This window comes from Hippoglossus stenolepis, chromosome 14 (genome assembly GCF_022539355.2).
Source record: "Hippoglossus stenolepis isolate QCI-W04-F060 chromosome 14, HSTE1.2, whole genome shotgun sequence".
Classification (NCBI taxonomy): domain Eukaryota; kingdom Metazoa; phylum Chordata; class Actinopteri; order Pleuronectiformes; family Pleuronectidae; genus Hippoglossus; species Hippoglossus stenolepis.
In genome coordinates this window covers 7,134,687-7,205,866 of record NC_061496.1, presented here as the reverse complement: position 1 = coordinate 7,205,866, position 71,180 = coordinate 7,134,687, and the positions used below count along the sequence as shown (strand labels likewise).

General features: G+C 42.1%; 3 protein-coding genes across 6 annotated transcripts in view; 1 reads left to right on the top strand and 2 right to left on the bottom strand.

Moving 5' to 3' along the window:
* Positions 1-756, top strand: part of lurap1 (leucine rich adaptor protein 1) — a 16,072-nt gene extending 15,316 nt beyond the window's left edge. Inside the window, exon 2 of the mRNA XM_035177556.2 lies at positions 1-756. This exon is cut by the window's left edge and continues 4,959 nt beyond it. The gene's annotated coding sequence lies outside the window, so the exon portion shown is untranslated.
* An 11,166-nt stretch (positions 757-11,922) lies between these two features.
* lepr (leptin receptor) lies at positions 11,923-54,850 on the bottom strand. 4 transcript variants are annotated; one of them, XM_035175890.2, is made up of 21 exons: positions 54,727-54,850; positions 33,950-34,007; positions 32,231-32,283; positions 30,593-30,814; positions 28,155-28,272; positions 27,217-27,407; positions 24,820-24,962; positions 23,423-23,564; positions 22,384-22,544; positions 22,192-22,291; positions 21,293-21,392; positions 20,180-20,406; positions 19,855-20,009; positions 19,212-19,365; positions 19,005-19,087; positions 18,659-18,872; positions 16,203-16,412; positions 15,574-15,657; positions 15,396-15,489; positions 14,845-14,920; positions 11,923-14,670 (listed from the first exon to the last, which is right to left on the bottom strand). In XM_035175890.2, the coding sequence occupies exons 2-21, from the start codon at positions 33,961-33,963 to the stop codon at positions 13,762-13,764; spliced, it is 3,450 nt and encodes a 1,149-aa protein (XP_035031781.2). In that variant the 5' UTR covers positions 33,964-34,007; positions 54,727-54,850; the 3' UTR covers positions 11,923-13,761. The 4 variants fall into 4 exon arrangements, with proteins under 4 accessions (XP_035031781.2, XP_035031782.2, XP_035031784.1 ...); XM_035175891.2 differs by having other exon boundaries at positions 30,593-30,811; XM_035175893.2 differs by lacking the exon at positions 54,727-54,850 and adding an exon at positions 38,426-38,647 and having other exon boundaries at positions 30,593-30,811.
* A 5,409-nt stretch (positions 54,851-60,259) lies between these two features.
* The window catches only part of dnajc6 (DnaJ (Hsp40) homolog, subfamily C, member 6), a 26,443-nt gene continuing 15,522 nt past the window's right edge, over positions 60,260-71,180 (bottom strand). The window contains 12 exon segments of the mRNA XM_035177461.2: positions 60,260-63,096; positions 64,463-64,639; positions 65,015-65,163; positions 65,361-65,696; positions 65,779-65,916; positions 66,054-66,152; positions 66,756-66,899; positions 67,445-67,816; positions 68,792-68,985; positions 69,132-69,211; positions 69,375-69,492; positions 69,698-69,892. Coding sequence (XP_035033352.2) covers positions 62,995-63,096; positions 64,463-64,639; positions 65,015-65,163; positions 65,361-65,696; positions 65,779-65,916; positions 66,054-66,152; positions 66,756-66,899; positions 67,445-67,816; positions 68,792-68,985; positions 69,132-69,211; positions 69,375-69,492; positions 69,698-69,892 — 2,104 coding nt within the window. The 3' untranslated portion in view covers positions 60,260-62,994.

Below are 71,180 nucleotides of genomic sequence, written 5' to 3'. Positions count from 1 at the left end.
TCGGTATTTTGAGCATTTCCATGCAGGTTTTTTCCTTTTCACCGCTGCACCTTAAATCACTGAACATTCAGTTCTTACTAAAACCCAGTTTGCTTTCCTTTCTCTCCCACTGCTTCATTCAGTGTCTGTCTCCGTTTACCTCTGTTTACCTTTGCTTGCCAGTTTTGGCCCTTTTTACCCCCGAGAAGCTGAAACACAGACTGTTTGTGTCTCTCCGGTGGCAGAGTGCATTGTGGGAGAACGTGAGCCGGGCAGTGCAGCAAACCGCATGCAGCTGTAAAGCTTCCGACCCGGTGCCCCGCTGTTTTCTTCCTTCCTCTTGTACGTACACAAACGCACACACAAGCACAGTTTAGCCTGGCACTCACGTGTCTGTAGATACCTGATCGCTCCTCAGAGGGAGCCATTATTATGCATTTCCTTCCCCTTGATTCTTATTTATATTTTATCCCTGTGTGTGTGTGTGTGTGAGTGTGTGTGTGTGTGTGTCTAAGCTTAGAGGATCTGAAAATAAAAGCCACAGAGCGACTGCAGCACACTGGATCAGTCAAAATCGATATCTTGCTCGAGTGAGTGGAACTTTTTTTTTTTGTCTTCATCGCGAGCTGCATTTTTATTATTTTGTTATGCAATGCGCCCTGAGAAATGTTTTTTTTATTCTTTGTAAAGTGGAAATGTTCGTTGATGTGGAGAATTATATTATGCAGTGTATAAATTATACGAGCTTATCCAATGAATAAAGGTATTTTAAATGTTTGTACTTGTGCTTATGTTCGTTTGTCAGCAGGATTACACAAAAACTGCTGAGCAGATTTTCACAAAACTTAGTTAAAGAATATGTGACATCAAATTTTGGTGCGGATCCAGAAGTTTTTTTTCTTTCTACATTTTCACCAATTTCCCAATTAGTGGATCTTGATTAAAAATTCATTGCATTTTTAGGGGACTGATATTTATGAGTGCATTATCCAAATACAAATCTAGTCAAATTCAATGCAGTTTCACAAGGGGACTGTTTAGCCTTGGGCACACCACTGACTGTCACTCCAGTTCACATATCAAATAGCATCGCGGGTGATGCCAGAAGTGAAACATCCTATTCAGCATGTTTTGATGTCTTGATCCTTCAGTTTGGAGAAACTCTTGCACTCTATTAAAATTGTCCCTTGGGAGGAAGTAGATACGAAATTCAAAAACCAAACTTCCCCGTGCACCTTCTCGTGAGTAGCAGCTGCTGTTCTCTCTTAATGTAAAACACACTGAGTAGAATCAATACTTGGCCCAGGCCTCCCACAACAAGGTTTCAAGGTTTATCAATGAAGATCCATTAGTGCTCAGAAGGCTTGATGGACATTTCCCAGAACAACTTCACAGATAGTGCTCGGTGCAACTAGAGGCCACATCACTGTCCTTCTCGCAGCAGGTAACAGAAACAAGGTGTGTGGATACAGAGAGATGATTAACTTTGATTTGAAATGAACAAAGCTATATTTTTTATTTTTGAGCGCTTCAGCTGAAACACAGAGCTCAACTTTTCAAACAAATATTCAAGCAGTAGCATGAGGCAATGGAATCACGTGTATTTCTTTTAGAATCTGTTCAATAAGGGTATAAAAACTATTACAAATCATTAAATAAATAATATAATGACATATGTATATTTCTAGCCAGCTCTGAACTCACTAGTGATGAGGGGTCACCCCCCCAACAAAATAACACCTAACGAGTCCTGAGTCAAGAGGGTTTAGCGTTGTCACCATTTGATTTCCTGTCAGATCAGCTTACATCATGTGTACATTCAGTGTGTGCACATGTACTTGTACAAATCCAGTGTATAGTTTATCTACCCTGAAGAGGAGTAAGAGTATTAGCAGCTTGTAATCTAACAGCAGCCTCTACCTGCTAAGAATATTTATACTCGGTTGGATTCTGGAGATGTGATGTGGTCACATCTCTCCTGCAGATCTGGACATATGCTCGTTGGGTTAACAGGCTGAGGTGACGATGGCGGGGTGTGTGGGTGATGGGGTGACAAGAGGACGGGTGTGAGGACGCCATCTGGGAGCGTGAGCGTCAGGGAGCCCGGCTGTCGAGGCTCAGATGTCCATCAATGAGGCTCAATCAAATCAAATAAACAAGAAGCTCTTATTTATGCTTTTTTTGTCTGCTTCCAAATCAGTCTGCTTACTGTGAACATTACCATCACCATTACCCATTTCTCTCACTGAATTGAGAGAAATGGGACAAAAACATTGACACTGACTGACAGGTGATCCCTGACAGGAGGTGCAAAGAGTGTAAATGCATCAACTCTGGAACCCACGATGGAAAACTTATTCGTGAATAGAAAAGTGATGTTGTTTTTTTTAAGGTTAAGGTTAAAGAATAGATAAATAGATGCTTGAGAGTTTCCACATTACTTCAGAAATCCAGGCCTTCCTTGAACCTGCAGAGCGACCAGGCCGTGGGACAACAGGCTGCTCTTTTCAGATGATTTACTGCTGTGTGACAATGCTGGTGTCAGTGTCCGCCGCAGATTTTCACTGTCCAGGAGACAGTGGTTTTGTCTGCTAAAGCATTACTATGCTAATTGGGCAGGCTAAGTGTTTGCGGCTGGTGCTGACGCCTGTGTCAGCAGAGATTTTAACTTTACAACCAACAGCCACAAGAAGCCTCTGAATGCTAAGCAGACCGAAGAGCAGCACTTCGAAAAATGCACTTAGTCGACTGATTATGTAAATGCCACTGCTTCAACCTGTGCTCTATTCAGAGCCCTGACGGGGTATTTTTATTTCCACTTGAATGTTTATTTCCACCGTGTGTGGCAGTGGGGTGCACACAAACAATGTTTGGAGCTGTAAAAGCACAGTGAAACAGTGGGGAGGAGGTTTCCTGCTTGAGAGACGGGGCGCAGGACCCAGAACAGTTGGTGGTTGATGGAGAAACAAATAATTAAAGGAAAATGTCAAGCATTTGAGAAACCTCCTTATTTGCTTTCTTGCTGAGAGTTAGAGAAAATTCATCGTATGCTAAATAGGATAAGGAAGTGCTGATTTCCCCTTTATATTCATCTTTCTTTTATTTATTTGTCTCTGTTCAATCTTCTGGCCCCGGCCTCATAAACTATATAAACCAAAACTATGTAATTTTTAAATATACACAAAACTGTGTAAAAATGTATGCATCATGGTTTCCTTATATATTCTGTGTCCATTTAATGCATCAGTTGTGCACATCCTCATAAATTAAAGATGGAATATGCACATGAGTGCTCAGTAGAGTGTTTTTCTTACAAAACCACATTTAAATTCATTAGGATCCAGATTTTTATTTGGATCTGCACCAAATTGCACACACTACAATATCAATATCAGTCCCTCATCAAGATTAATTATTCTCTGAGAAATCAATGTAGATCGTCTGTAGAAATGTCTCCTATTGGTCAGCTTTCCAGTTTCCTGTCAGTGGACTGCGAAGCTGCCAAATACACTGAAAACACAAGTTAGCTCTTGAAGAACACAACACTCCAACTGCCACTTACATTCAGGCTTTAAATCCGATTGCACATCTGTTTACTGCGTGTCTTGTCAACCTTCTGTCAACCCATTGAGTTAAAGATAATAGTTCTAATAACCACTATTCTCCTGAAGTACCCTCAATGTCATGACAGCAGCCATTCAAAATAGTTTCAGTCGTCCAAAACTTGAGAGACAGACACCACGGAGCTTCCTGCACTCAGCCTCAGTGAATATATACATATATTATATATATAAATATATATAAGGCTTGAGGTAACGTGGGCATGACATGATTATTAACATTTCACATTATCTTATCTTATCTTATCTAATCTAATTAACTGGTCATGCAGAGTAGCCAAGACAAATGAACAGGTTTCCACTTCTGAAAATAATCTTAACAGTAATTTAAAGACTCCAAAATGTAAAAATCCCTTTTTAACAAAACACTGATTGATGCGATTATGTGCATAGAAAGTTATTTATTATCAGTTTTCACTCTAAATTTGTGCAGATAATGTGAGAAACTTGTTCTATGCTCTCGTTTAATATCTGCGCTCTCATCTTCATATCCTTTCTTTGCGTCTCTTCCTCCTCCTCGCATCCTCTGAGGTTGGCGAGGACGTTCCCAGACGGTGGAATGTGCACGGCCGTCCCACGAGCCGCTTGCTACTGTGGGGTGTTTTTACTCCAGAGGTCCCGGAGCTCCGTGGGACGATGAGGGAAACAAACAAAGGGGCAGAACTAGGCCGTGGTGTTCCCACCGAGTGACGTAATCCAGCGCGGGTCAAGGTCAGCAGAGGCCAGCGTTTTTATTGCTGTTGGGGATTCCAATAGCTACCCGAAGATTTTGTGGTGGAGTAACAACATGGAGCCATCTGGTTTGTGTTAGAGGGACTGTGTGCGCATGTGTGTTGGATTCTCTGCAGGGTCCCTGCACGCTCTGTGGGCTGTTGTCACTGAGGCCATTTTGTGTTCACTGTCAGCAACGAGTGTGATTCCACTGCTTTGGAACATGTAAACATATTTGTCGGCAGGTGTCATAAGGGTCAGATGTTCAGGCACAGAACTGAGGGAGAGAGATTCAGTCGATAAGAAGAAGAAAAGAAAAGAGAAATGCAAGAAGGTCATTGTTTTCAGTTAGTTTGAAGATATTGATCATGTAATCGCTCGCAACAGATCCAACGGTCTTAGACTCATTCTCATTCCACTTTCATATGGTCGACATTGCTTTGAGGTCCTTGGATCCTCAGATCAAACAGACCGGTACAGTATTAAGGAGACTTGGCCAGAAACACATGATACATGAGACTTTCAGAGCTGCAGGTTTTTAAAGTAATCATTTTTTAAACATACTTTGGATTTCTAAACATCCAATTACTTCTCAGATTGATGAGGAACAATAGACTGTGAAACAAAGATGGACGACGCCTCTCTACTTCCTCCCACTATCCAGAAACGAAGCCAATATATCTTGTATATAAACGCTGCCATCTTGCACATTGTAGCCAGAGGGATGGGACGCGTGGCATCAAGGCTCCGCTGATCCATGCGTTCGACCAGTCATGATAAGAAATACCTAAAGAACTACCCAAAATAACAAACCATCTTTGAGAACTATTTATTTGATATGTATATTTTGACTTTTTAAATTTCATCCATGTCCCATCCGTTAACATGGAGAAGGCTGGGGTTTACGACTACTGCAGCCAGCCACCATGTTTGTTGATAATCCGCTTTCAAGATACAAGTACGATACAGAGGACTTTATACTATTTATACTCTCACCCAGGGACATGAAGAGATCTTTTCATATTTTAATAGTTGTGTCGAGATGCAATATGTCTTTTTTAGTTCAGTACATTTTCTTCTCAGTGCAGTCAGTGTCTTCAACCGCTCACATGAACATTGACGTGACTTTCTGCTTGGTGTAAAACGTCCTTGAGTTCACACTGACTGTTTAATATCATCTTTCCTACAATGTGCTTTTAGTGTAAGTGATTAATTCTGTACGTTAGTAAGTTCATCTTGAGTGTGTCGCACCACTAAAGACAAACACTGAAACACTGTCTGGTGAAAGCTGCACTAAAGAAAATGTGAACCTGTCCTTTGAGGATTATTTAGAGCCGAGTCCCTCTGCTCAACTTTAACCATGTTGTATAATAAGAAATTGTTGGGGACTTTGTCTTGCAGCCTTGAAGCAGCAGTGAATCAAGTTCAATAACAATATTCTGCATCTTTTAAAACACTCATTAACTGCAAGTGATGTTCTGCAAGCGGCATAAGCAGAGGTGTAATTACACAGAATAAGTGTGCATGTGTGTCCTGGGTCTTTAAGTGATATAAAGGAAACCTCAGCAGTGAAGAGATCTCTCCCTAATCTGATGTCAGCGTGAGCATCAGGGAACAAAAACCATGTTCTCTGCAAAATGCATTTTATTATGTAGTCCAAAGTTGGACTATTTCATTTGAAATTCATCTGCTGTGACCACACCTGTAATACATAATGTAGGTGGGTTGAGAAAATGTGAAATTTGCTGTTACATGGCTGCACCAGTCTCTGGAGATAGATAGGGCTTTCCAGTAATGCATTACAGTAGAGGAGTGCAAGTCATCATAAAGAGATGGGCTTCTGTGCTGCTGACACAGCTCGTGGAAATGCATGGATGTACATTCACACGCACAGAAACACACGTGCTCCCTCATTTGTGCACACATACACACACAACCACATCACAACGGCACATAGACTTATATGTGGATCCATATATATGCACTTAACCATATACCGCTCCGTCCTGTGTCATATTCTCAGAAGCTGCTACATCAAGTGATTTGTAAGACAGTCCAGTGCTTTTCCAAAGTGCTCTGTGTGTTCATCGGACAGGAAATAGACTATCAACCCCTCGGCTTAAGAAATGCCTTTGATTTTTCACAGATCAAAGAAGTATTTCCAGAGGGGCTGCGGGGGTCAGAAAATATAGAGAACAAGTGCACAGAAGCCTGGGGTGTTGCCTTGCCACATGCCTGTAGTGGACCCCAAACCAATTAGGCCTTAATTGAGTGTCGGAGTGAAAGGGGGACATTCAGCTGAGTCTCTTTCACCCTGTTAGCCAGAGACAAGCATGCTTTGTGACACACGCACCGACTGATCTCCAGGCATTTGGTTCATCCGACCCACTTACGACAGACGAGGCCCAGGCGAAAAGGCCGCCCCAGGTCGCTTTCAGAGCCTCATGTGCGTCGCACGTTTTTGTTTCCCTCACAAAACGAGTGGACAGATGGGGTTTGCCATGCAAATGATTGGGCTGATGGTTTTTGGTAGAATATCAGTGTGTGGCCTATAAATAAGTGGGCTAATGGCTCCTTTCCCTCCTGCAAACAGGCAAAATAATGCGTCAGAACAGACGAGGACGAGCTCTTTGATGGCGTCTTTCAATGCCAGCAGCACGGACGCTTGTTTGTCACCATCGAGCCCGAGTGACCTAGTTGTTCTGCCTCCAATCACCAAGAAATGACAGTGGAGAAAGTTTGAGTCAAGTAATATGATGGTGTGTGATTGCTGGTTTGAACGTGGCTGCAGAACATGAGTCAGAAGTGAACTCGGGTTATTTTCATCCCAGTGAAACAGAAAACTTAGAGAGAGTTGTGGCCTCGGTGAACTCCAGTCAGTTCAGTAGTTTTTGCATTATTCTGCCAACCATCAACCACTGATGAAAACACAACCTCTTTGTTGGAGGGAAAAAAGACGTAATTGCGATTATGTTTAAATTAGTTGCTTTTAGAATATTCAGTTCATATTCCTGTTTACATGTTACAATGAAGTCTAATTATGAGTTGGGTTAACATGATGTCCTTCTACTTTTTTACACCCAAACTGTGACAACTGACATGGACACTATAGAACATACTTGACTCCATTTCCTGTTTTATTTTCTTGACCTTTCTCCTTTGTTTTTGCTCTATCACCTGATGTATAACGTCAAAAGACTCCCGACTATGCACGACATCGCATCTTTGGAAGAGTGTTGCTGTAAAACATGATATTTCCCATGTGTCTGATGAGATGAATCATGCATCAAATGGCTCATGCATTCACAGCCCTATCAGAGAGCAGTGGGGTGAGGGGGGGCAACACGCATGTCGTCCTAAATCCTCTAAAGGCCTCCAGCACAGACGGGGCCCCAGGAGAGGGTCCCAGGGGTCAGCACAGCTTCTTTTTTTCCTCTCTCAGCCAGTCCCACTCCCTCGTTTCTCTTTGCTCTCCTCCACCTACTGCTACAGATGCTTCATTTGTTATTTCTGCCTCATGAATGTTGATGACATTGATTTCCCTACAGCAGAGCTGCAGCGGAGCTAAGGTTACAGATTACAGGGAGCGTGAGGCTTTACATTCCCAGAGAACCCAAATCTGTCCAGCTAACTGTGGTGCCTGGCAACCGAACCAAAGTTTTCTAACCCCCTGTTTACTAAAAGAGGGAGCGCAGCCAACGCAGCGTGCACAAGCAGCCCTAAACCAGCGAAGGCCGATTTTCCTCATTTCCTCTGTGGTCGCCGAGTTTTGTTGTGAACTCGCCTCCATCTGACCTTTCCCCCAGATGTTAAGGCCTTCAAAGCCAACGTGGATAAACATCAGTAGCCAAAGCCCTGCGCCATTGCTGCACAAATTAATGCCAGGCGATCAATGAGGGATTTGCAATGTCAAGCTCCCTAAATCTTTCGCCTGATTCCCATTAACAGGCTTGATGGCGACAGGCGGAGCATGAACGGTGACGTCAGAACACACACACACACACACACACACACACACACACACACACACACACACACACAACACACACCACGCACACACGAGCATTGTCTTTTGGGTCAATTTGTCGGTTCAGTGATGGTGGCGCTGATAAAACTATTGTGTGAAATTCAACAGTGAGTTGTTGTTGTTAATGATGATGATAATAAATGAAGTGGACATGAAACATAGCAAAAGTAGTTCATCGTGAACAAATTAAAGTTTAAGTGGCGCACCGTTGGATGCATGTATATTTTATTTAATTTGTACAAATAGATGATGACAGCTCCCCAAAAGTGAAGCCAAATCTTCTTGATCACCCATCAAGAAGATTAGGCCTGGTTGTGGATTAGTTACTGGCATGTCTCGGAGGAACAGGGAGTGGCTACGTCCCACGATCAACACTGTGCAGACAAGATGGCAGCGCCCATATCCAGGAGATTTTGGCTTCATTTTTGGGTGGAAGCAAAAATGTCATTGTCCATCTTTATACACAGTCTATGATTTGTATACTTTGCATTTCATTCTGCAGGCTGTGGAGTTTGTGGTTTATATACTTTCTACAGCAACAGGCAGCCATTGGTTTCCATTTTTTTCTCAGTACACCATGGGAATCAATCATCAGATTCTTGCTCATGTCATGTAATCCATCACAGTGAACAGCGAGTCTGCTTTATTCAGCCTTTTTATCAGCGTGACATCAGCAGAGATGTATGTAAATAGTCTGCACTGCAAGATATCACAATAAAATCTGAAATTTAATGCAGGCGGTTGTCAAACTATTCTGAAATGAATGGAAACCAGCGGAATTCGTCCGTTTTCCGACTTTTCCCACCTCCTGCCTCCACAAGACAGAGGAGCTTGAATCGCTTCCAGATGACGACAGGGTCCGAAGATAAATCAGCTCGGACACGTAGGTTTGTTTTTGAAGAAAGTTGTAGCCGCAGCAAAGGTGTTTCCTGGAAGGTGAGGAAGACTCGTGTGGAAGTGTTTGTGCAGCGCAGGGCGACACTGGCATTTCCAGATGGATGGATCCAAGCAGAGAAGAGAGCAATAAAGAGAGAAATATTAAATCACGTTTTTATTTCACTGTAAGGACGTTCTGTTAAACTTTTAAATGCATCATATCTGGAAGGAGAACTTGACCTTTTAAACTTTGCATATTTCACTTTCCAATTTTATTTTGAACAACAGAACTATTTTATTTTCTTAACATCACATCACATTTTTGAACATTTCACACTCGTGTTCCTCCCTTTATTTATTTTTTAAAAATGCCATCACACTCTAAATCTCTTCGGGTTGTGGCAAAGTTCAAGGCTTTGAGCAGAATAACTTGTGCCAGGAACACTCAACAGCTCATCCGCTCTTCAAAAGGGAAAATTAAAGCCAATATGCATAATCTTACTTTTCACCTTGGAATCAGTCTCGTTCCGCTAATGAACACAATCTCAATCTTAAGAACGAGATTACGACATTTCACGGATGCTTCATTTGTGTTAACACCACCTCGCTGCCAAAGACCCGATCAACTCACTGAGCCTCTTTTTCACCGTGGCCCAAACAACTTTCAATCAGGATGCTGTGTTTTCCTTGGAGGTGTGTTTGGAATAATAGATTTGAAAATGGAGTTAACCTCTAAAAAAACAGATTCTTCTCTTCCATTATTTAGACTGAACCTTGCTTTGAGGTTAATGTGTCACAGCTGAAAGATCAGCGAGCACCAGAGAACTTTCACTTGTGCAGTGTTTCTCCTGCAGGGCCACTTTATCTCTCAGGCTCCTGGTTTTCAGATCAGGCACCTGAGGAAAACTGGGTCACTTCACCAGACATGGCATCACTACGAAAGCTGTGCTCTGACGTTGGGATCTTTACGATGGTGTTATTTGGTCTGCATCTTTAATTTGAAACATTTGTGTCTGCGTGTCTTACATGCTAGGATACTGGAAGTCACCCTGCAGACGCTCCTTCGGGACAAGTCTCCATCCATAATAACCATCAACACAAGTCCCCCTTCCCCCCCACCCCGAGGTGTTCCTCTCTCTATTACCATATCTGAATCTTTGCAAGGCGTCAGGCTCCAGTGTTTTCCAACTCTCTTTGCCAAAGCTCGCGGCTCTCTGCATCACCGTGTCCTTCTATGGCAAATACAAGGGATGAAAACAGAGGGAGCCTTTAAAGAGTCTCTGACATCACTGAAATAACCCTCCTCCATCAGCGGTGCGTTCTGGTCCCCTGGTGGCTGCAAAATGCAAACACATCATACAGATGTTTAGTTTTTTCCCAGTTTTATTTTCAGGCTAAGTCATAAAAACTGAGGAGCCGTGTTGAATGGATCTGTCAAGGCAGGTTTAACTGCATAACTCCAGCTGAACCCTGTGTTATCAAGTGCTCCAGTGATTTATTATTGAGCTTTTCATTAAATCGGGGGACTCACAAAAGACATAAAAAATAGCAGTCGTAACTGATGCAGCAGTGAAGAAATCCTGACTGTTGGTTACTAATGTGGGTGAAGCTGTAAAAACATTGGATCGTGCAGTTTCCATAATGCGACGTGATGGCGCCTCTGGCTGACCTTCCCTGTCAGGGCCCTGTTCTTCACACGTGGAGAACTGAGCCGTTCCACATCATAACATAACAATGCAACACGTCTCTGGATTCTTGGCTGATGTCAGTTCTGATGCAGAACCTGCAGAAGTGCAGCTCGACAGCTGGTTGATGATTTTTTTTTTTTAGGTTGAACCAGTGAAATTGTTTCCAGACACATGGCTGCACTTTTCTCAAAGATGCAATCAAGTAATGTTGATATGATTATTATTCTCCATGAGTATAAGCGGATTAGTAAGAACATCATTATGAAATGTTGCTGTGGTTAACTGTTCTAAAACATGATGTAGTTTGTGTAATAAGAAGGAACGTAACCAAATTAATTATAATTTTGTTTTTAAGTTACACCTGTGTTTTATTGTTGCATGTTAATATTTTTTGATTGTCTTTTTAAATTCTGTAGAAGATGAACACATAACAGAAGTTATTATGGAAGCTGAAAGATTCTTAGATTTAGTTCAGAGGGACATCTAGTGGTAGGACACGGCAGTAACTGATGCAGAGACTGTTTCTCTTTCAGGATGTCATGGTGTTCCTGACTTCCTCTTAAACAGCTAAATAAAAGTAAAAAAAAATCTATCTGACATATATGTTGGTTAGAAAATCCCCAACAAAAATAGAACATTGTTATTTTTATGTGTGTTTATCTTGGTGTCATCCTGATGTATTTGCTTGTTGCGGCCACAAGGGGCCAGACCATTATTACAGTTTAAAAAGCAGATCTGTGCACATCTGATGAGGCTGTGTGCTTTTGTGTATGTATGTAACCTCCAATTAACAATTTAAATAACACTATACAAAATAACCCACACAGATAATGGCAACACTGTACTGTAAAGTGCTTTGAGTGGTCTGGTTGTCATTAAGACTATAAAGGTACAGACACGAGTGAGTGAGGTGATGAGTAGATCACCTAGAACAGAACTGATAAAGAGCTGTTGTGTGAAAACCTGTTGACTCTACATGTGAGTGTCTGAAGTTTGCATCGTTCACTGATCCCAGACGCAATCACAATAAATATTTTTATTTTCACCATCAAAAATAGACAAAAGATCTTCATGTGCAACAACAACTTTTCACCGATGTTCAAAAGTTGCCATTCTTGTCTTCCTCTTGTTTCAAATATACAATATTTAATCTTTAGTTCACACCAGACAGTGAGTGTTTACGTTGATGGGCGATGACGCTGAAAAAAAAAATAGATCACATTTCTCAAACACTATAACAAAAGTCTCAAATACATTACAGCACAAAGTACAAAAAATACATTTTTTGGCTTGGTGGGCGAGTGAGTCCGAGCAGATGTTGATGAATTCAGCCCCAAATAAATCCACCTGTAGTCACTGACTACAACTGTTTCCATCGGCCTGCGGTTTCCTTTAGTCACACCAGCAGCTCCGAGGTGACGTCCAAGTTTTGCCTTTCAACGTCAACTGTGCTCTATTTATTCCCTTTCAACCTCTTTCGTGTTTCCCTTAAAAGGATTCAGCAGAGTAAGAAACATATTTTCAACATGAGGAGCAGATGGAATAAATGTAGGCACACGTCATTTTCTACATATTGTTTATATAACCTGACCTAACATCTGGAGTTTGTCCGCAATGAGAATGGACACGATCTGCATTTACTCCGTGGTCAAATCCACGGGAGTGCCTCAGTTTATGAGGAAAACAAACTAAAGAAAAACAGAAAGGAAAACTCCTCTTCTGGCAATGGGAAAGGATTCAATTGCCTTTTTGAATGGGGTTCACCTGTGTTTAGAAAAAAAACCTGCGTACACCCACTAATTCTGGTGTAAAAGAGGTCAAACATAGACTGAATATAAGGATGGACGACACCTGACGAACAGACGTCAGCGTGTAAAGAAACACATACTTTTTAACATGTACTTTGACTTTTTATTTTGTTTCATGTCTCATCCAATAACCAATAACAGGAGGCGGGGTTCATGCCACGTACTGCAGCCAGCCACCAGAGGGCAATCAAGATACTTTGGCTTCACTTTTGGGGAGCCATCATGACGTCCATCTTTACATCAAGTCTATGTCCCAGCACCCTCGTGCATTAACAACAGAACCTGCACAGTTGCAGAGGATCATGATGACACAGTAGAACCAGAGTTTAAAACCCTGTAAAGAAAGAAAGAAATGCCCCGTTGACTAAGGCTTGTGACCTCATGACATCTTCACACAATAGCAGCATCGACCGATATCAAATTGCAACCGCACATAAATCGAGGTACTTTTTTTTTACATTTTCCAGCTCCACACCTTATTATTAACGATGCTTTCAGACCTGCAGTGAAGTCCCGACATTTTCCTGAAGTTTTCCAGAGCGGCTGTGTGTGAGAATGCAAAATGTCCGAGTCAGTTGCTTCGGACCTTTTTCTGAGACCGTGTGAGAATACAGCAGGAAAACGTCTGGGGGAAAATCACAGCTAGCGAGTAGATGTGTCGATGAAACTTAAAAAGCTTGAATACGAACATCAGAGGATGACGAAAGAGGCGCCATACACACGGATGACGCCAACTAACTCGACATCTACATTCGAGAGCTATTGGCGATCAGAGCAGACGCCCGTGTTGTGCTCTAAACATGTTTAGTTTACACGTTTTGTTCTGCCTCCTGCGTGATCTGCACCGCCGCCACCCCTCGGCTGAAATCTGCTGTTGTTATGAACACGTCTGATCCTGACGATCTCATGCTATGTTCCTCATATGTCAAACCCCGGACCCATTTTGTGTCTCAAGGAACGGCTGCAATTCCACTTTGGTAATTGCTGAATGATACCACAACACAATGACTTTAATGGTGCGTGTTTTCACTGAAACATAGTCCCTGTGAGGGTCACAGCTGGGTGGTGCTGTCCTGTAGTTGCCTCGTGCACGTAGCAGTTCTGAACTGAGGGAGGTACAGCGGGGAGAAACCACCCGTCGAGGCCGACAGTGGGTGCATCGGTCCGCTCGAGTCCTCCACGCCGAGCAGAGGGCGAGACTCAACGCAACAGACCTCCCTGTTCAAAACTACATTTTTGCCCAGCTCCTCCTCTTCCTCACTCTCCTCATCCTCTGCCGGATAGTCCATTCCCAGATAATACAAGTCCTTCTCACCTCTCCCCTCACCTTCGTCCTCTTGCTCTGATGTTTCGGAAAGCTCTTCCACGGAGTTGTAGGAGCAGGAGCGCCGTGGGTCGTCCATCTCCCCGCCGCGGCAGCTCTCCAGCTCCCACAGACCGCCAGGGAAGGATCCTGAAATGTCTGAGTTGTTGGCGGAGAAATTGCCCTCGTCGCTGGAGCTGCTGCCACTGCCTCCCTTGTACTGGAGATGAATGGACGGTTGGTCCTGCTTCGGATCAGAGAGCAGCACTGTGGAGTATGTGATTGAGGACTGGGCCGAGCTCTCAGTGCTGCCCGGAGGCTGGGAGACGCCGGGTTGCAACTCCTCGATTCTCGGGTATGAACTGGTCAAAGCATCCAGATTAAGGGCTAAGGAAGGAGCTCCACCCAACAGCAGCTCGCTCTCCGTGAACTGGCCTTGGTCGACCTCTGAGTCAAACTCTGGAGGGAGAGAGATGGATAAGGCGCTGGACGGGTCAGTGGTCAGCGGCACAAGCGGGGTTTGGACCAGGGCGGAGGTCAGAGCTGAGAGGTCCGCCTTGTCCATGATGACGAGTTTGGAGATGTTCTCAGAGGGCATGAGCAGCGACCAGTTGGGGAGACTCTCTGAGGGTCCGAACAGGTGCTCCAAGGTGTCGTTCTACAAACAAATACCGATGGTAAATAGAAGGACAACGAACTTGAGCAAGAACGTTTTATCGATAATTACCGCTAATATTATCAGTGTTGGATATACCAGATGCACTGAAGAAATGTGCATTCATGTTTCAATTCTACGTTAAAAATGTGTATATATATATATATATATATATACCTTTTTGAAGTCCAGTCCTTTAGCCCACGAGCACTTGTTTGGGTTGGGTACATCCTTCCACACAAACTTCTTCATCCTGGGAATCAAACGCAGGAAACGTTAAGGTTGTGCGTCCAAACATCTTTTCTTTCTCCCCTTCCTTTTGTCTCTTGCCTGATTTCTCCTCCCACCAGCTAACATCAGGTGTAATTAGACCCGCGTGACCTATTAAATGTCACGTTGGTCATTTTTCACGGTCGGTGTCTCTGCTTTCTCAATTAGAAAGCGGCACAGGGATTAACATCATCTATCATTTCTTGCAAGTGTCGGGGTAGAAACACAAATTCAACACGCTGATGCTGTGAAATTGCGGTAAAGAGGAGACAAATATAAAGATTTGTACGTTTAAAAAATGCTATTTTGCAGCTGTAGATTAAAAACACCTTTTTAATAAATGATGATGTTGTGGATGCCGCCGGTTTTGTGACCTGACGATTTATTAAAACTCTCAAACTCCTCACTTTTCTGAAACTAAGGAATATAATTGCTTTTGACTGAAGAGGTGTTCTTACTGGTTTTGGGAGAGGATCAGAGTAACAAACAGGACGATTGAGAGGAAGGAGATGATCATCAGCATCATGTAGGCTGCAGGGTCTCCTCTGGTGGCTGAAACAGGTGGAGATGAGAGGTTAAAGGTGCTCAAAGTGATGAATATGATGCTGCAGAAAAACATGTGAATATGGCTCTCACCTATTGTGTATATTGGCTCCCCTTCTCCGTCTGCAAACACTGGGTACAAGTAGAAGCCGTATTCCTCCGAGCCAAAGAAATCCCCTGTGAGATGATGGATGAGGTTAGAGGTCAGGTTGGCGAGTTTATATAACAATGATAAACTTGGTTTAAACAGCAGTTTTCTTTAAGTTACAAAGTGATACTGTAACTGTTACTGAGCAACAGCGCCCTCTGCAGCCACATGGGGTGATTAACTCTGTTGGGCTCTCTGTCTAAAGGATTATATTACCCATGATCCCCGGCTTCCTGAACCGGAGACATCCAATGTAACAAATACACTAAACTCTGAATCTTTGAAAATTTGAATCTTGCTTCCGAACACATGGACAGGGGTGAAAACAAACATCTTGGCAGAGGCAATAAAAAGCTACACACGAAAGTAAAACATAAAATAAAAGTTTTATGGTGAGATTTAAACTGTTCCAGAGTGTGGGGCTCTAACAACAAAGTCACCCTGACACCAGCTATGATCTAGGAATAACCGGCAGAGCGCCATCTACAGATCTAAGTGAGCATGTGTATATTTGCTCATGAAGAATTCAGTGATTCCCTGATCACAGAAAAAAATAAGAGAGAGAAGATGTCACCTCTCAGATGTACAGGACGCTCGGTGTAGGGAAGTCGGACCCATGTTTCTCCACTCTGGGCTTTGTGGTGATCAGACCCGTGCTGTCTCTGTGGTACGGTCCACTGCACCACCATGAACACGGGCACAGAGCTGTTGTCCAGCAGAGTCCAGGACAGAGACACGGAGGTGCTGTTGACGACCGACACACCGAAGGAACGCACACAGCGACCTGCACACCGGAGGGAAACAGAGTCATGAAACACAAGCTCAGCGAAACACAATGGATTTCAGGGATTAAAGGAAACCAGTACAATCACTTTCTTCTCTAATGCTCTGGAAACGTACTGGAGCTGTTTCAGTTGATTTAGATTGAGAACTAGTGACTTCGATGATCATTGTTTCCTGTTTGGCCTTTTATTAAATCAATTATTCATTTCTTACACTGAATATAAATGTGGTATACACATTCACGCTATAGCTTATGAAATGCATTCCTCATCTCATACATCTTCATATGAAGGCTAAGACTTTAATTCCCCCTATTAAGCAATTATTATATTATTCATTAATGGTTTATAACACTACAATGTAGCTATTAGTAAATACAATTCATTCATATATTTAGTAACAACTAAATATAATACAGTAAAAGAAAGTTGAAATCGTGTAAAACAAGATAAAATTGTTGACAAATGCTCAATAAACACCTCATATGTCCTTATGGATGCACACAATTTAATTATAAACCTATAATGTGTTATAAACCATCCACTATATACATATACTCATCAAACCCCTCCTCGTACCCTGAATATAAAACGAAAAAAATGTAAATTTGAAGAACACGTGCAGTTGTTTCAACTCGGGGCACAAGAGATCAACACCTGGACGGTTTAATGAGAATGAAAATGTGAATCACTTTGCTGCTGGTTTAGCTGAACCCATTTGGTCAGAACACTAATGAGAAAATGTCCAACAAACGGCTTCCTCTGGAAAACAGAACGTGACCATCTTCATGAAAAAAACCATTAAATCCTGCAGGTTAGTGGTTTCATGAAAAGAAGCCTTCACTGGATTATGACTAATAGGAGACACAAACATTTCTATGTATTGCAACAAACGCAGGGATTCAAAAACAAACCTTGTGACCTCCTCTCTGCTAATGGCCTTTACTACAGTCACACTAATGGCTGCAGGAGCCACATAAGGGCTTTTAAAGGGTCCCTATAGACACATATATTAAGTGTAATGATTAAATGGATTATGAAGAATAACAGGAGTAAACAGGTCGTAGCGACAAATCAGAAGAATCTGTTGAAAAGGTCAAATCAGGCGACAAGATCTGCAGATTAACATCCTGGAGACAAAGTCATTTTTCTGAGAAATACATTCCAGAGACAAAAAAACAAAATTAGAAAATTAAAAATAGTGAATAAGCTTTTTTTTTTTTAAAGCTTCCATATTTCACATGATTTGGAAAATAAATAAATATGATCACTGGAAACTCTCTTGTCTGAATGTTTTTCAGCCGTTCTGTGTACGATAATAATCACATTCTATTCATTCCAGCGATTGAGTCTGAGAGTGAAAACAAGGAGCTGGAGTCTTAGAGCACTAATGAACATCTCAGTTACTGTTTGCCCTCGACTGTGACTTCACTATAAGACCTGTGCTTTTTCACAGTGGAACAGAATAACACAGGTCTGTGACCTCAGCTACAGATTTCAGGTCTTTAGCGGAAAATAAGAGCAGATTTCAATCTTTGCTGCAGAAACTGTCTGTTCTCTTCTGGCTGCGGATGATTTGAGATATTTTACATTCTCAAAATCCTGATTCATGGTTTTAGACTGATCCTGGTTTGTTCTAAGGTGGATTCCAACAATTGTTTATATGATTTTGAAAAATGGTTTATTTATGATTTTATAATCACATTTCTGTTAAATTGTGATTTGTGTTGTTTCTAGTATCATTTTTGTCTATATCTAATCTCATTATTAGCCCCTATCTATGCAGGGACATTTTGAAAAGTCTTTCATGTTTAATAAATTTCAAAAGCTGTATTTTATTAAACAAGGTCACCTACTGTCTAATATATGGCTGCAGCTAATGATTATTGATCAACATTGATTCATCCATCCGTTATCTATACTTCTTATCCATTTGAGGGTCACTGTATTGATTAGTCTATAAACTATCCACAGAAAAGAGAACAATTTCAATCACAATTTTCCAAGTTGATGTTGATTTACCAACAGTCCAAAAACTCACAGCTAGAGAAGCAGCAAAGTTTCACATCCGAACAAAAGTCAATTAACTGACGACTTCATTATCTGCTCGGCTTTGGTATTTTCACATTGAGTTTATAATTGGATTGGTTTTGTAGGACGGAAATTAAAACGACAAGGAGGGTCTTAACTGATCTTTCTGGAATAACCTCAGTCCCCAGTGGAAAAAGTGATCTCCCAGCTCACTCACGTTTGGGCTGTCGCTCCAGCGTCATGTTGATGTTGTTGGCCGAGCTCCCCCGACTGTTGTAGGCCGCCACGGTCACAGTCTGCGGCTCCTGGTTCCACTCGAAGCTGTAAGAGGACGCCGGCTCGATCCTCTCCCTCGTCACGGCGCCGCTCGAGGCTTGGTGCTGGACGATGAATCCATCCACACAGTAGGAGCGCCCTGACACCGGGAGGTCCTGGAGGATGAAGCAGAACGTTGAGTCTTGAATGCTAAAGTTGGTGTTATTCTAGATTTCTTAAATTTAATTTAAATGGAACGCTGGGCCTTGAGTACCATTCTAGCTACGTGTATTGTGTCATGTGTGTACCTTAAACAGCAGCGTGACATTAGTCTGGTTCCTGTACGGGTCATCTTGAAGAATCCTCCAGAAATTAGGACCACGCTCAGGAGCTGAGGAGGAAACCAACAATTGCATAACACTGCAGCTTCCTCTCTGTGAGTGATGGTGGCGACGGTATTTGTGGAAAGGTTGCATCATTAAAAGGCTTCGGGAGGGAAATGAATGGCGTTGTACCTCCGCTGTTTTGTGGAGCCGAGTAAACGGCGTCGCTCCACTCGCTCCAGTGGCCGGTGCCGTTGGTGTGCATGCAGCGTACCTGCACCACGTACACTCGGCACATGTCCGGCACCGCAACCTCCGCCATTGCAACCCGCACTGGACTCTGGCCCTGCAGACATGACAGTTTATAATGTGATATATCTCATTTGGGGAACTGAGAAATTTCACTAATGGAACATATCTGATCTGTGGAGCACACATCTACTTAACCCGAGAATATGATGAGTTATTGATGGCGGACTGTGGTCTTAAACAATTGATGTGAGCTCATGTCAAACTGACAAACTGAGACCATGTCAAAGCCTCTGAGTCATTTAAGAAAGTATGAGACTTATTCGTACTCCTGGATGTTTGGTCCTGTGGTTCTTTCTAGATCAACAGATGTCTTCTACACACAATTAAATATAATCTAAGGTCGACCCAGTCCTCTTTTCTTTTTTTTGAAGAAAATACCCATAAATGAACAAAAGAGGAAGTGAACCGAGGCCATCATCCTGTTTGCTACTCATCCAACGATTACAAAGAAATTAAGAGATCTGATCATTTGTTTTAAGTAAAGATCAGTTAAACCACAGTATCAGGCTGAATTTTCACTCACCTTCCACTCCGGCTGGGCTCTCATCATGGACGGCGAGTGGTACTGAAGCTGACACTGGAGCCCCTCCACCGGCAGAGACGGGGGCTCCCAGGTGACCAGCAGGGCCCCTCTGCTGTGGCTCACGGCCTTCACGTTAGTGGGGGTGTGGGGTTTCACTGCAGGGAAGGAAACAACAGAGTTTGGGTTTGTCTGGAGAAATTTCAGAAATCTCTAATGTGCTTGGCAAAAGTATGAAAACTGCTCGAGAGCAAATACGAGTTTTATTTTGAAATCCGAGAAGACAAATCCTCATACATGAAACGGCTCTGAAACCACTCGTCCTCACCGTGATCTATGGGCGACAGGTAGACGGGTTTGGACCGGATCGGGCCCAGCCGGGACGCCACCTCCAGCCACAGCTTGTAGCAGTTCATCCTCAGCGGCTGAATGGTGCAGCTTTTCTGATCGGATCTGACGTGCAGGCAAGCGGGTCCCATCTGGCCCACTTCCTGTCCCACTTCCTGTCCCGCTCGGTCCCTCTCCTCCATCACGTCGCACGGCAGGTCAGCCCACCTGGCGAGGAGGAAAAACAGAGAGCAACATTTTTGTTACGTTACATTTGGTCTTAAGCCGTTCATCGTCCTTCTGACAGATGCAATCTGATCTGTGAATCTGCTGATGCTCACTTAAAATAATTTATTGGATTATTACAATTAGTATATTACGATAAGATACGAAATGACATGATAATAAAAAGATACAATATGGTTACGAAACGATACGATATCAAAGTGATATGATAAGATAACAAATAATAAAAATAACTTAACGATACAATAAGAAACAGAAACAATATGATAATAATATAAGAAACTATATAAGATAATGACATAACTGTGTGATACAAAATAGTAATATCAATATTACAAAATATAAACCAAATATATTCCCTGTATACAGTATGCAGTGATAAAATCATTGCATTTAAAAACAGATTTAGTGTTGCTGCCTGTGTGTTTCTTCAGAACTCATTGTTTCATTGTTGAAAAGCTTCAGAAACCTCGTCCTCGTGTTTCCTGCACCATTGGACTTATTTTTAACAAAGCCACTGTGTTCCCGGGTCTCAGCAGCTAATTTGGTGACAACAAAAGCCTGCTGCTGTTGTTATTGTTACCTGAATGAAGCCAAAGACTATGAACATAAGACACAAGTCTTATACTTATGAGTCCTCATTGTTGTGATAAGGGCTTTGTTCAGTGTTTTTGAGGTCATGACTCACGATGACGGTGATTTAAAGCAGAGGAAACAAAGAAAACAAGTATTTCCAGTGTTTGACTGGAGAACATGTTGTTCCGTAACCTCTGGGTTTTACGTCTGAATTCAGAGTCTTGACTTCCGGTTTCATTCACACTGTAAAGATGTTCAAATACACTTTCATCTACTGTAAAAGTTTGCGTACCTGGATTGGAGTTTGGGCTCACTCCACTGTGTGTTCTCCCAGCTGCAGTCCATAGCATCGATGTCCCCGTTGGTTACACAGTTGATATCAATGGAAGCTCCTGAAACACACACATAAAAAAAATTTAAATAAACCCAAGGTAGCCTCTGCACTGGGTTTACTCCAGGTCACATTGTTGAGATGTCACACGTCAGCGCTCGGTTTCCTGTCTTTGTCCTCGGCAGCAGGAGGAAAGACACAAAATTAGAAATGACTTTCTGCGATCAACTTATCCCAGACGACTGTTGCTCAAATATTTCAAGAACCATTCAACTTAATGTTTTCAAACTTGGTATGTGTTTTATTAATTATTAAAGTCTGCTACTCGTCAGTGGTGATGGAACTTCTCAAAGCATTGAACCTACAGCCGGGTTCATCACTTCTTTGGGTCCCCTGGAAACGTTTCTGTTGTCGTTTTTTCTACAATGCTATTTGCACTGCGTTTCTGTATTTGCATGTGTTGTGACATTTTTTGCAGCGCTTGTGTCTTCAAATTGATGAAGTTGTTTTCTTAATCTGCAGGTGTTTTTTCTATTTGTATGTGTTTTCTTAATTGGCAGTGCGCTGAGCTCTCTCGGCTCAGCGCACCATCATTGTAAGTGACAACCTCAACGACTGCGTGTTCACGATAACGGCAACGACGACGGATTCTCCAGTTCGGGGGGGTTCTGCGTACCGACTGGAGCTTCATTGAACTTTGAATCAACAAGTGAGCAGCTCTTTGTGCAGCAGTGGTGGTGCAGCGTCAGGGTTCTGTGGCCTGTGACGGGTGATTTCTCATCCATTTCTGAAATATCTGACATTTATTTGTATTTTTTCATGTCTGAGCAGAATATGCAGTTTGATGCAGCACAGCTCACCCTGCACATAGATCTGGCTGTAAGGGCTGGTCCACTTCTCGGTGCACTGCAGCAGGTCGTACATCCGAGCCTCTGAAGGACGCACTGTGATCCGGCTGACCTGGTTTTGGGTTAAAGGAAAAGTCAGATCTCCTGCATTAACGTATTTACCTGGACTGTACTCTTCTAAAAGGAGAGTCTCTTATTTCTCACCCTTTGGTTGACTGGGTGGTACTGGCTGCGATGAAGCGGCTCATGGAGGTTAAGAACCCATATGGCCGCGCTGGCGTTGACGCTGTGGTTGTTGAACACACAATAGACCGTCACGTCCTCCCCCGCGTGGATCATGACTTTCTCAGGGATGTAGCTCACAGCTGTGCGTGCAAAGAAAAGTGTCACAACAAACGTCATCACAGTTTCTTTCATGATTAATGCTTCTAAATATTTCTTTTCACAAAAATACACTTTGCACTACTTCTTTCTTGTAGCAAATTACAAAACTCAATGAAGGCCGAAAGGGAATGAACAAGACTAAAACAAAGACCATTCATCAAACAAATCTTTTCATTCGCCCACAATATCAAAATGGATTTTTACAAAAGAAAAAGGAGTTTAGAGGAAGGTTTTTGTTGTTCTGAGTCTGAAACGAGTGTGAGGGTGTGAGCTCTTCCTCAACCACCTCTTCAGTGCACAATCCATGTGCACTGAATCATCAGCAGAGCAGGTGAAGAACTCAACAAAAGAGAACTTTTAAATAAAGGGTTTCCTGTCTCACCGTTGTTCAAAACTTTGTACATAAAAAGCAAAAAATGTGAAATCTCTGGATGTCACTAGAGATAATGTAAAGGGATCAACAAACTCATTGAAGTTCAGGCTCTCGGGGAAATTCCTGGACAAAATTGAATGAGAATCTATCTAAAGTGTTGAGAAATTCATGGATCAAGCAGCATTGCCGAAATTTAAATCCACGCAAGACTCAAAATGTTGTTTCTTTAACAGTTTTTTTTTCTGCATAGTTTTGTAAAGCCTTAAAGAATCTCTTGAGCCCCAAACCCTGCGGTGAGAGCTGTGGCTCTGCAGGGATTTCCAAACAATTCCTCAAAAGCTTAGTGAACAATGTCGGTTGAACTGAGTCACACATTCACAGTGCAGAGGAGGAAAAACCTCTCGGCTGTAAAAACCTTGCAGCTGTCCTAAAGAATCCACTCTTTTGTATCAGTATATCTGTCTGTGTTTTAGTTGTGGTTCTTACTGTGAAGGTAGATGTGGTGACTTTCACTCCAGTCGCTCCACAGCGGCGGCTCGTCCAGGCCGGAGCAGCGAACCTGGAGGGTGTAGTTCAGGTTTGGCTTCAGATCCAGAGACAGTCTGGGCTCTGCAGGCACTGAAACCACCTGCAGACAGAGGGGGGGGGGGGAGAAGCAAACATTGAGTCAAAGATAGGGTGAGTTTTTCAGAGAGCGCACGACTGAATAAGCATAAATTATACTCAGTTAAAGCCCTTTTATAGAAGTGTCAAATAACAAACCCGCCTCTGTTTGCAGACAATTTATCTGTTTATATTTGACTAAAAGTTTAAAAATGCATTTAAGGGATTCTTAAGCCGTTACTTAAAGGAATAAAAAATGTATCAAAAGAACTTTAAAGGAAACTAATTTGAGGAACACGTGTGAACGAAAGTTGAGTGTTATTGGCCAATGAGGAAATGTACTGCTGAACACTAAGTGAACTGTTGAATGCTGGGTGTGCACTCTGAGGCTATTAAAACTGACTGAGCAAGTCACACTGAGTAAACAACTGTGTCAGTGGAAATGTGCGCTGGATGAAAGCAGCAGCAAATATAGACTGAATGAAGTAATGTGATTTTCAGTGGAAAAAACTGTGTAGCACTGTTTCTAAAAAAAACTTGACGATATGTCTACGTTTCTTTATTGCAGCGGTGCAGAGGTCGGCACTGTCGCCTCACGATATGAGGATATGTTTGCTTCTACGTGATTGCTTGTCAGTTCTTCCGTGCGCTGGCGACCTGTGCAGGGGGAACCCCGCCTCTCGGCCAACGTCAGCGGCGACTGGTGGAATTTCTCGTTGTCTGATGCATGGAACTAAACTGTCAGCTAATCTCACCTGATATCCATCCGGCCAATTCATCACTTTTAGCATTTGAAGGGTAATGTGCACCTGACGTTAAGACGTTCTTTGCAATCTACAGTTAAACGCGATAATTCCTGCATAGAGCTAAATGAAAATGTGAAGCTCCTCATGATGGCTTCTGAGTTTTTGATAGAAAGTGACATTTTAGCTTTAGCACAGCGTCTAAAGATTACATCACTGCAACTGGGTCGCGTGACGCTTACAAGGAGAAAAGACAACTTGATCATAGTATTATAATAATCTTTTATTCTCAGCAAATAAGGAATTATTTGTTTGATTACATTATATAAATTTGATGAGTAAAAAGAATAATTCCTTCCTGAAATATAAGGGTTTTCTGCATTTTCTCCATCATGTCCACAAATTTAAGATCTTTGATTTAAAGATTTTATAGATCAAGATAATCTGCAGGTTAACTGATCTAATGATGATGAAAATAATGAGTATAGACAACCTGACGTCCCTCATGTATGCAGTGTATAACAGGTGAGTGTTTACCTGCCAGGCTGGGTGAGTGCTGTTGAAGGCGTGTCGGACCTCGTATCTCAGCGGACCAGAGTCTGAGGGGTCGTCCCAGAGTAAAATCAGTTCTGCCTCTATGGTCTGAAGGTGCGACAGGTTGACTGGAGGACTCGGTTTCACTGCAGAAGAAGAACACGCACAAACTGAACTGTATGTTCCACAACACAATCAATAATCAGACGAACGACTTACAGTCATAACGTTACTTTGATCCTGCTGTAAGAGCAGTGTGCATTTTCAAAAGATCACTAAATCCTGTGCATTATCACAATAAGTGTAAATGAAATTAAAGGGATTGTAATTTCCCAGTAAAACATACATTTGTGTTGGGTTTCAATCCTTTCTACAGGTCCCACATCATTCTCATTAGTCACTGAACACCTCGGCTATTTCCTTTCTTATAGAGAAAACAGGAAATAACCCAACTTCACACCTAAATCTGTCATGTGGTGTTATTCTGCTCATGTCTCCGGTGCAGAGTTAATGAAAAATAAAGACAACATATCAATTTCTTAGCACGCTTGGCATTAACGGCAAATACCCTTCACCTTTTGGTCTTTAAATATCCACAGGAGATATATGAAGCTCATGTAGGGGAATTCCATCGGGGACTTTTGAATAAAAAAAGCACTAATCTGAGCATCACAGGAAGCCTCATGTTGAAAGTCAACGAGCATTTTGGGTGGATTTGGTGTCAGTTTCATATTCACTGTCATTGGCTGATGTAAGATATGTGCAATAAGAAACAGGTCCCAGTTCAGCCGAGGTAATTGAGTCTTATGGAACCACAAAGACGTTGGCGTATGAACGATTAGTCAACAGCGTGAGTAATAGCTCAACGTTTTTCTTTTCCAGACAGAAGATAATTTTCCTTCTGAAAGGATAATATATACTTTTTTGAATTAGGGTGATGCAACATTTGATTTACTTTCCACATATAACATTGAATTACAGCAGCAAAGTGAACAAAATATTAGATCCAGGAAACACATCGCTAATAGTCTGATTCTGCTCTGCCCTGACAGTTTAACCAAAGAGGACCAAACAAACATGGAAAGTCCATCTCTGTCACTGTGGAGACCTCACAGCTTAGACACACACACACACACACACACACACACACACACACACACACACACACACACACACACACACACACACACACACACACACACACACACACACACACACACACACACACGGCCCCGCAGCGTTTGGCTGTATTCCAGTCTTGTCTTCCAATCAGACCTGAATAAGACGTTTTCTTCTTATGTGTTTCATCACTTTGAAGCTTGACTTTGTTAAATATTTAAAATCTCTCCAGTTTCACACATGGCTGAGTTTCTTCTCAGCACATTAATGCCAGTAACTAAAAGACTTAAATGACGGGAACTTGAACTCGGGAGCTGTGATTCCACTTCAAACACTGCATCACATTCCAATAAGTGTGGTCACACCTCTACAATACCAGAATGTATATAAGCTGCCTTAATATTTCATATCTGCAGATTTCCCAGAGGCCTTTGGGAGAACTACCGTCCTTGAGAGGCCCAAACTTATTAAAGGTCTATAAGTTGTTGTTATGACTTAATGAAAAAAACCTGCAGGAACTGTTTAACCCCAATCAGGCACTGCAGACTTCTTTATGACATAATGCTGACACTTCATAATCACATTCATTTATACTATATGATGACAAATAACTGATTATTAAAATTAAAAAAAAGGTTCATGCATTACTGCACTGTATGATGTAATAGTGACATCACGCTGACGTCATTCCAACCATGTGATCATATTAGATCCATAAAGGTCTATACGATGCAGTGATACCTGCATGACGTCATTTTCTAACCTCGTTCTGACTTCATCCTCCGTCCTTCATCATATGACATCATATGACGGGGAATATATATAATGCCTCTCAGATCAATATAAGCTTAGAGAGACTCTCTAGCCTCCTAATGTTTAGACTGTCGGGGTTATTAAATAATTAAAAATCCATAAGTGGAAAGCAAATCTCATTTCTCCATAAGTTAATGATTTACCAGCATAAAGTGACACCTGCCCTAACTCTGCAGATGCAATAGTTTAGGAAGGCAGCTGACAGAGTTTTTATTTTACCCACTACAGAACAGGTATAATAACACAAAAGTTTTTCAAGTCAAGTTAAATGAAAGAATCACATATTTTTCCTCATGGCTGCATTAAACTATTGGCTGACAAGTCTAAAGTCCATAGGTAAAACTGACATGTTGCATCCTCCACAGTGGATTCTTCTCCTATGGTTTATGTTAAGAGGAGCTATGAATCAAAATCGAAGGGAAAAATGTGTAACCAACTAAAAACAATAGACACAAACCACTTTCGTACCAGGCCTGGCAGGAATCCTGAGTTGAACGGGCGGAGCTTCGGCGTTGGAGATGCCTACAGTTACCACGGCGATAAAGCTCGCCGTGGTGTCAAGAGCAACGGAACAAACTAGGGAATCCTCCGCTTCACAGACTACAGGATTATCAGACGTAGTTTGTCCATCGTTCACCAGTGACTCATCTTTCTGGGACCTGGAAACACAGTGTAGGAAAATATAACAACTTTAAATTAAAAACCTTTAATGGAAACTACATTTGACTGAATGTCCAAAAACGTAGCAAATATGTGGAGACATGATATCATTTATTGTTCTTTTCAGTATCTTGGAGGATTATGAAAAATATCGTTAATATCTACTCAACATAAGACCAATTAAAACAGACACCTGCCAAGTTCATCCACTTTTTCTGAGCGATATTTGATTAACTACAGACTTTTTCACCATTTTCCACTTTCCTTTGTAGGTTTGAATGTTCCTTCAAATAATTCTTAGGTTTTAAAGTTGACAAAACCATCTTACCTCATAATGAAGCTACTGTTTTTTTATAATATTGCTTTACTTTTAGTAGTATGTAGGAGAAGTCATTTAAGTGCTCAGAAAAATAATGAAATTAGAAACTGCAACTTAATCCACTAATGTAGATTGTATTGAATGATCAAAACCTCCAGAACAGCTGAAAAATGGGCCGAGAGGTGAAACTGTTTTGTAATTTTGTATTTACTTTGATGCTGTAATATCTACACAATCCCTGGCACCTCTTATCCAGTGTGTGTTACAACAGTGTCTCTTTAATCCAACGACAATAAAGATCTGGAGCCAGTGTGATATCACTCGGCTTATCAAAGTAAACACACATGCTAGGCCCCCACTGAGCGCACACACACACAGACACACACACACGAATCAAACAATAAGAGCAGCACAGTTTGATACTCACAACAGACGCTGGAAGCTGACGGCCATGAGACCTGCGTCCTCAGATGTTTGAGACTTCAGATCACAGGTCAGTGTTTCCCAGTTCACATCGATCCTGCACATTACGTCCAAACAGGGGCCTGATGAAAAATTTGATTTCCATGTTAGTGGCAGCGTCGGTGTTATTTCCCCACATGTCGTCCGCCTGTTGGGGACCCCCCGATGGAGGCTTCTGAGAAAGAGGCTCGCCTTAGTATTCCATGCTCAGGCGTGCTACTGCTTTAATATTATCAATGCAAGACAACATACAGTAACAAGGCTCAAGTCATGAGAGGGAAAGTGATCTTGAATTCATTCAGGTCGAAGCTCTAAGAATTCATTGTTGAAGATCATTCATAATTTGATTCTTAATTTAGATGCTAGAAGCTCTAGCTCTTGTGTTAAAGGTGCAGTGTAAGTGGTGCAGGTTGGAGATAAAGGACAAATCTTGTGATCACCAGAGACATTTATCTGCAGGGGAGCATGAATGTTTTAATGAAGCATTGATGTCTGATCTGAACAGATGTATCTCTATAATGACAGCATGTTGTGCTAATGCATTTTGTTGTTATAATGGCATTTAAGCTTTTGGTTTGTTGTGTGACCGTATTACCCAAGGAAAGAATGCGGCAAGAGAAAAAGGCATATGACACAAACCAATTCACAAGTTCAATTTAAAAACATGGATTAAATCTTCCTGTAAACCAGGCGCTAAGTAAAAATTTCTGAAACTGTTTGATCAAAGTTCACAATATTTCTATAAATGTTTAATTTATCAGCTGTAAGAAGAAATATTCCAAAAGGCTTCATGGTTACTATAGGCCCACTGTGGTATGACCCTGCTAATATTCATGAGGTACTTCAATCTTGACTGAAGTGTCGGACCAACAGACCGACATTTAAAAAAGTGAAACTTTGTTTGCTTTAAAGACAACTTGCCTCAATACTGACTCATAAGTGATAAGAAGTCAAGAAAACCTGGAAAACCCAGAGTAACATCTTCCACATGACCTCTGTTTAACAAATGAATTTAATACTAATACATTTTATATTGTCCTTGGCCCTGCAGGGCGAGACTGAGTCTGACTAACATGCAAGTAAAGAAGAAAAAGACTCTTTGAAACTCTAATCACACCCTGTGGACCTTTAGTGTGTGTGTGTGTGTGACATCGAGCTGAGTCACCTCTTGGCTGTCGAACATAAAGTAATCGAGACGCACGCCCTTAGCGTCTCTGTTTAATTACCACTGCATCGACGAGGCTCTGCCACCATTGACTTGGATGTGTCACAGATCGATGCAAACACACAAATCTTCCTCATCCCTCCGATGCCTCATTGTCACCAAATTGAACAAACTGAAAGAACACAACAAATATGTCTGATCACATTATTTCTTAAGGAATAAATGAAATTGGTGAAAGTCCTGGTTCTGCCCCTTTCCTTGTGGTGACTGATAAAAAAAAGGAGCAGCGACACCTCATGAACCAGATTGTGTGACGTGATCACAGCACAGGACCCACGTCCTCGCCCACCTTGACAGGAGGGACGCTGGATAGAAATCCACTAAAGTGTAATGAGCCAGTCAGGCTGATCTTTGGGGACATCTCTGTCAGTGACGAGCGACGCAGCCGAGGCGAAAACACGAGGCTGTGTCACACTAACAGCCGCTGTTTGTTCTGATGAGCAAGAGCCACATCAAACCTGCCTGCTGCTACGTGGGTGCACAAGTGTATCGCTTCCACGTGTGTGGAAAACAAACACAGGGTGTTGCCTCATGCAGAGATCAACGTCTGTCCTGTGTGGTTTGACTCAAGCCGAACAGGGAATGGCACAAAACTATCGGCGTCGCGTGACAAAACACGGCTCGATAGCATCACTAGAGAACGCCATGCGATATCTTTAAAATTGTAGAAAACAACACTTCACTCAGAAATATCAGTCCCCTAAATATGGCTCAGTCTCATACTTTGTTAAATGACTCAGAGGCTTTGACATGGTCTCAGTTTTACATATCACTCACCCCAATCACGCTCAGAGAGGAAGCTGCAGTGTTATGCAATTGTTAGTTTCCTTCCTCAGCTCGTGAGTTAAACAAAAAAAAAAAAACCCGAAACCGCAGGGCTGAAAAATATATGTTGGATATGTGTAAGAGTATAATAACCCCCATGTAGCACCTGAACAAGTCCTTTTGTTAGTGTTGCATATTAAACTGCAGGAATTGTACCCGTGAAAAGAACAGAGAAGATGAGCAGTTGCACAACCTGCCTCGTAAAGTCTGCTACTGATCAACTCATGTTAAATAACTATATCGTATGCAAGAAATCCTTCATCAACCCTGGACAAGAAAGACTGACAAACCTTGATCAAGATCTAAATGTTTGTTTAACAACACTGACAGGAAAGATGATCATTTTTTCGTACCAGTGTTGACTGAACTCTTGAGGTCCGAGGCCTCACGAGGAGTCTCGGCTGTCAAGCTGCTGAAGCTGCAGCGGGGATCGTGCGGGAGCTTTGACTCAGAGCGGTTTGTCTCCGGTACGTTCACGTGGGTTGTATGCGAGTCACAGCACAGCTCATCGTGCCACGGGAGGTCCAGGGCCTGGACAGGGGCTCCGTCCTCGGGCTTCAAACACAGAACACCTGCTACAGAGAAACAAACAAGTTAACTCCTGTCTGACACAGTGGGAAGGAAAAATAAAACTCGTAAAGAAGTTTTATTTTGAAGGTTGTGTCTGCATCGTGCAAGCCACAAGACAGTATGATGAATATCTTGCAATGTTTTCTATAAATATCAATTTTCTTACATTTGTATTAAAATCATTAAAGCTTGAGTCTGAGTTTCAACTTTTTGCAAATATACATATTGTACATTTGTCTTAAGGTTATAATATTAAAATCGAGCTAATGTAATAAAGGTATAAAATAAGAGTATATATAAAAATGCACGCATAAGAACGTACTGAAAATACGATTTCATTTTTAGAAAAACAAATGTGTATTGATTTGTTTAACGTGAAATGAAATAGATCAAATGTATTTCCAGTTATTGGCACATTTCTCTTATTTTTAATCACAAATCAAGCATAACTCCTTTATTCATATCCATAATTTATTTATATATATTTAATTCAATAACCAAATGGCAGAATTGGCAGGATAAAGTCTAAGGTTAGGTTGAAGCTCACTCTGGGTGTGAGAGCTCTGTCCTCCTCCAGAGATTTCCCCCTGCAAAACTTTATTTTTCTTTAATAAAACAACAAAGGCAAGAAAGACCGTTTCATCTGCTCATTAAATTCACTTCTGAAAGAATGTCCACCTCAGGGGTTATTTTTATTCATAGTTTGTTTCTGTACTTTTAGTTTTCAGTGAACTAGGAGTCACTGTTTGTTGTAAGTAGCTGTGTCTGTGAAAATCAGTTAAAAAAAAGCCACAAGGAGAGAACAAAGACCTTGTCAGTGAACACCTGACAGGTTACACAGGTTATAGATTTCAGGACACGCAGGTGAAAGTTATGGTCAAACAACCTGCTCTGTCAGTGGACATCAATTTGGCAGCTGAAACGAAAGGAGCCAAGATTTTTTCTGGAACTGACAATTATTTACAAAAAACTGTTTTGAGTGATTGGGCAAGGTTTATCAATTAATTTAAAGTACTTTTTGAAACATCTGTTATAATTTACTCATAGGTATGTTTTGGTAAATCCCTTTGGTTACAGAACTTAAAGTAGAAAAAAACAAATTTACTCTTTGTGAAAACCATCCTTTTAGTTTGTAGGATTTTCAGGAACCAAGCCGCAATATACAAGATTTCATTGTGTGTATTCAAAAATACACATTCAAAATATTTAAAGAAAACTTAAGTGATCCAAAAACGGAACCCTGAGGAACTCCTTCACAGAAACACACAGGATTTAATTGCGTGACTGACAGTGACACTGAACTTTTCATTGGTTTCCTACAGATTTCTTTTTTTATTCATCAGTTGCCGTAGAGATGTTCATTTCAAAGCACATACAACAAGCTGACAGGTCACATCTGATGCTTTGGACATGGGACTCACCAGGGGACACCAGGATATTCTGCATCAGGACGGTCAACACTACAGACCGAAACCTGCGGAGAGACAGAGAAGAATGGATAGAGAGAAAGAGAAACAGGAGGGAGATGAAGAAATAGTTAGAAAATGTACAAAAAACCCAAAGCTTAGTGCTATAGATAGATAGATAGAGTGTCAATGTTTAGTTAAATTCAATCAAGTGTATAACAATGCTCTATAAACGTAATGCACATGTAGGCCTCAAAAATATGTTTATGAATAATATTAAACGTTTCTAAATCCTGCTAGTTCAGGTTAATCATGTGTGACGAGGTCAGTTTAAATTGTTCTTATATCATTTGGGTGTTTTTTCTTTATATCTTGGTTGTTATTTTAAACCTTTTTTTTATACCTTTTTGAAATCACACATGATTCCTTGGAATTACAACAGTCTCTCCTCAACGGTGTAAAGGAATGTCGAGTGATTTCTCAATCGGATGTGACAAACATGGCAGTTGGAGGATTGCACTTGAATGCCACCGTGAGAAGCCTTGTGCCAGAGACAAGGGAACAGTGACAGTGACAGAGCAGAGTGGAAGAACTGGTGGACCAGCTTCTCTGCGCATGTAATGACGCATCACACAAGACCTGGGTCAGCAGTTCTCATCAATGGCTTTTCAGCGCTCCAGTGCCAGCAGGTTTATTGTCTGCTGATATTCAGGCTTGCTCATCGTGAATCAATGGATCCCAGTCATGGGAAATTGTCTCAACACCAGATGCTAAACTAGATGTTCATTTCACTATCAATTGCATTAAAGTGGATATTTTTGTTAATTTATATATAAGACATAAGACATATGACTTAAGCTACTTATTCCGACTTCTTCGCCCATGTTCACTCAGTGTTAATCGCATGTTTGAATACAATGTGAATGTTGTGAAGTCATATGATGATTAATATTGTTTCAAATTTGCTGAACTACTACACAATCTTTTTGTATACACGCAAGCAATTGCATTAATGCCCCATGTGATAGAGAGTCACTGTACTAGTATAGGTTGTAGTGTATATATAGATTATAGACAAATTGCTACATGTACTGTATATATGAAGATACCATTGAAACAGTAGATTTCTAAAAAATGTTTACTATTCACCAAATTTAAGCCCAGTATTACAACCATATATTATATACAACCAATTTCTACACAAACAGATTGCAGCCACGACAGAAAAAGAAAAAAGATCATTTTCATGCTGTAACGTAAACGTGTTTTTTGCATTATAAGAAGATATTTTCACGAAAAATAACATGTTATTTTCATGTTATTATGACACACAACCTTATGATATAACACAGTATGTCACATAACAACAACACTTTTTTCACTATAGCACGATGAATTCCTCTCTAATATGAAACTCATGTTTGAAAGAAGAAACATGTGCTGAGAAAAGAAACGAATAAAAAAGGCTCGGTTACACAATCTGATTCAACCTCTTGCCCGGGTTGAGACGTGTTGAGATTCTTCTGTTGTTAGGGGCAGTGTCCAAAAATATCTCGTAACGTGAAAAACATCTTCTTACAACACTAAACCTTTCCCCTACATGATACTGGTCTGCTCTTTCTTTTTCTGCTGTTTTCAGAATGAAGACTTCATCTGTAGAAAGTGGGAAACTCCCATCGTGATCAAACCAAACACAACAACAGATGAGTCTTTACCCAATAGTGTAACACTCACATTGTGGAGGTCATAGTGTCAGCATGGCCTGGCTGGGCTCTGGCTGGGGTGAATCTCACTGAGGAGAAAGACAGAGAAGAGAGGTTAAGGTGCTAATACGTTAGGATTTGTAAAAGTGCTGCAAGCAAACCAGTCCTCATTTCAACACGACTGCAGACCTGTGTCCTGATGGGAATAAACGAGAGGAACATGATGTAACTTAGGAAAGAATAACCGGACTGAATGCAAGAGTGATTTTTTTGGAGCGGTGGCATTGGAAAAAGCAGCAGAGGGTTTCTGAGACGCATCCAATTTAGGAGGCAGATCTCTCAGTGATAAGAGCACCTCCCATTCCCCAGATACAATGCTCCACAGCTGCAGTTCATTCCTGAGGAAAACAGTTTACGCCCTGCGGCACAAGAAAGGAATAGAATGACTGCTTTCATTTCCTCTAGAGGTCACAACACCTGACAGAATCATTTCACAACCACACACAGGTCGCTAACAAGATGCTTCTGTATTAGCATGTTGTTGTTGTTTTTATGCCTCCGCTGCAGTGACAGTCAGTGGCCAGAGGCGTTTGTCCCGTTCTTGTGAGCACACTATCTCAAGAACACTTTGTCAATGCGATATCTCAGGAACACTTCCAGGGGATCTGTTCAAATTTGGTTCAAAACATTCACTAAGACCCTGGTTAAGATATCTCAACTCTGGCTTTAGGGAGTTTCTTTAAAACTTTGGCCAGTTGTCAATTGGACTCAAAGATTATTAGTTATTATTAAAAGACTAATTTAAATGTCAGTGGTCAAGGGTAAAAGTCAAGATGGCCTCAAATTGTTGTGAACACAATATGTGAGAAAAGCAGTTGACCATGAGGGTCTAATAGTTTCTTTTCAAATATCCAATATTTCTGAATTTCACTGCCGTTCATAATGAAGCTCTCCTCTGCTCGTGTTGTTGCCGAGAGAGAGAAAAAACAAATTAATACTGTGACAACTCCCATTAATTCATTGATATGCAAAACCAGGACAAACACACGGGATGAAGTGAAAAACAGCAGCACGGGCGAACAGTTTGTTCAGTTCAGTGTGTGTGTGTGTTTAATAAGCCGATCATTTGCAAGCCCCATCTGTAAATGTGTAGTAAATCCTCTCAGTGTGTAGAAGAATCTATCAATGTGTGCAGTGTGTTTTGTATGAGTGTGCGTCTTACATATAGGATCCACAGGAGATGGTGTCAGACTGGCACAGAGGTAAAGTAAACCAAAAACAACAGGGCACTTCACTAACTAAGTGTCCGATGGGAAGCAGCAGCAGCAGGACACAACAACACACTGGGCAGCATCTCATGTATTTTTCCATGTTCTGCACAGTTCACATCTGTCATCAGTTTCAGCCAAACAAAGTGTGCTGACTTGACCTGAGTCTCCCCTGAGAGGAGTGATAAGCTGTCATGTAAGCGCTCTGTGGTGTGAGGGTTCAGTTTCCATATTAACAAGAATGGAAACTTTAACTTCTGGAATTTATAAACCGAAAACCCCTAAAACCTCCAACGTTCACACTTTCCCTTCCACGTTTTAATGTTAATATTTAAATGTTCTGAGGTTTGTTGTGCTTTTACGGTGAAACATTACCACAAATGAAACACAGAGACCTCATTTGATTCCTCTGGATTTCTGTTTTCTTTTATTACCTAACATACTTGGATCCTATTTATGACGTGAATTATTTGTACAAGTGAACAAGTTTAGCTTCTGTTTAAATAAAAGATCAAGAGAAAACACTGAAGGCAAAATATTTCAATATTAGCCTGAGGTTGTGATTAAAGGTTTAGCTCCACCTTCATTTGCATGTGAGACAGAGACACAGCCTCCACCCTGCTTCACTAAAGACTATATGGATAAAATCCCCCATCACACTGCATGTGAATTAATATCATGTCAACACACGTCAGCGTCAACATATATTGTTGGATAAATCCTGTTCTGAAAAATCTATTTAAAATCTGTTCATGCATAAATTAATCAGCGAGGAAGATCAATCTGAGGCTGATCCATGAAACTAATACGTGAAAAATCAAGCACATTAACATCCAGTGATGCCAAACAGTCAACAGCAGCAACGCACCGATTTGAAACGCCGCCAACAAAGGTTTCATGGAAACAGAGATATTAATAACATCACAGTATAAACAGTCTCACATATGCGAGCCCATTTCTGCCAGGGACATAAAAAAATGAATGATGAAAGCTAAATTCAATTCAAATAATGAGATCAAAAAGTCGAAATTATGAGAGAAAGATAAAAATCGTGAGATAATGAATTACAATTATGAGATAGTCAATATTTAGACATACCAACACATTTCTTTGAGATACTAAGTTGTTCTTTTGAGAGATGAAGTCATTATTTTTGAATTTCTAAGCCATTATTTTGAGATACTACAGTTATTATCTTAAGATCAAACCTCATTATTGTGAGATACCAACTCATTATTTTGTGATAATAAATGATTACTTTGAGTCGGTGAGTCATTATTTTACGATAAAGTCGCTATTGAGATGGCAAGTTACTGTTTTGATTAAATGAATCATAATCATGTTCAGGATTATTTGTGTGTTTTAATCACACAACTGATATCATGCCTTGTGGTAAACTGTAGATCACAGTATTATTCAGCATGACCACAGAACTCCTTTCACATCAGGCTGCTCGTGTGTTTATCCCCAGATGGTTCTAAGTGTTATCATCTGTATGAGCTCTACAGATGCACTGATTGGCTGGAGGATCAGTCGGCTGACGCAACAGTTTAGATAATTGATAATTGATTGATAATTTTAAGAAGAGAATTCGCTGCTGGTCTTTGTCGAGTAGGTGAATATCTTTGGGTTTGATATCACGTGGGCTTCAGGCAGTTGTGATGGTCACGTTACATCATCTTCACATGTTCGTTTAGACACGATAGTTCATTATTTCTTGAGAAAATAAGCAACTTCACCAGGACTCGTCGTCTTTCATCCAGTAGGTGCACGTGTGAATACGGCTCAGCACCAGTTCATTCGTCTGAACTGTCCTGAATTGACCGACTGGATGTTCTGAGTCTAACCGCGATGTGAGACCTAACACCGACACGTGGAAACAACAGAGTTGTGCAGGGTTGAATGAACTGAAAAAAAGGGTCAAGAGGACGATGTCCAAACTCACAACATCGTATAAGTGGATCTCGGCCAAAATGGGTCCAAAAGGTCACATTGTTTAACTTTGGGACACGCAACAGAAGCCACACAGGGGATAACATGCAGCTGCAGGAGCCATTATCCCAGAGTTTATAATAGTATCTTACAATGTTTTTTGGTTGTATAAAACTAGAATGAGATGCTAAAACATTGATTCTCACTGTATCCGAGCTGCAAACAGGGAAACTCAGGGAGAACTATGCAACTCGTGACTCATGTAAGGATTAGTAGTGTTTCTGAATTCAGCCCCTTGGAGCTTCTGTTCTCTCTTGTCTTCTTCGGAAAACATTAGGCTGGATCAAGACGAGACTATTCCCCCTCTCCTCTGAGGACTCCACCTCGCCAACTATTCATCCAGGTCTGACTCACTCCCTGTCAGCCCAGAGCCTGCCACTGTGCACTGAGACTAGCTGGGGCTTGTTTGCCCCCCCCCTTCATCATCATCATCATCATCTTCATCATCATCATCAACCACAGCAGTAGGCGCGGCAGCAACAACACATTTCTGACAACTTTTACTCTTTGGATCTTTAGCATTAATGCCACACGTGTTTATAAGTTGTTATTTAAGGTGACTTTTCAATTCCTGGCAACTTCCCCATAAGAGAAAATTACACATATCTTAATAATAACAATCATAAACTTATATAGCACCTTTCAAAACACAGTTTCAAGTGAAAAAAAAAAATAATTGATGAGAAACTAAAGGAAACAAGTAAAGCAGCAAACACTTGGAGACAATTTAAATGATAGTGTCGGTTTAGTAATGTCCTCAAAAAAGTTATTTAAGGTGCCTCTTCCTTTTTTTCACATAGTGAAAGGTGCCACATGAACTAGAGAAAATTATACATAACTCCATAATAATTATAACAACAATAATCATAAAGCTCATTAAACTATTAAAGAAGCAAACAATAGGAAGTAATTCAAATAATAAAAAGTGCAGGTTTAGTTGTATCATGAAAAATAATAGCACAGCAGATCTTAATAGAAGTGTTGGACATTATAAAAGCACTTTTCAGAGGTAAACTCGTCCTCATCATGATAACAGATGTGATAGATGACACATGAGTGGACACATCTGGAGAGTGGTGTGAAATGAGGTGAAATGTCAGAAGAACACAAAGAGGGAACACAGGTCGTGTCTCAGGCTGACAGATGTGTCTGAGACCTTCCACCTCTGGAAGACCGAGTGAGAACGGAGGCGGGGAAACAGACAGACCTCTGTGCTGGTCAGAGAATAAAGAGACTGGTTTTCTTACATCGCTCCAGATCGTCTCTGTGCAGGTCTTTTTTCTCCTTTTGCTCCAAGTCAGAGAGTTTAAATATCCTCAGTGAACATCTGTCCCAGGGTCCATGTGCGGGACTGAGGAGTTCCCACAGAAAACGGTTTTCACACACACTCTCTCTCTCTCACTCTCACTCTCTCACTTACACTGCTGCCGTCTCTCTGACGTAGAGCTGAGCCAGCCGAGCCTCCAGGCTAAAGACATGAGACTGGGGGAGAGAGAGAGAGAGAGAGAGAGAGAGAGAGAGAGAGAGAGAGAGAGAGAGGAGAGAGAGGGGGGGAGGAGGCTCTGACGATGGGGGCCAGCCCACTGCGATGCGTTCAGGAACACCTCTGGAAATTCTATCGTTTTTGAACAATCATTCGGTCAGGAGTAAATACAAACACAATGTAGTGGAGGACAGTAACTTAGTATATTTACTCAATTACAATATTTGAGAACCAAACTTTGAGCTAATCGAGTATTTCTAACACATGGTTCTTCATCTTTGTGTTGCACTGCATTCACTATACAACCCTTTATTTATCATTCATCTCTTTGTTTATTAATTATTTAACTTTGCAGATTTGGATCTTATATGTGCTTTAAATTGCATTATAATTGCACACTATTGCATTAGAATAGAAATATAGTGTATTTCCTCTACAACAGCAACAATGCAGCAGGTGGTGAATGTTTTTTTTTGTTGTTGTCAATTTATAATTGTGAACCGAAAAATGATAAAATCTTGCATTTCTTTTTATATATTTATCTGTTTGTTTATCAGTTTTACTTTGCCGACTTATTTTCTCATGTATTCCTTTTTATTTATGTTGTTCATTTATCGTTTTTTTTTTTATGTGTACTATACATATTTATCACATGGTGGGAATGTCTTTTACGTTTGAAATCTTCCATCCATCCATCTCCACTTTCTCTTGCAGGGTGTCACCGAGACAAATACAAGAAGGCAGGTATTACAATGGAGACCTTTGTCTGTTTGCTTCAGTTCTTGGAACTTGTAGATAAAAGTGTTGCACGACGTCTTTATCCCGACACAAGGTCGAGAAACTCCCCCTCATGATTCAGGTCTCCAAAGCGGCACCGTTGCTGGAGAGCCAATCTGCAGCAGCACGTCTATTGTGGTTATTCAGATGATTTCCACTGAACTACTGATAAAAGATTCATAAATGGTCACAACAATTTGCGTGAGTGCGAGTTGCTCAAAGTTTAATGACATAAAACAAAGCGATGATTTTATCTAACTCCTCACCGGAGAGGTTTTGCTGTACAGCCTGATAATGGACACTAACAGAGAAACGTTGTTGACAGGAACCTTCACTTTCTTCAAACTCTGAATCAGTATTTGTTAAGTCACATTTTGGCAACGTGCTTTCCTACCACTGCACCACATCTGCTTATCAACCACTGCTTGTGATAACAAGTACACTGCTGGCAACATGACACATCTTCATGGTCCTCAACGTGTCCGTCTTCTTCTGTATTCCACTCCCTGTTTCTTGTGTAAGAGACTGTCTTCTAGAGAACCACAGAAACACAACTTACTACATCCTTGTGAAACAGGATCTTGTAGTTGTGTCCAGCACAAACAGAGGAGCAAACACTGGAGTGATGCAACCTCCTGCTGAAGTGCACCTTCCAACTTTCCTTTTTCAAAAATCAGCTCAAGAAAACTGTCTGTTTTTGGTCCGGGAAAATAGTCTGCACCAGATGTGGGTATCCTCGACCACGCCACTAATTCAACATGCTTTTCCAAATGCAAACAGACAGTCCACTGAATAATCTGTTATGCTCTGTGAGTATTTCTGCACAGACGTCTGCGCTGCACGGTGAATAGTGAATGATCTCGTTCTCCTGGGTGAATATTTATACATCTGAAAAACACCTCCCGACACTTTCAGTTTCCATGCTGCAGCAGTTATAAATACAAAGCAGTTTTTAATGCTGTTCTCCTGCTCAGTTTCAACACGTCCCTCCACTTCTGGTGTCTAAACCTTTAGGATTCAGATGCTGAGCACAGAGCCAATCATTATTTAAGGAGGAGGAACACGGTCTGTGTCTCTGCAACACACGAGACGATAACTAGGGCGATTGCTCACGTTAAACCAACCTAAACACGCTTATTCATTTTATCAACAAGACAAAAATCATTACATTTACAAATGCTTGTTTAACACTTATCATTTTTACAGATTGTTGTAGCTGTTTCCTCTCTCATCGATACAAGTTTCCTGATTATCCACATCAGCTCTGTCTGTCTGGGTTGGATTGTGGTGTCCACAAATGACCACATGTGTGACAAATAACAAGATAAGAAGGAATATAATCACAACAATGAATCCCTGGCTGCCTGACAGGCTAACGGCTGGTTGGTCTGTGGGTGTGAATCCTAATTAAGTTGAGGTGTCAATTTATAGAGGGCTTCTTATTTCACATAATGAGTTTTTGCCGTTGGATTGACACGTGTTCTCTGTCTATGCTGTTGTGTTACCTGTCCCTGTTTGTATCAATTAACTTTTTAAAATTTAATTTGCTGCCCATCCTAATCAGGACTCACTGGCAGAAGACATGTTGTATCTCACTGGGAACATCCTGTTTAATAAAGGATAACAGACAAACCATAAAAATGGTTTGTCTGTAGGTGTGAATTCTTATTAAGCTGAGGTGTCACTGTACCATCACACACATTTGATTCTTGGAATGTTATCGAACAATGGATACCTGCATGGCGGTTTTCCAAAGGGCACAGTGTGTGCGTTTGTGTGTGTGTGTGTGTGTGTGTGTGTGGTTTTGTATTCTGTATTCTTTATTTTGTGAAAACAACAATGTGCGGGTACATGAGAAAACCATCGCTGCTGGATGAATCACGAGTTAAATGTTTGTTTCAGGATCAATTCTAAAATGATGACTAAGCTTTAGTTTGGTTACACAGTAAATCAACATGGAGTTCAGGTAGCTTGTCGTAACAAATCCTCTCGTGTGTGTGTTTCATGTCATCGTTGGGACGCTACATGGTTAACCATCCCATACTCCGCAGCTTTAAACCATACTGAGTTCAATTGGATTAAGATAACTGGTGTACTTGAAACCTAAAACCCTTAAAACCTGGAGTGTGCAGGTTATTCACATTATTCTTGCATGGAAAAATAATGAGCTAGCTTTAAAAGTCATGGTTTCCAATTATTGGGTTTAGTGGATGGGGATATTTCAAAGTCAAGGTTTAAAGCACCTCGATTTGATTGCGCACACTATTTCTATTCTTTATTATATAATATGAGTACACTAACTTTTTATTTCCTGGTGGCTAGAAAACCGTGTGACATAAATATTACTATTGCATGAGGACATTTGTTTCTGTTTTAGGCTCAAAGTCAGACGTATCCATCCCCATCCCTTTTACACGTAGGACAAAAAGAACACTGCACACGAGGCCTGACATGATTTACACCTTAACATTCATCCTCATTGGGAATTTAAAGTTTCCAATTTCCTTCTCGGGACAGTGACTAGAAATTATTAGTTGCTCCAAATACCTCGAAGTCATTGGATTATCGCTGTGCAAAGAGAAATACGCTTCAAATTAAATTTCATCCAACATGTGGCTCTTTTTAGACTACGAGAGGGAACTGGAGTATCTGGAAGAAAACCCCGGCTCACAAACTTCCCTCGGACACAGCTGGCTGACACATGTGGCTCCAGGGCCCTGTGGCTTTGTGGCATCGGTGCTAATCCCAGAGTCAGTACACTGCTGCTTGGTTGGAATTAAAACCAGACTGTGGGTAAGTTATTTTTTTTGGTTATGTTGGTGGAACCCTCCAGAGAAATGATGTGACAAAGTGGCCTCACATGTGTCGTAGTGCAGGTTTTCAGCTCCTGCAGGCGCTATGAAACTTTATGACGTCAAAAGAACGCGTCATTGTGACATGCATAAATAAATCGGCCCGGCATAAAAGGGGGAGGACATTCATTTGCGAATGAATTTCCTTGATGTGCGTCATGATGGAGGCACATCCCTTCGGTTTTACAGCCCACTGATCTTTACAGATTAGAATTTCACTCATTATTATCTACCGCCTGGCATCGCTCTCCGTAAACTGCAGTGGGTGTCGAGGATCAGCTGCATCTAGACATTGTCTCCTGATTTATGCTTTATATTCTCGTTTCTTTAATTACGACTGCAGAGCTCCTTGTCAACCTGCCTGTTTGGAATGGGCTGTTTGCTCGGCCTGTAGTGAGGCTGGTTCTCTGTGAAACTGTAAAGGTGACCTGCGGTGATTCAGGCACAGCAAGTGAAGACCTGCTTCCACAGAACCCTGAAGCTGCTCCACCTGCACAAAGAGCCGTTCACCTGTTTGTTCAAAGTTCAGTGAAGCTCGACTCTGTACGTGCTGTTGTCAGGATTCACGATGTCACTTATGTTAATGAGTCATGGCCGCCGCAGCTACAGAGCATTGGTCGCCTGTTAATCGGATTGATGGTATCACATTTCCGAATCGCACCAAATTGGACACCGCACCTCCTTGGCCCATTACAGACACATGTACCAAGTGTGAAGCCGATAAGATGAACAATTCTTAGGACATTCGAGCCACATACAGACACGCAGACCAAGATTTCTGGAATTAGCAGATTTCAAAATTAGATGTACTGAAAATGTCCATTGTCTGATGAATGTTTTTCTTTTGGTTCATAAGAGATAAATGTCCAAGTTTCTAAATATTTTGGCTTTTTTGGGGGGGGGAATTGTTTTGTGTTAATTTGTGATTTTTCTTAATATCTTGACAACCACATAAAACCCTTTTTTTAGGACCTGATGACAATTACTGCAAAATATTTTTGGATTGGGACTATTTTTAACTGTGGAAAAACATGCACACACATCTTACTCACAATTACAGTCAACATTACTCATAAAGACATGGTACATACTTATGAGATTCACAGTCTGGTATAGTAAATGAAATGATGATTAGATGTTGGGGTCAGTGATGGAGCACAGGGGGGGGGAAACACGCTGTCGCAGCAGCCGCACCAACACACATTCAAAATGAAGACATGACATCATTCTCTCCGATGACATCATCCCTACCGGGGTGTAAGGATGACATCATCCTCTTTGTGCGTGATCGTGTTTTTGTGATTCCAAAAGAAGAAAGTGATGAATAGATAAACTAAATCTGACTGTAGTTGATTAATTTTGTTTAGTTTTGTTTTCTGGTGCAGTTTATTTTCTCATCATGATCTAATCTGCTTTTTAATCACCCCTGATGTTAAACCTCTGAGGAAATCGACTCACAGCACCACAGATAAACTGCATTGAGGAAACATCTATTCATTTACTTACTTTTACCATATTATAACCATTATTGATTCTAATAATGACGATAATCATTATTATTTTCTATATTTGAGTTCTTACACAATCTAGAAATGTCAGAATTCATGTGTCAGCTCGGTTTGTTCCTGTCTCACATTCCCTCATCACCCAGCACTCACATCTTCACCCAAATCACCAGTTTCCATTTCCCAGTCCACAGTATTTACACCAGCCGTCTTTTCTGAGTCACGCACCAGATTGTTGCATCACTTACGTCTTGTGTGTCGTTGCCGTCCTGTAACCTGTTATATTTCTGTAACCTGTATTTTTTGACAGCCGGAGTAAATAAAACCTTTGTGTTTGTCAATGTATTTGACATCTAGACTCAACTCTTGGTTATAGATTAGATAAATATCACTCATGTGGCTTTTCAATTCCTGCAAAATACAACAGTCGCTGGTTTAAACGGTCCCCTCGCTGCAGGAGCAGTGTTGTAGCTTTGTCATCATGACATCAACTCATCATAGGGTTCAAATGAGCTATAATATGACTGCTGCAGTGTGAGTCAAGTGTTTTTACGCTGTACCAACATTATGAGTCGAATCTTTACGCCCCCCCCCCCCAGCCCTGCAGAGCGAAGCAGCTGTCCGCCTCGCACAGGGAAGCCGCTCATGAATTATTAATCTGATTCTGCTGCTCCAGAAAAAAAGGAAGATCCCCAGCGGAGGGGTTGCATACCAAGGAGATGATGTCATGCTTGCAAACTGGCTGGGATGATGTCACCGTATAGAATGATGTCATCTTTTTTTGTTACATTTTAAATGCATCTAGGATTTGGCTGCAACGTGATTCCCCCTGTTTCACATGCAGATTACATTTCTCTGATTGCTGAAGGATGTGATTTGATCTCATTTCACACAACCAGCAATGACTCATGTCTGGTTCATTTTAATGCTTTTCTGTGAAAGACAGGAAGTGAAGTGGGAGCTGAGGGCAGATAAAGGGCCATTGTTACAGAGGAGTCACCTAATAACCCATTGGCACTGGTTTTAGTTATTCTCTTAAAGGGGCGCTCCACTTCAGACTTCAGCCGAGGTGGAGACATCCTGACTTACACTTCCTTTACTGCGACTAGGTGGCGTCTTTATAAGAGACGCCCCATTGACATTGTCATGGCCGTATGGTTCTGGTCTCCATGTCCCCCTGTCAGTGTTCAATGAGGTTCACCTGACCAGGGAATCAAAAGCTCCTGAGCCGGGGTCAGAGAGAGACACTTCCACACAGGAGGCTGCTGGTCGTGCTGCTGATCCTTTGTGTTTCCAGTTCTGGTTGTTTTTTTTAAAGGTTTTCTGTATTTAGTTTGAGTGTCTGTTTGCCTCATGTGGGGATTAACAACATCCACATGCCTTTTAATCTCCATGTTGCCAGTTTGAAAAATGTTTTTTTAAGTTTTTTTGATAAAGACTCTTTCTTTTCAGAGGCTGAACGATAGACACATTAAGAGAGTTAAAGTCTCTACAAGACTATTCTAGAGCTCATACCTGTAGTATGTTGACTTAATAAAAACTAAAATCCATCCCCCTCTGATTAACTACTGATATAGAGGATCAAAACAGCCAAATAAATAATACATAAATGTATATAAAACATTGTTGTATTCTACAGTTACTTATTACTAAGTTAGGGAAGGGCACATGTTGGTGCATGACACTTTGGAAAATAAAGTACTTGCCTATTTCTCCATGTTCTCCACTGATTCGTTTCTTTATTCGTTGTTAATTTTGGCAGTTTAAGTCCTCTATATTCTTATTAATGAGAATATTTAAATAAATATGATGCAATAAATCATTACAAGCAGCTCTATCTGACAAACATTTTCATTCATCGGGGTCAGAGTAGCACATACACACTGTTAAGATTGTCCTGCCGCTAAACACAATAAAAGTAGGTCATCTCGCCTAAGTTCACTGACCCTTTGGAAAAGTGCTGTTCACATTATAAGGAGAGAAACGCTGAAGTAGCTCGTTTGGACCTCTTGGCCAACAAGGAAATGTGAATGTTTGTTTTTGGGACATTTTACAAGTTAATCTTAATCTAATTTAATAAGCAAAGCACATTAGTTTGTACATTTTGCTATTTGAAGAACGTTATTTAAAACTTCCATTCAAGGATTCAATACCGAAAAACAAAAACTTCTGAATATAAAAGTAACTTCACGAAAAATATCACACCCTCTTTCTCGTGACCAGGAAGCATCTGAGAACTTTCTTCTTTTAACTTTGTGAGGTCTGCTGAATTTGTTGTGACGGATGAGACACTGAACCTGAGGAAGTCTGGCAGCTTTTCAAGTTCAGTCATTGTTTTCCTGTAAAAAGTTCCAAACCATATTTTCCGGAATATGTTTCTCTATGTTCCTCGATTCATTAAAACTTCAAACATGCAAAATAGACTTTTGTTTCCTGTTTGCCGATTTTAAGCATCTGGTTTTCAGACTGTTTCCATTGAATGGCTATATTGTACCACACAGTTCTGTGTTTTCATGTTTGTTGAAGGCCTATGGACCTGACATCCTTATTTCCATTGGCGTTCTGCCCATGGTCAAACTATGCATATCCTTGTTACTGAGAAATTCAGCTGTAACAGCCAATGTGCAGACGGAGGCCTGTCGAGCAGAGGAAAACATGGAAGTGGACCAATCAACATCTCTGCCTTTCTCAAAACCTTCCCCGTGCCCACCTTTATTTTTTAACAGTATATAATCGCTGAGTCTGAGTTCTGAGGACAATAGTTTATATCTCAAATTACAGATGATGTGTTTTCCAGAGAACAGCTGTTTCACATGTCCACATTGAAAGCTAGTTCTGTGGAAATATACGCTGACCCTGCGTTTGTCGTTCTGACAGTCGTTCTGCACGATGGGGCCAATGTCTAGAATTGAAAACCGTTTGGAGCCGTCAGCAGGAGAATAATAAATCCTGCAGACTTTTGCCAATCTAATAACTGACCAAGGATTATGATCCAAAGAGACTAAAGCAGGGTTTCATAAGATTTAATGAAATTACATTTAACTTTGTGTTGAGGGAACAAACTGGACACATGTCCAACTAACAGTGATGTAACAAGGTCAGAGACACAACCGAGAGAGATTCACTTGTTCAACATTTTGAGGGAAGAACTCTTTTTGGCTGCTTCTTCTTGGACACTTGTCATCAACATGGGGATTCAAGGAAAATCCCGTCTCTTAGCCAAGAAAAAGCTGCAGCATTTAACCTCTCTCGTAAAATGACAACCATCAGAGGGGCGACGCAGGCACTATATATCTATATATCTATATATATCTATATTAGCAATACATCATGTCTGTAGTCCTATGAGGATGCAGAGATGCATTTTCTGATATAAGGTGTAGATCTCCTTGCTAGCCCAAAGATTTGCAGAGGTATCTTGGAAAATGTGCTTTTTGGACCATATTTTGTTCACCTCCTCCTCTTTGACCGATCAGCTCCAAAAGTTGATCATCTGCAGTGATATTCCCTCCAAGCTTTAAACACACACAGGGGCAAAAACAACAACTCATGCAGGTAGAGGTGGGGATAGATGGAAAAAAGTGAATCTGACTGTTCGTATGTAATCCACAAACTTGATTGTGAACATTTTTATCTTGTAGATGAAATAACTAAGGTTCTTTAGAGCCCCAAGACAAAAACTTGACCTTTTCTTGTACTGCAGAAATACACAAAGTGCCAGCGTCAATCAGCCACTCTTTACCAATGCAAGTGAGCAACGAAGTTAGTGAAATTCCTCAAATTGAGATGATTCTTTGACTGCACTTGTTTTATCTGGACAAACACTTTAGCCAGAAGATGAGACGAGACTATGTTTTCGTCAAAGGGTCAACAAAGCTTCCCAACTTCTACCCAAACCACTAAATATTTCCCGTATCTCCCCTTTTTTGTGTCTTGCTCATTGTGAGAAAATAGGTTGCACACATGTTTTCTATGTAAAACATGTGTGTATTTGAAGAAAAGTTGCTAATTGCACATATTCTCATGAGGCGTTGTCGTGTTTTTCCACTTTTTGGTGGAAAAACAGAGGCGCACACGAGACACGGCACCTGCCAGACAACACGTCCCCTGAGGGAAGAGACGGACGAAGAACAGGTCTGAGAAGCAGCGGATGAAAAGAGAGGGCAAAACTTTAAATGTTGTGTGTGTGTGTGTGTGTGTGTGTGTGTGTGTGTGTGTGTGTGTGTGTGTGTGTGTGTGTGTGTGTGTGTGTGTGTGTGTGTGTGTGTGTGTGTGGTGACAGAGAGAGAGCACAAAAAACGTCCTCGGCTCTAACAGGAGTTAACGAGAGAGCCACGACTAAATGCATCTAATGGCTCTTATTAGTGACAATAACTCCTCATCTCGCTCTAGCATATGCCTGGAGAACACAGAGTGCTGTGCTGTTTGGGCTTGTGAACAACTCGCATTAATACCAGATGTGAGGGGACAACATCTGGCAAGGGACCGAAGTCAGACAGACAACAAGTCTTTAAGGTTTGTATGGTTCTTCTCAGCATTGGAGACCAAAGCAAAGAGCCTGACGGATGAGACCAGCACCTCTTATTCATCTTACGCAGCACCTTGGTCTTTCTCCTGGTGTCTCACGCACACACTGACACTAACGCACATCAGCACACTGCCTGCAGCAGGGCGTGCACGGCGATGGGATGAAATGACAGCAGCGTATTGACTGTTTGCTTGTTCTCTGCGCCGCCGGAAACGCATCATCAGTAGGACGATGATGGTGGTGGAGTCACTCATCAAACCACAATCGCTGCCTCTCACTGGGATTCAGTCTCCACCTCGTTTCTACACACACACACACACACACACATTCAATTGTTGTGTCATTTATTCCACACCAAGCTGAGCACCCACACCACAGCCTCGGCTCTCACTTTCTCCTTTGAGAGACATGTAAGATAATAAGGGAGTATTTCTTCCCTGGCAGAAAACAAATATGGAGAGAATTAGAGAGCAAAGCTGAAAGAGAGAAATTGATGAGGTGTCCCAGTGTCGAGCTCGTGCGTCATCAAATTTCATTATACACAACTCAGTGAGCCATCCTATAGCCCACACAGCAAAGAGCTGGGGGGGGTGGGAGTAGGGGGCTGTTGTGTGGGCACAGATCGAGGATGCGTTAATACTGTGACTCCTTTAAAAACTAATGGTGCTTAAATTGTTCCTTCCAACTTCTTCTGATGAACTATGTTGCATTCCGATTTTTTTTTTTCAAGGAATAAAAATGTCATCGTCGTACATTTGCTAAAATTTCAAACTAAATCAAATTCTTTCATCTCCTGTTTTTTAGATAAAAACTAAAGTGAGGGTTCTTCATATCATGCAGCTTAAACACAGTAGAGATGCTTCTCCTCTTCTACACACCGAATGCAAAGCAAACTTTTGGGTTGCGTCACTGGCGAACTTCTGTTTTCTCACGTTGTGCAAATACTGTGAGGAGGTCTACTGGCTGAGGTGAGAACAGTTGCGACATTGAACCTGTTGTGGAAACACCGGAGTCGGCGGCGCCCTCGTGTCGGTCCACAAGACGATCTGAAGGCACACACACAGCTCAGGAAATTACACAGTCCTCTCCACGAGCGTCCAGCGCTACCTGGGGTAAACCAGTGGCCGGTTTGATCCCCCGCTGGCTCGGGTGGGTGCCAGGCCCGGAGTCTTATTGGCTTTCTCAACTTCACGTTATGCAAATTGATTCTGGTGCAAGAGATGCAAAATTCACACCTATTCGCATCTTTGCATTGATTTTGTACTTAATAGGTTGAGAAATTGGCATTGAGTTTGATGTGAGCAGCATCAAGGGACACGCACCTGAGGTTTCACCCCCTTTTTATAGCATCAAATATTTCAAACTAAACTTACCAGAAGCACGTGAACACACATCAATGTGATAAAAAACTACCTGACGTGCGTAATCTGACTTTTTAGTTTGACGTCCAATCTGTTAACATGGAGGAAGCGGGATTTATGGCCAATATGGATTCCAGCCACCAGGGGGTGATCACGATCCTTTGGCTTCACTTTTGGGGAGATCTGACGTCGTGGATCTTTTTTATACAGTTTGTCCTTCTGACACATCAAACCTCCGTCAGCTACTAAACGCTAATGAGATTGTTTCTCTTTGATGAATTCTGCTCAGGATGATTCAGAAACGCATCTTTCAAATATTAAAACTGTGCAAGTGTCATATTTCTAATTTCCTATAACACTTTCAACTCCACTTGTGTCTGCACATGACACAATGTTTTTGTTCACCTCCCACTCATGCTAAAGCTGTTTGCATTAGTCAAGCAGCAGGTAATAACATCCAGCCGGATCTCTCTTTGAGTCATTCTCCACGTTAATGTCTCACATCTTCCTCTCGGCAGCATCAGTTTGGCACCTCGAGCCGTTCAGATGTCGTTATTTCTCTAAATGAAAGCTCTGCGGTCGTAAAGATGTTTGTGCGTGATAGTTTTTTCAGAATTAAAATACTCCATCGGCTCTTTCTGACTCAAACTCCCCCGGCTGGGGCCTTGGTGAGCAGAGATATCTTCAGAGTGATGATGAAGAGGGAAAACTGTTTTAATTGTTTGTTTTGAAGCCATGAAAATTATTGACCGTTTTGTTTACTTTTGTCAAATCCAGCTGCCATGGGAATAAGAGTCTGGATTTCATCTTCTTTAAAAGAAAAACTTTTGTTTTGTTGCAGAAACACACAGGTGCAACGTGTCCTTCAAGCTCAACGAACATAAAGGTTTTGTCTCTGAGTCGCTGATTCAATCAGCCACAGAAACTGTTAGAAGATAAATAACCGGCTCTTTAATGGTGTGGCAATTCTATAGCAGGGTTTGTTTGGGTTTTGGCTTAAAGGGCAATCTCTGAGTCCACTGGCTGTCCTCTGATGACGCATCAACCTCGGGGGCAGTGGCCAATATTTTGGGGCTTCAATAAACAATGGATTTAAGGGTCAAGATTCCATCTTCTGGTCGCTGCACACTGTCGACAGTCACATGAGGCGAATGTTTCTCTGCACTAAACACAAACAGTGATACTTGTTGCAGGTGTTTCACGTCCAGACGACCTTTTGGCTAATGTCCAACAGTTTAGAAATTAAAAAGCCGACAGCTGATGCATTTCGCTCAAGGCGTTTCGCCTCTTGTGCTCAGCTCAAATGTGATTGGTTCAACTTGTATCGGAAACCAGAATTCTTCTGGCCTTAAAGTCTTGTCCCTTGGCTACAGATTGTGTATATTCACATGCAGAATCCATTTATAGAGGTAGTGGTGGTGTGGTCCGCTTATAAGGTTATAAGTTCTTGACCTTATTATGTTATGACGCTTAAAATAGAACTGAATTGAATACCTTCCAGTTTAGTTCATTTATTTCTTGCCATGGATTTTTGTGAAGCACTTTGTAACCTTGGTTAGATAAGTGCTATACAAATGTAGCCATGATATTAGGGCGGCATGCTGGTGCAGCGGTTGACACGTAGCAAGAAGTTTCTGCCATGTTCTCCCTGTGTCCACACGGGTCCTCTGGCTTCCTCCCAGAGCTCCTCTACATCGCCTGTGGGAAACTGGCGACCCAATGTCCAGGATGTACCCAGCATGTCACCCAGGATTGGCTCCATCACAACCCTCAAAGGCTGAGCATTACAGCTAAGAGATGGAGGTTCTTCATTAAGTTAAGGCCCTTTGCCACAATGGTTACATTAATAAACATACATTTTCAGTTATAGTTATTGACTCTCGGCCAAAACAGGAAATCATCGTCAGCCTCCCCTGTTAAGTTTAATGTTTTTGTCAACCCTGCCTTAATCCTTCACTCCTTCATAATATGGCCGCTGGAGGCTTTAATTCTTCCTTCTCACACGACCGCCCTTCAAAATAAAACAGGTTATCGCACAAATGACCTATGAGGCCATTTTGAAGGAGCAAAACAAATTTTAATTTGGGATTTTAAAAAGCAAAATGTTTGCAAACACTTCATCTTAATGTTCTGAAACGAGAGTATTTTGTTCACCCATCCAGCTTTCTCATCACACTAATGCAGGCTGACATTTACAGACCCAGCACGTGGTTTAGAACCTGCGTACGCTTTTCTGTGTTTGTGGGTGTTGTTTTCATCTGCCTGACAAAAAGGTCGTCGTAGCAAACAGCCTAAGTGGGAAGCGAGGGTGAATTAGTGAAGTAAACAGAAAGAGACGGCTTGTATGTGGATAATAAATAAAGAGCAGAACAAAAAAGAGGACGGCAATAATGACAGGAAATGGAAAAAGTGGAGCAACATGGACAATTTCATTTTACTTTAGTCCGTGAAGTAAATATTTTCCAATAAGCCTGCTACTCTTCCTGGAAAATTGAACATGTGAGACAAAGTAGCTTGACCCATGTCTTGGCCATTAGGATGTTGTTGATAAGTTGGTGATGCACTGGCAGGCAGACAGCGAAATCTGGCAAACTGCACAAAACTTTCAACGTGCATTGTTGCAATATCGATAGTGTATGAATATGAGCAAAGTTTGTTGCCTGGGCCGAGATATACTCGACCCTATGTTGCCAAAATGACAGTATTTACGCCACAGGCTATATTTTTGGGCACAGTCGGATTGAAGGGAGCAGCGGAATCAAAATATCCTCGATCGAAATAAACCATTAGACAATAGTTCGATAGATATGGAAAAAAACTGTATTGGAAGTGTGTTGTATGAGCCTGAATACACTCGGAGGAGCTACAGCAGAAGTGAGGAAAGCAGTGCAGAGCTGCCTCATATGCTGGGGACAAACGCTGCTGCAAAATGTGCACGGATGGAAACGGAAGAGGAGTCTCTGTGCTGCAGCAAATTTCCAGCTCCAGCATCAGTAAAGTTATCTGAAAGTTTTAAGCCACGTATGAACCGAGGAGTTCTGGAGAGGAAGTTCTTCTTCTCGGGATAAATGGACCCTGCCAGTGGTATTTGTAAACACGCCCGAAGCTCGGGTCAAGCATCCAATAGGAGAGAGGCCTTGGTGCCCGGTGCATTCTGGGTGTTGTAGTGTATTTTCAGCTTTAGGGGAAAAATGAATACCTGATCCCCTTTCTCCTTTTTCTCCACTCACGTCACTCCGATTAAATATGTTCCCACCTTTCTACTGCGAAGAGAGACACAGGTTTATCAGAAGGTTTATCCGTCCTCCCAGCAGGGAACTGTTCCTTTAACAATAGTATTAAATTCAGCTGCTGTACACGTCGCTGTAAAACCCTGAAACCGGAGTCGCCGTGACTTCAGATGAGAGGCTGCTGTTATGTGCACTCAGTCCAACGACATGAGTTTAAATATGCAAATGTGTCTGTCTGTGTTTTTATTCATCCGTGTGTTAGTAGCCCAGTGCATGCTGGGATAGAATCCAGCTTTGGATAGCAATAAGCACATATAAAAAAAGGGTTGGACTGACTTATTGATGATTTATATATATAAAGTGAATCTAAAATCTTGAATCTTAACTGTAATGAAACAGGGAATTCAAAATTACATAATTTCATATTTCCCGAATTTTTAGGATAAGGAAATAGGAAAGTTAAATAAAGCGTTGCTGTTTTAGTTCTGACTATAAGTGAACATTTGTTGGGAAAATTCTGAATCCTTCATCAAAATCAAAGGACATTAAAGTGAAAATTCCCCTCGAGAGAAATGAACAAGACAAATCACAGTACTTTCATATCTATCAAGCTCAGTAAGGACATAAATAATATGAACATGAGAACAACTGGAACAACAGGGTTAAAAAAAAATAATCACTTACACTTTTGGCTCCTGTACAAATTCATCCCTCGAGGTCGGACTGAGCAAGCAGCACAGAAACCTCCTCGTCACCGTGGAGACCACGTTGACCATACTCTCACCTTTTGCACGGCTAGTTTAAATAAACCCAATGGTCGGATGGGGCGGTTAAATGCCACCTGTTAAACGACCGCGGCTGTTATCTCTGACATAAGATTGAAAAACAGGCTCCTCTGCCCTCTGAGAATCTACGACTCGTCTGTGGATCGAAACCACTCTGGTCGGATTTTGCCCCGAGGCTCGTCTGAAATGTGTCTGAGGCCGAAGCACCGGATCTCAGCTCTCTGCGTGTGAGTGAAACCTCGGACACCAGGCTGAACACAAGAGCTGTCTCCTTGTTTTTTTCCTTGAAAGGATCACGGACTAAGTGGCTGCATTGCCTCTAGAGAGACACAAAGAAAACACGGCAAGTCATAACATTATCTAAACTTCTGTGCTTGTATAAAAGTATAGAGCCTGACTCTTTCCCCCTTGGTTCCCAGTCTAATGCTAAGCTAAATGCATCATGACTCCAGCTTCAGTACCAACATCCCAAAATGTTTCTTTACAAATTAATTTCAAGGCTATTTAATGTGAACATGTCATGGTTTCCACTGGACTGACTCACCAAAATATAAAGAAAACAAATGGAATATGTGATGTTTTAGTATAAGAAAGATTTTGCGATGGTAAATTAGAGGAAGCGAGGCAGAAAGGAGGAGGATGGAGAGACACAGGAGGAGGAATAAGGAGGAAGGGGAAGGAAGAAGCAGCAAGAAGAAGAAGGGAGGAGAAGGAAGAAGAGAAATAGAGAGACTGAAGAAGAATGATCTCCTTTTATTTCTCCTCAGAAACAAACAGCAACACTAGAATAAGTCCAGTCGCTGTGAATTCAGACAATTAGAAAACTAGAATGACACCAAGTCGAGCCCATACCTTCATCAAGGCCTGACAGTCGCCTTAAAATCAATCAAGCTGCACCACTTTTAACACACTCATAGATTTCAGTCCTCTGAATGTGTCTGTTAGTTTAAAATAAAGATCCATTTACTGTTCCCTGGGAAAAGGGTGGAATTCTCGACCGCAGAGAAATAAACCCCTGCTTACTCACATAGCCAGCCGACCGACTCGAGCAGTTCTCCGGACGTTTGAAATAAAAAAGTAAAGTTCCAGCTGATGCCGTGAACGTTGGCAGCGGCAGACAGGGACCTGACATGTTGACGTCCCGCAGGCAAACAGCTTTATGTGGGGCCGCGTGTCTCTGGGCATGAGGAGCTATTTCTGATTCACGGTGTCAGAATACACACTTGTCGCTCGCAACATGGTGCACAGGCCGGGATGTGCGTGCATGTGTTTGTGGCCTGCTAACTTGTGTATCTACAGGTGTGTGTGTGTGTGTGTGTGTGCAGACGGCAGGAAGGTTAGATACAAACCACCTCTATTTGTGTGTGTGTGTGCATGTACACGGACTGGAGGTGTTTATTTGTAGCGGTGGGCACAAAAGGGATTTTTCACAGAGCCTTAGAGAAAACAAGAGCTTAGTGATAAACCAACCTTCTGTCAGTGGTCGCCTCAGATTTCCCTCTCTGGTTAAGGTACAAAGGGGTTTTCTGTGTGCGTTAGTGTATGTGTGTGTGTGTGTGTTGTGTGTGTGTGTGTGTGTGTGTGTGGGTATGATATCTGATCCCATAATTTCTATGACGCACTCTTGCCAACAGATTCCTTAGGGTTACACTGTAGCACCATTCCCTGACCCACAGGGATCCTGACCAGGTCCCGACAAACTCTGGGAAACGAACCCACTGCACTGTTTGAGATGAGGGAGAAAATCAAACTCTATAACAGGATGTCATGTTGTTCCAAATGCAAAGATAAGCCCTGAAACCCCACTGTACTTCAGAGGTAGATGCAACACTTAAAAACAGCTGGAGTCAACATTTTCATATTAACAATTTCCCCCAGCTGACATTGGGCGAGAAGGTGGGATACAACCTGGGCAGGTCGCCAGTGTATCACGTGACCTCTGACACAGAGACCAGCAACCGTTCACAGTCAAACCAAATAGCCCCTATACCTCCGACTTTTATATATTTTATTCTTTTCTTTTATGATACAAAAACTACAGAACGAATTTCCATAAAACTTGGTGAAAGGATGGGCCATGAGCACAAAAGAAAAGAATCGACAAATTATCTTGGTGCAGATTCAGACAAAGAGGTGGAAAAAGGAAAAAGAATTTCCACTTTATTTACTATTTTCACCAATTTCCCAGAGAATAATCCATTGATCTTGATGAAGTAAAAACCAGACCTACTAAGGGGAGTGATATCTAAGTCTCACAGTCAAGGGTTTCAGTTTGCTACCACATTTGCAGGTTTCGATGAAAAACAGATGATAAAACAAAACCAAAGGTCAAACTTTGCATGATGCCAACCAGTGAGTCACCAGCTGCAGCCGCACCTGCCGCGAAGTGAGAATCCGAATCGATCCCAAAGAGGCAGCAAAGAATAGTTTCAATAAGAATATAGCAACAACCCCCGACAACAGTCATGCTATTATAAAAACAGCTTTTAAATGCCTGTAAATGTTATTATTCTGGTGCCATTATTAGTTTCCCCCACAGCTGCCGTTCACACATGGCTGCAAAGCGGCAAGGCCAGAGGGGGGAGGCCACTATTTTTAACCTGCCAGTAAGGAAACAAAACAGTGAGCTGACCGGAGCAGACTGGGAAAGTCGACCTGCATGACACCGACAGTGGTGTGCAAACAGAAGAACCGTCTCCAATCTTGAATCCTGCATCACAACAACTTGACCCTTCTGACATTTGAGCTTTTATTTTTATGCAAAAGCAAATGGAGATTTGAACGTGTTCCCACCAGGGAGGTTATATTGGGAACTTGGTGGAAGAATAGGGTAGAGGCCAAGTAAGAATCAAATGGGGCAGAGCCAGGATTGTTTTAGTTTAAAGTTTAAGTTTTGCGTTTTTGACAATTTCACAGATTTTGATGATTTTAAAGAAAAATCGGGCGTATTTGAAAGACTGGCAGTGTTTTTGATGAGTGGACCTTCGAGAGCCCACAGGTGACATGACACATTTCTCCTGATGGTTTTGTTTATCTCTGCATGAGGGAACAAAGGCCTCACTGTGTTTGTTTACGAGAAGAGAAAGTGATACACGAAAGGAGTGTGTGCAATTTGGTGCAGATCCAAACACAATCCAGATGTAGTGATGTGAAAAGTGGTTTTCGTAAGGGGACTGTTGGGCCTCGGAGGATGTACCCGCTCTCTACTGAGTTCTGCTCTGGTTAGCATGGGACGAGAATAAAAAATTAAAATTTCCTATCTTCAGTGTTTTTCTTTGAAAGCAAAAAAATGTCTAGATGAACAATTTCCTGCTTTGAACATCAAGCATCTGTTATTGTGGAGTAAGATGAAGTTCGATGACTTCTTCTCCTCCAAAAGAGCGGGGACTGTGAACAGATGATATTGAAACAAAATCAAATTCTCTGGTTCTGCTTCCTGTGTGAAATATGCACAGTATGCCTGTTCGCGTTCTTACACACACACACACACACACACACACACACACACACACACACACACACACACACACACACACACACACACACACACACACACACAGCCTTTTTTGCATTTATTGCTTCACATGCCTTTGGACAAGTAGCGAAATGTTCCCCTGTGAGAAATAGTTCAGGTGATAGTTTATGAGCAGGAAGTCTGAGCTCTCAATGAAATATTCACAATAAATCTCCAATATAAGCAGGTGATTCTGCACAAAGAGAGCAGCAGTAATGAAAAGCTTCCTTCCTTCGTAAAAACCACGATAATGAAACCCTTCATCTCCGGCAGTATAAGAGACATTAAATGCATCTCTTCACTTTATGTAAATTCGAACCACCGCTCCCTAAAACACCAGCGATTTCCCCCTAAAAACCACATCGACACCCTCAGCATCTTCTCTGGTATGTGCATCTTTCCACTCAATCCACATGTTCCCCCTTCACATTATCAGAACCTCACAAATAAAGAGCCTTGAGAATGTAATGAATGCACGAGCGCTGACATCTCCGAGTCTCTAATGGCTGCAGTTAGACGATGGTTCTGCATGTGAGGGGTTAGCACAGAGCACAGGTCACGGACGAAAACATCCGGTCATCTGCTCCTCTCTGAACTCGCCTGTCTCATTATAACCATGATTAGGATTATATTTGGCAGCAGTAATCAGAGGGAGTGGAATTTTAAATTATTCTCCCACAGTTTTTGTGCTTTTAAACATCATTCTGACCTTTTTGTTTGTTATTTTACAGTTTCTGACGTAAACTCCAGCTCCACCAGCCTGAAGTTAAACTGTGAAATATCTGCACAGTTACAATTCAGTGCAAACACATTCCGAAATAATGCAACTTTGGGGCCAATTGGCCAAACTGGGAATTGAACCGTTGACCCTCCTGCTGTGAGACAAGTACTGTGTATGAATTAATTGTGTTGCATCCTTCAGATGGGGGGCGGTGGGCGGTGTAGACCACCAAATCCCAAACGGAATGGTCGCAACAGAGCTGAAGTTGGACACGAGGAGAGTTTTAATGCCCCTGTGTATTGTTAGTTGTTGACTTGAAGGGCAGTACTCAAGCACTGGACGTCTCGTTGCTCGCTGGTGCCATGACCTCTTTTGAAAAGCGGCTCGTAACTGTTGCCCAATGATCCAGAAGTTCAGGCATTTATTTCTCTGGCATTGGAAGGAGCCTTCAAAATGTTACAGTCTGACGTGTCGCTGTGATGCAATCGGTCTTCAGACGCAGACTCTGAGACAAATAATACTTTCCAAAATAACTATCAGCCAATCAAGAAGTACTTTTTGAAGATGTCTTTTCACTGGGGAGGGCATGTGAAAATATGTTTTTCCTAAGAAGTCACTGGAGGAACATCCTCTCTGGACACATGAATGTTTCTCATCCGGTCAAAAGCAAGAAAACAACAGCACACAGTGTACTCGCACAACAAGAGAAATTATTTTTAAAAGACACACTGATTAATGTCGGCTTGAGCCCGGTCCATGCTCTGATTTTCAGATCTTTCACAGAAAATCGCGCAGTCACAGTCGGTCGTGGGAGGTTGCAGCGGGAGGACTTATATCCGCTCCACCTCCTGCTGTCAGAGTGAGAGTTATTACTCATTCAGCTTCCAACTTCACAGCTTCTCTATACGACCCTGTTCAGACCTGGTAATGACATCCGTCAGTGCCGAGTTCAGGTCTGATCCAATCACTCAAACCACATTCAGGGGGACCTGAGATGCACGTGGCCACATTCTTTCCCTGCTGTTTCCTCACATGGGCTCACTCTGACGTTTTCCACACATTTTAAATCCCAGTGTGTGTGTATAGAGAACAGCTCCAGGAAATGTCCGGAGCAACTGACTCAGACATTTGCGTTCTCACATACAGCCCCTCCGGATAATTTCAGGAAAATGTCTGGACTTCAGTTCATGTCTGACTCCTACTTGTAGATTGTAATTGATTGATTTGTATATTATATTGATTATCGTCATTACTATGCATACAATCTACAGCTATTTGCAGTGATGACCTTGAGCCTCTCTGGTATCGTGCCTGAATTGTCTCCGTAATTCATTTACCCCACGGCAGATCCTGTTTCTGGTCCCTCTGGTATCTACATGTTTATTTGAAGCCCGATCGTGCTGCATCAGTCAGCCCTGAATCGTGCTCAGGAAGTACGTCAGCAGAACGAGTTAGAGCAGGGAAAAACTGAAGAGTGCAGCTGTAACCTGAATCACCGATGGAGGGGCTTATTTTCAATTACACTAAATTTCCTTCTGGACAGTCAGACACTGACACTGCACTCCTGATTTTCCCGGATCTGGGCCTGAAAGGAAAACTTATCAAACCTGTAATTGGTCCCATATGAGCGGAGCTTAGCACGAGCAGTGAACAGCAGCATTGTGCTGTTAGAGGGATTTGTTAACTCACTACAAGCTGCTGTCATCTTGAATAGAAACATCAACCACTTTCATATGTAAAAGTTAAACTGATTATAGAAAAGTACCTCTTTGTACATTAAGCACTGCACCCAGCTACGGTTTTGAGGTACAAATACTACAGTATTTCTATGTTTTTCTTTCCGCTATACTACATCTTTTGTGTGTTATTTGTAACACTGAACTATAGCCTATGGATAAATGTGTGTGTTTAAATAAAGTAGTTAAATCTACCTCAACCAGCTCAAATAGTTTATATAATGGATGCACCAGTAATATATTTATAATGTGATATACAGTATTAGTCAGGGGCCATTTTCTACAGCGTAAGTACATTTACTTCTATACTTAAAGAAACTTTACGAGAAATACTTCTACAAAAAAACTGAATGAAAAACTTTTTTACTAGTAACACGGTTGTGCTGGAACTTTTACTTCAGTAAGGATTTGTTCAATGGCCAATCAGCACGTGTCAACTAGCCCAGTGCCAGTGTAGTTTGTGCGTTGTATGCTGCTGCCCTCTAGTGTTCAAAAGGACAAACTACATCGTTGAGGGAAGCTGCCTCCTCTTTTAAACCTCTGAACAAACACAAATACACAAAGAAAGTGATGGACGCTGCTCTCCTCGTCGTTTTCCTGTTTACTATTTATTCCTGTGCACTGCACTTGATCATTATGTACATCCTGTAACCGTAAACAGAACACATGTACAGAATCTTTTTTTTCAATTTTTTTTACATAATTTAGTAATACTTGAACATCAGACAGGCAAAACACGTGACCTACAGTCGTCTGTATCCAAACCTGATCACTTTCATACGTACCACAACTTCACACGACACACATTCATCGACTACGACACAGAGGTTAGCCTTTTTAAACATATCCGTAAGATTCTGCAGGTGGAGAAGTCGGTTCGGCGAGGGAGCGTACGAGGGTTATTTCACATGTAGGTCCTCGGTGTGAACAGAGCACAGTAGCACATCCTACACACTCCCTGTGTCTGGTGAGTCACCGAAGGAAGCAGGAGCCTGGAGGTCAGAGTTTAGTGTTTCCAACCCGAGACCCAGTGTCCTTTTTTTAGTCAGTCAAGACAAAATATTTCCTCCGTTTATTTAACCCAGTCTGGGTCCAGTTGAGGAAACAGTGCTTCATGGCAAACTCTCGTATTCAGTCAACATCCTGGAAGCAGATGAACAAACTGGGGAAGAACAAACTCCAGTAAAAGAGAAAATGCGTGATGATGAACGAAAGACAATCAGAAAAACATCCTTCAGATAAAGACAGAGTGTGACATCTGAGCAATTAAAAGGTTCATGATTTGAATGTGTTAAAATGGATGGATTTTAAAGGTTCAGTGTGTGGAATTAAGTGACATCTAGTGGTGACGTTGCATGTTGCAGCTGAATACCCCTCAACTCCCCCTCCCCCTCCCCCTTCCCAGCATGTAAGAGAAACTGTGGAAGCCTTCAGTTGTCATAAAAACTCAAATTATGTTTAGTTTGTCCAGTTTAGGCTACTGTAAAAAACATGGCAGCCTCCGTAGAGAGGACCCGCTCCAGATGTAAATATGAAGTTACACACTGAACCGTTAAACTTTAATGTATAACAAGGGTCAAAGGTCAGAATCAAACAGCTGGATTTCACAGTAAAGCTCCATCATTAACACAATGATGAATGTGGATGTTAAGATTCCTGTAAATACCTCAAACCCTAAACAAAATTAAATTACAATTGCTCCATTGCTAATAAATAAATACACCTTTTTGTTTTTTGCATGTTTGTAAAATGGCACCAATCCAGTCACGGGTAAGTTTCCCTACAACATGGACAGAAAGACAGGATGACACCATCACACAGAGAATTAAGTTACACAGAAAGACGCTGATAATTGTGCTCTTACTGACGGCTGATATGAAATGATGTCTGTATTATTAAGTGCCAGTGCTGCGACAGAAATGTCTCTCATATCCAAACAAAAATAAATAAAAGAATACCTCATAGTCAGTCATAGTTAGTCAACACAATTTACACATGATCCAGTGAGAGAATTAACCTACAGGTATTTTGTGTTGAGTTTGTGGGGGCGACAGAAAGTGTTGTAGTGTTTTTACGCACATTAGCGTCATCTCTGTAAATTGGGGGAGATATTGCAGACATTAAAAGACTATAAACGCAAAACCTGTTATGTAGTCGATCGGTTACCAGTGTGACTTCAACTTAAACGGCCCCGAAATCCTGAATTCTTCCTCGGACCGACAACAACGACATGAAGATGAACAGAACGAGCTAATAAATAAATAACACTGGCTTCCCCTTCGTCAGTTTGTGCTTTCGCCGAGCTCCCTTTTGCAGAAATGCGTTACCGTACGAGCGAGTATATGCACGAGGCCTCGAGGTGTTTCACGTGTGGAACTGTACATGTGCTCATCCTAAAACGTACAATCCCCACTTCCCTGCAAATACAGAAACACGCGAGGCTTGATTACATCAGACGCCGCCGTGACGAGCGGCTCTCCCGGAACTGAAATGTCTGCAGCTTTCTGTCTTACTGTTAAGAAAAAGCACGTTTTATTTTATTTAGTGTTAATAATGTTTTAATTATCCCGTTGCTTTAATTCCTTCTCACGCCCGTAACGCTTCATACATTAAAGATTATTTGTTATTTCCTTCCTCCAAACACCTTATTTCGGATGGAAAACACATTTGGCTTCACTTCTGTCCGTTATAAGTGAACAGTAACTTGATGCTGCTTCTCTCTGTCTCATTTGTAGGAACATTCAGTTTCATGGGAGACTGGACTTGATTCAACAGAACTGATCATGGTTCCAACTGTCACACAAACGGAAAAAAAGGGGGTAAATGCCTGTTGTTGCTTACAGTTGCCCTGGTCTGTGAAATGCTTGTTCAGTTCAGTCCTTGATGAGTTTTGCTCTTATCTAGCGTGTCCTTCATCTTTGTTTTCATCTCCGTCTCCTCAGAATCAGACATTGCTGTGTTTTTACAAGCTGTCCCGGTGACTCTGCTTTGATCGGTGGTTTGGTTCTGGGCTAAGGACACTGGACACTGAGGAAGGACACTGTTGCACCACATACAAACAGTAGGTAGGGACATAAGAGCTACAGGGCGGGGAGGGGGGGGTGGTCATTTGTCCAGTTGCACCGCTGGTCGGAGCACTGTTGGCTCTGTAATCTTTGCAGATCCACTTGGCTCCTCTGCAGTTTGTGTGGTAAGAACAGAAGTACGGGTCAAAGCACGGGTATAAAGGCAGATGTTTCAGGGTGTGGCTGTCGTATGTTGACTTATTTTTTAAGGATGAGATGAATCCTCCTCCTTCTCGATCATTTACCCTCCTCTGTTTACTCAGTAGAGAGGTTTTTGTCCTTGGCTGTCAAATTCTGACCAGGCGTCATTTAGTTCCATGAAAATCATCTTGGCGTATTGTTCGTACGGTTGTCCTGTTGCCTGTGAGGGAATAAGAGGAGAAACGTCACAATTCAAATATGTTGCCCTTTTTGAAATGGGCGATACCAACCATCTGTTTGGCTTCGGGCACACAACACCTGGATGTTAAACAGAGACGCTGAGAGAACAGATCGGTCTGCTGTTGAACCCGTATGTCTTTCACATATAACCAACGCAGCAGGAGATTCTCTGCTCAGACATGTTCACAGCAACACAAAAACCAGCAGGACTAAATTCTGCATCACAGGTATTTGTTTTGAGCATGTCAACACCAGCATTTGCTCTTCTCCCCAAAAAACTCTCTTGAGATCTTCATCAGTGTCTTCTACTTCCTCTTGAGATATTTGTATTCTTATGTTTTTTTCCTTTTTCCCCGAGTCCTCACCAGGGGGCAGTCTGGAGAAACTCTCCTCACATCCAGTCCCTCCACCGAATGTCAGGAGAGTTCAGTGCATGTCTGAAAGCAGCTTTAGTGAGATGTAGTTTAAGGCCCTGAAAACAAATGTTCTGGTTTCTGTTTCTGACTGTAAGTAACTTTTCATTTCTAGTCTTGTTTTATGGAATCTGTTCATACTTTCTCTTTTATGTACGGGTGCGGCTCATTTACCCCTAAAACATAATTAAATTTGGCTGCAGGGTTTTGTAAACGTGATGGTGTGACCCTAAATTTCCTTCAAGGTCAAGATTTTAAAGAGGGCTCAAACAATCTGGGACAGTTCTAGTCACTTTCTGCTACCTACTTCTGTCTGGTTCTGTCTGGATCTGTCTGGTTCTGTCTGGTTCTGTCTGCCAAGACCAAGAAATATAATTTACCCCTGCTGCCATCAACCTTTTAAATGGCCGATGTGTTTATTGTTATAACGGATTTGCTGGAATAATAAAGATTCCTTGAACTGGATCCTACATGAACACACATTTTTCTGCTGAAGCTTTTTCTTTATTGGTCTCTGTTGAATCTGTTCTCCATTCACAGGCCAATGGCTTGTTTTGGGAAAAAATTGCACCAATCAGGATTCAGCGAGAGCCGAGTCAACATCTGCTGATAGTTGTGGGGATGTTGCTTATGATGACTGATTTTGGCCACTTGGAGGCAGCAAAAACAAGCTGTGAATATGACGTATTATCGCCTTATTATTCCATAGCAGGTATAAATAGATGGACAACATGCTGGCTCGCAAAATGTGAGTTATCTTTATGCAGGTTATTGTATTGAGATACTTTTGTTCTGTTTTCAATCATAAATTTATTTCTCAGGATGATGGAATGACTAAGATGGAGATGTATCAGAGAAACTGCTTTAAGTAAAGTTTTCAGCTGATGAGCTGTGAGATATTTGGATTGTACGTCGTGTTCATATCTCCCTCACCTTGTCTGGGTGGACGACCAGCACTGCTTTGCGGTAGACCTTCTTCACCTGCTCCGGAGTGACCAGGTCGGCCATGCCCATGGGCTTCCAGCGCGTCTCCCCCTCCCACAGCACGGTGTGCATGGTGGACAGAAGGGCACGGATGTTGCGCTCCTTCCCCTCGATCCAGTCCAGAATCTGGGTCACAAACAAGAGATGGCGAGAAGGGGGGAAGCCATTAGCTGCTGATGACCGGAATTGGAGCAATTATTAGAAGAAACGCTTTCATGTCAGTTTGGCTCTGGTGAAATGGTTTTCGAGGAGTAATTAGAGGAAGACCTACTTCAGCCGCCTAATTAATTCTGGATTAAACAGACGGGCCTGAAGAGCCAAAAGGTTTTTGAGAACAATATGCTACTTTCTGTGAATTGTTTCTATTGTAACTCACTGGATAAAAATACAACAAACTCTAATTCTACCCAGATGTACTGATGCTAGAGTCATGTGACCAAATAAGGACAACAAACTAGTCATTATTGAGTCTGTTTGCAGATGATACTCTGAGGCCCCTGCCTTTATTTTCTCCGGGTCCATCTCTTTGGCCATCTCCTCCTTCCTCATCTCTGCAATGGTCCTGGGCCCTTTCTTCTCTTTGGCCCCTGCGAAGCCTTGACCAGACAGAAGGTCGTCAAAGTTGGCGTGTGAGGCCTTGGGCTTGGAGCCTGGAAGAGGAAATAAAAAATAAAACACAATCTGAATCAGATTTAAATCAGTAATGGAGTCATATGAAATGTTTTTTAAATCTTGAGAAATTGTTTGTGGATTTTGTTGTTACTCAGTAACAACAAAATCCATAAATTTCAAGAAGTACTGCAAATTATGTCAAATATTGCTCTATTACAGTGAAACGTCTCCTCACCCATGGCCGCCTGGGTTTTAACCGCCGCACTGGGCGAGCCTCCTCCCATTGGAGAGAAGCTGACGTTGTAGTTGGGTCGGTTCTGAGGCGACGTGTGAGGCATGGGGGTGTGGCTGGGGCTGGGCTTTGGCTGCGGGGTGGGCCCCTGTCCTTGAGCTGGCCACCCTCCGCCGCCTGCAGCACCCGGCTGCCAAGAGGGGAAGCCGGCTCCTGCGTGAGCCTGCCACCCTCCCGCGTGCTGGGGAGACGGAGGAGGCCGTGATGGGGAGCCCATGGGTGGGAAAGAGGGGGTCGTTCCAGTAGGGGTGGTGGGTTTGCTGGAGAAGCCAGAACCTCCTGATGATAAAGAACATGTAGATTAAAGCAGAGAGACGGTGGCAAAAGAGACAGAGGCGTGGGAAACGTTCCAGCGACTGACCTCCGAGGCTTCCCCCGAGGTTGCCTATGTCAGCGAACGGGTCCAGGGTGCTTGGCTTTGTTTGGTGGGTGGGGGTGTTGTTCAGTGAGCCTGTGGGGCTGGTGGTAGCTGAGTGGCTGCCCACACTGAAGCCTCCTCCTGCATGAACACACAAAGGGTAATGATGCATAGAACAAACCACAATTCGATTCTCTAGGTTCCCCAGATTAAATGATTGAACAGTCAATGCTGCAGATGTGTTTGTGTATCTCTGTGCGTCTGTGCGGTCGGAGCACCTGTGGTTGTGGCCGGTCGGTTCCAGTCCCATCCTCCCTTGGCGTTTTGCTGCTGAATGTTGACGGTCGGGTTGGCGGGCGGAACGGGGGAACTCCGACCTAATCAAGCACACACAGGTTTGTCACACACACACACAGTGAATGAGCGACGTACACAGAATAAATATTAACAGGTTTCGGTCTCAGGAGAGATGTTGTTAGGGAGTCTGTCTAAATGGATTGAGGTGTTGGTTCTCGAAACTGTGATACACCTCACTCACTAGGAAAGGGTGTTGAATATATAAAGAGAAGTCTAAATCTAAAGAAGCAGAGTTGTCCTGTCCTGCTTGAAGATAAAACATTGGCTTTAAGTTGATAAATTAAGATAAATGATGGGGACTGACTCGAGTCGGTATCAGGTCGGTGGAGTTTCTATACAGTAACAATTACAGGTGCTGCAAATGCACATTATACATCATGCAAACTCATAATCCAACATGCAGCAGAAATTAAAAAGAGGCCATCTCTTGTCGAGTAAGCAACACGTAGAGCAAAGCTTCAAAACTTAAACAAGTGCAATCAGATGGATCCGGACAAAGAGAGCCAGGTTTGGATGCCATTAATCACAGTGCACGTTGCCGACTCTGTAAAAACATGTCTTACCCAGGTTTGAGGCAGACTCTCTTTATGTCTTTATTACAGAGCAGCAGAAACATGCCTTACCCAGGCCTGTGGGCTGCAGGGTGGGAGACGGAGAGCGAGCAGCATGCAGGAAGGGGTCTGGCTGCCCCACGTTACCTGGTCCGAGGAACGAGCCCATCACGTCCTGAGGCTTGGGCATCGGACCGGCCCCAAAGGGATCGAACGCTGAGGGGGAAAAACAAAATCACAAACGTTCTCATTCTGGAAAATAAGATAAAAAGTTCTTCTTTTGCATTGCATGTACCTCTGAACTTGTAATATATCTTTAAAGAATCCATTCTTATTGCCCACATGTCAAAACAAACAAACAATTCCTCACCTTTAACTGCCTCACACTTTTATTTCACAACAATCGTGTTATATTTTTCCTCAAAATCTTATATGTGGATTTAAAAGAAACAAATATGTTCCAAACTTTATTAATTTACTCTATAGATTATATATTTTTTTGATATTTATACCTTAATATTAACTGACAGTTCGACCAAATAATCTTAAAATCCATTTTATCATCTGAAGAAAACCACGAGATGAGGAACGAAGCACCAGAAATAAGATTATTTTGTCTAAATATTTCTAAGAGTGAACTTTATTGCTTAATTAACTAAATTCATCTTTAAAAATGCACCGAAACTCTAAATATGTATCAGACGAGCTAAGTTTATTTTACAAGATCACATTGTGTGTTTAAATCTAATGTAGCCCGTCACCTGGTGGTGCAGGAGAGTGACATGGCGAGGCAGTGTTGGGGACGACTTTATGCGGAGTGGACTGGGCGGATGAAGCCCCACTGCTTGGCTGAGGCGGGCTCCCGAACAAGTCTCCTAGAAGGTCGGTGGCTGCGGCAGACGGGGGCTGAGACGAAGGGCAGGCCGGCCGGTTCATCTCCTCCCCGTCCAGGCCGAGGAGATCCACTTCTTCACTTGCAGGAGCTGCAGACGCATGGGCAGGGGGGTCAGGTCTCGGGGGGGCCGCGCTGGCATTGCTGCGCTGGCTGGAGAGAGACAGCATCTCGTCGTCAGAGGGCTCACTTTCCTCACCGTGGCCCCGACCCTCTGGACCCCCGGGGGGCCGGCTCGGCTCTGCAGGACGAGGAGACAGAAAGAGACGGAGACGTGAGGAGGAGGCGTAGAATGCAGAGTGAAAGACGTGTCAGAGCAGACACAGGGGAATGAATGGTCGGGGGGGTAGATACAGAGCCAGAGGAAAAGGGAGAAGAGGGAAGTAGAATATAAAATGCATCACTGCTACAAGCACCATCTACTCTCCTCACACTGAGAGCTGCACACTTTGCTGTCTGCCAATGGGACCGGAGCTGCTTTTAGCTAATTGGAGGAGAAATTGTCAACAACAACACAAATAGTCTTCATTTACAGGAATCTATAAAATATACATAAAGCTATCAGCAAAAAAAAAAAAAAGGGATGAAAACGGCTAACAGAACTAATTCAGAGCAATATTTCACTTTGGTAGAGCAAATGTTTTGTCTTCCTTTATGTCTGAGAGTCGGTTTTCCCAGTTCTCCGCATCCACAAATATTTATCAAAAACATTTCATTCGATATGAGGAGGAATACATGTGTCTGCTTGTAGGACACGTGTTCAGGGATTTAATTCGACTACAGATGTAATTTATTCTGGTCCCAAGAGTCGTCACGCCAGAGCGGCAAGCGCAACATTTTCTACCAAAATGACATATCCCTGCATCACAAGTGTGGGCTTGATTTCAATTCAGTCAGTGCAGATCACGAATGGAATCAGCCAAGTAGAGAATTATCAATATTTCAATTAAATGCCTTAATAATCTAATTGAATTAAAACCAAGCCCCTGGTTAATTAATGTCTTGAACAGTTTCTCTAACAGATCTGTGGCCTCCTCTTCTCTCTTACCCTCCAGATCCAAGCCCTCCATCTCATCTTGTAGGAGCAAAAATGAGAGGCACATTAGTTTGTCTATGTCTATATATATAAATATATATACGTGTACGAATCTTCCGCATTGAGCTTCCCACCTCAACCATTACTATTCTATGGATTAAACATGCGTCGCCACAGTACCAGCGATAGCCAGCGCGTCCTGGTGTTCCTGGTGGCAGGAGAAAAGCACGCTGGGGCTCAGGTCTTTACAGGGGAACTGCTCCCACGGGGGCGTCAGGTCTTTTTGCTTGTCCACCCCCTCAACCTCCACATCCAGGATCACATGGAACAGCTGGGGATACTTCTCTGGAGAGTCACATGCATCCAGGTCGGGTCTGAGAGGAGAGATAAGGTGCACCGTGAAAGGAAATGTATAAAAAGGGACTGGAACTGTTGTTCTAAAATATATAATACATGTAAAGAATAGTTAAAGAGATGCTTGTTTTTAGTACTAGTGATTAAACAGAAGAAATGTTCTTACTTGTTAAACTGTAACACGGTGGTTCCAGGAGCGATGAAGCCAGTGTGGAACTGGATCTGGAAGATTTGGGTGTTGGACACCTGATAAGAGAAGGACAAATAAAGTTTAGTAAAAGCTCAGTGAGGAAGACTGGGGGTCTCAAGCCCTGCAGGATTCACAAGATCATTTTCTGAGGATCGCCAGATGTGGAGAAAAATGATTTGGGAAACTGGGATTTGGGACAGTGCAGGACTAAAGGTGTACCTTGGCCTGTAGACGTCCTCCAATGGTCGACCTCATGTGGTAGATAGAAACCACGACGTCTCCTTGCACACTGACGCCCAGAGGGAACACCACCTTCCCTTCTTGGACCCTGTGCTCTCTGCGACGAAGCACGGGACACAGAGAGTGGAAAGAAGAGAAATGTGGGTAAGTGAGGGGAGAACAAACGTGGTGGTAATTAAGAATTAATGACGGCGAGAGAAAAAAAACGTGTTTTGAACGGACAGAACAAGAGAATAATTTGTTATTCATATTATGATTATTATAAACCATCTGGTGCTTTACACTGAGCATCCGGTCCCTACCTCATCCTCTCATACTCCTGTGAGGTGGTGAAGATCTTCGTCTCTCCGATGAGGACGTCACAGAAGGGCCGACAGCCGCTGCGCTGCTTGTTGAAGCAGGGGACCGGACTCATGGTGAGGGCCTTGATCACCAGCGGCTTGGAGTGAGGCAGACTGGGCTTCTCTGACACCATGCTACACACATAACCGATGTACCTGCATGTGGACAGGGACGGGGAAAAAATCTGCTTCGTCATCATCGTCCTTCACAAACTGCCCAATGTTATATATATATATACTTACTGGGAGCTCATTACAGTCTACTGCACCTGACACTGTATCAAGCCAACAACAGCAAATACAGAGCAGCTATAAAAAAGTTGAAACATCCCGAGTGCAGCCAAACGGATTTAAGGGACTTTGAGCTCCTTCCAGAATCTAATTATTTGCTGCGATTTCCATAAACTCTCCGTGAACTTCCACTGAGACTCTGACTCACGCTAAGATTCTTTCATTAGCATTTAAATACTACAGCTACTGGCTGAAAGGGTAAACAAATGTCCGACCTCCAGGGTGTCTCGGCTCCGCGGGCTGAGGTTCATGCTCACAATGAGGAAACCGATGACTGTCGGCTACACTGTTTGACGACTACATGTATTTTGATTCGCTGCCCGTGGTCTCAAATTCTGCTGCTTTGCCATAATCTAAAATGTGCATCATCCTCTGAATGGGTCGTCATGATTCTCCCTGGTTGAGCGTCTTGTGTTCGGACCTTTTGGAAACGCTTTTTGGATTTGTTTCGATTTATGGACTCTGTGTTTCCTTGTGTTTGGACTCTGTTTTGTAGATTTTGATTCTTCTTTGTTTGCACTTTGAGTTCTTCATTTCCTGCTTCAGTCTCTCACTTTACTTCCTGTCTGAGTTTCCCGCTCCTGTGATCGTCTGCACCTCATGTGTTTCACCTGTTTTCACTGATCTCCGCAGCCGCCTCTGTGTATTCAGTCCCTGTGCTCTGAGTCCTCTGTATCTAGTTGTTACCTGAGTTTGAGTTCTTTTGCCTTCAGGGACTGTTCGGCTTGTTTTGTGTTTTATTTATTTCACCTTCACCAGCCCTTGTTTCAGTGCCTGCATCGGTGCCTAAATGCAAAACGCTTAGAAAAACAATTATGTGAGCCGGTGGAATACACCGAGGATGTGAATGTGTTTCTAACCAAATTCAATCAATGTTTTTTTCTTGGACACGGAAAAGTATTCAAATTTCAGTTAAGAGCAATATACCTGAAAATGACATCTAATTTCTAATACACTAAACACAGTTGATTAATTTATTAACTAGCATAATAATAGCAGCACAAAACCGTAAAAAAAATAAAAGGAAGGAGGTGTCATAAAACCAGAAGACGCAGACAAAGATGTCAACTCGGTTTGGTGATACGGGCTGGTGTCGATCGGCAGCAGACATTTTCCTGTCGTTGTGAACACGTCTGACTCTGACAATCTCTTA

Excerpts from the sequence above, each read along its gene's own strand:
- lepr (XM_035175890.2), bottom strand. Across the intron at positions 28,273-30,592 it reads CAAGAGTTCAGTCAACACTG|GCCCCTGTTTGGACGTAATG; the intron begins GTACGAAAAAAT and ends ATTTTTCATCAG. Across the intron at positions 22,292-22,383 it reads ACCACCCAGTCAACCAAAGG|GTCAGCCGGATCACAGTGCG; the intron begins GTGAGAAATAAG and ends ACCCAAAACCAG.